Source organism: Brassica napus, unplaced genomic scaffold (assembly GCF_020379485.1).
Source record: "Brassica napus cultivar Da-Ae unplaced genomic scaffold, Da-Ae ScsIHWf_570;HRSCAF=852, whole genome shotgun sequence".
In the NCBI taxonomy this organism is placed as follows: Eukaryota; Viridiplantae; Streptophyta; class Magnoliopsida; order Brassicales; family Brassicaceae; genus Brassica; species Brassica napus.
This window is the reverse complement of record NW_026016631.1, coordinates 30848-100972: the sequence shown is the minus strand read 5'-3', so window position 1 is coordinate 100972 and position 70125 is coordinate 30848. Positions and strand designations below refer to the sequence as shown.

Here is a 70125-nt window from a genome sequence, read left to right as displayed (position 1 = left end):
CTATTTTTGCGACCAAATCATCTTACAAAAAGAGAAACACATTTTAACTAACAGACAACTCTCACCAGACTTTTATACTTTTTAACAGATGACAGAAACACAGTAGCTTAGGTCAAATCTCAAAGTAGAAAAATAAAGAAACTACTGAAAGAATTTAAAAAGGAAAACTATAAAGTCGAGAGAAAAAAACAATTTACAAACAAGTAGCCGGTTGGTGTAAACAAAACAACAAGCCATTTTTAGTTTTTAGTTTTTTTTTTTGTCCAATTTAGCTAAAAATACAAATTGGAGGAGGTAATTGCAGAAGTGTGCATTTTTTTTAAATAATTGGGGAACCATGTCAAATTTGTTTTGAGTTGCCAATTCTCTCCTCTAGCCACAACTTCTTCGTTACGTATATGTTACCTGCTACCGGGGATGATGCCAAAAAAATTATAATGTATTGAAACTGTTTCCAAAGGCAATCAATGTTTTGAAACCGGATACATTCATTTAAAATGATGATATAAGATACTAAAACCGGATGTAACTCTAATAATTGAAGAAAGAAGAGTTGTGAGATAGTTTACAAATTGTTTGTCAGAAATGTGATTGATAGGAAGATATTTTACAACATGTTGTTCCATGCGCTGAAAGTGATATGATGAGTGCTCGACGCCATAGGACCATGGTATCCTGTTCATCTTGATATATCAATCAAAATACTATCCATGTTGGGAGATGGTATCGGTTCCCTGTCAAATAACGGAGCTTGAATGTTAAAAGTATCTTATTAAAGAAGGCAAGAGCTAGAGATATGCGTATATGTGTCAATAGGCTGCAATTATAGCATGATTACATTTATCTAATCCGAGTTTTACTATTAGTAACCGGATATATGACAGTAGGGTGCATATCTACATAAGTGAATTCCCGATTCTTTGCATTATCAGAAGTTTTAAGATTGTTTGCATTATTGATACTTTCGATATGTGCAACAGTCCCGTCATTATTTGATTTTGTTATGTCTATAAGAACACTTTAGGTATTACTATAAAATGTACAGTCTCTTTACCTGTTACCTAATTTACGTCTATAATTTTGCTATCTAGTGCAAAATCCCTTTTTTTTTTACAAATTCCTATTCTTACTTACCCCCATGCGAAGACCATCTCTACTACGCATTACTTAAATCACTCGAACATAACTGATTAAGAAATAAATATTTAAGAAAATGGTAGATAATAGATACATTGGTCTCTTGTTCTAAAATAAAAAATAACACATCAAATATCAAACACAGATTAAACAAGGGAAATTGCATCCTACATCTATCAAACAAATTATAATTATAAATTCACCCATTAAACAATGGAACATGCAAAGAACTCTCTAACTTGTATCATCATACAGGGTATGATGACTGAATGAATATCATCATACAGGGTATCATCATCATGAATTATCTTGTAAACAGAAATAATCTAACTTTTGAGATGTGACAACTCTTATTTTTTCCTTTTAGAACAAGTGACAGTTTCCGGTTTATAAATGTTTGGCTCAATAAAACAAAACAATTGACTAGTCATTTAAATTTTGCCTTTTTCAAAACCACTATCCTGATTTTGTCGTTGTCGTATTTAACGATTTTTTAATGTGGGTTAACAGTTCAACTCATAAATCATCAGTAAATCATCACAAGAACAACGTTCTCATGTGGGATACCTACCTATGGAGCTGCTTTTGCCACAGAGTTTATAATTATTTTATTGAAAACATATAGTTACAGTAAGGGCTGGACACAGATCGGATATCCAGATTTTTGAAGGTATTTGTGATTTGATTCGTATGTTATGGATATTTAATTTTTCGATTTGCTTTACTTTGGAAAAATACGGATATCCAGAAAAACGGATATCCGAAAAATAAATAGTAATTTGCGGATATTTATGAATACTTACTAATATCTCATCATTTTGATTAATATAAATAATTTTAAAAATTCGATACAGTTTTTTTTTTAAATATATTTTTTACATGATATATAAAATAAAAATTAGAAGAAGTATTGAAACTATATATTTTGTAAATTTTAAACTTAGTTAACAATTATAATATCACAAAACTTAAGAAAAAAGTTATAATTTTCATAAACATTTTCTCTTTCTTTTTATGTACTACTTTTATATAAGTAATAATGTGAATAGAATTTGTCAAATCATATGTTAGAATAATAATTATATAAACTTATACATTTAAAACTTTTAATATAATTAAGATATACATGTATTTATATATTGCCGGATCAGAGCGGATATCCGCTTTCCAAAAATTTAATATTTGTGATTTGTTTGATTTTAACGGATATTAATTTTTAATATTTGGTTTGCTTCGAAAGTTTACGGATATCCAAAATTTTTGGATCGAATCGAAACGAATAACAAATCAAATCAAATTTAACGGATAAAATGTTAAGCCTTAGTTACAGTCACATTTGGTCCAAAAAAAAACATTGTTCCCATGTCTTAAAACAAGGGGAAATCAAGGAGTACACAAGAAAGAAAAAAACAAGATCCCTTAGGACTTGGGAGTTAGGATGCTTTCTAAAAATCTTCAGCCCATAATACTTTCTCAATGCTGCAAACTTTTGTTATTCCTTTGTTTTTCTATTCCTATATATGCATATCTTTTCTCCTCAACTGATTCATTCATTCCTCTCTCTCAAAACCCTAATATCTCTGAGAAGTATTTCTGGATACCCTAATTCACAAACCCAAATCGATCCACCGTTGATTGATCTCTTTTTGAAATAGTTTATAAAAGCTTGTGTTTATTAATTGACATGATATCATATATGTATATACAACTCAAAGTATAAACCTAACCGAAATAGATAAATCTTAAAATATTGATCCAATAGAATTAGGATTATATCCTCTAGCTTAATGCCCCCCTCCCTCTTAAATTTGTAATATCTTGAATGTCCAACTTGAAAAGGAAATATTAAAATGTGGGAGTTGGCAACGCTTTAGTAAGTAAGTTTTGGGTTGTTGTTTTGTTGATATGTACTTAATAGTAACTAGTAAGTAGTTTATATTAAACCACATCATAATCATATGACTATCATTTTTAACATGCTTCGTCTTTTTTCATGAAATATTGGATTCTTACCTATGTGGATTGCCGATTGACCATCGCAAAATAAACACATTGATGATTATGAAAAAAAAATAAACATTAGAAGAAATTTGAGCAATTTAAGTTCACAAGTTGAATCTTCCATAGGTCGATATTTGGTTTCGACAAAAGATTGTGAAACAGTTTTTTTTGTCTCCCATGATACTAAAGAGTCGTCAAAAGGACTACATACACACTAAAAGAACTTCTTTTAGCTGGAAAAGCCGACCAATTAGAATCGAAACAAGCTGTCAATCGCATGTCATAGTTCGACTTGAGCATAACTAATCCACACAACCTTTTAAGTATCTTACCGCACATTTTCTGCATGAATTAAGATGAAATATGGACAATGCAGATGAGTGAAAGCAAGATAGATCGAACTACCTATCAACTGTCTATACTTGCTTGGATCGGTAAGCAGTGTTCATTCATCAAGAGCAAGACCATAACCGTTTATTAGAATGTTTATATATGATACTCTTTATAAGACTTTTACGAGTAAGACCATAACCCTTAAGGTCAAAAGCTCTAATACCATTATCAATGTCAAGTCAAAAATTAAAGACAATTGAATCAATGTGTTCCAGATTCCTATGGTCTGGCAACATCGAAAACAGAACAGCATTAAAGGTCGCTTGGAATACTATCTGCTTGCCCAAGAGTGAAAGTGGATTAGGTTTGAGAAAATTTACTCAATGGAACAAGGTTCTCTGCCTCAGATTCATTTGGTTATTATTCTCTAACTCTGACTCTTTATGGAGTAAGTGGCACATGCACCATTACCTGAGCAATACTATTTTTTAGGCCATCACTCCAAAGAATTCAGATTCTGCAATTTGGAAGTCCATACTATCGCCAAGCCCCTTGCTGATAAATTCATCAAATGCAGTATCAACAATGGCTATGTCGCCTCTTTTTGGTATGACAGTTGGACACCGCTAGGCAAGCTAATTGAATTCATCGAACCTACTGGTCCTAGGGACCCAAACCTTCACATTTCAGCCTCTGTGGCGGATGCCTGCAATTCCAAGGGATGGAAGTTGCCTTCACCTCGTTCAGAAAACGCTCTAACCCTGCATATACATCTAATGACATTGAGTTTGCCTAACCAAGCTCTTGGGACTGACACTTATCATTGGATAATTAATGCTACGGACTGCAGGGGTTTCTCCTCGACAAAAACTTGGGAAGCTCTAAGACTGCGAGCTCCTGTCAAGCAGTGGAAAATGTTAGTATGGGTCAGTGGCTTGATCCCTAGACATGGATTCAACATGTGGCTAGCTCACAAGAGGGAGACTAGCAACGTGGGGTAAAATCCTAACTGTTGCCTTTGTAACAGCTTCGAGGAGACTCGGGATCACTTGTTCCTGTACTGTGACTTTGCTATGAATTTGTGGAACCAGGTTTTCTCGCGGCTCGACAACAACAGACGTACCTTCATCTCTTGGGAAGAACTCCTCTCCTGGACTCGACGATCGACTTCATCAGCGCCTTCGTTGCTCAAGAAACTCGTGGTTCAAGCTGCTGTCTACAATATTTGGCGACAAAGGAACTCGGCCCTACACAGCAACGGACACGCCTCTACTCAACAAACTTTCAAGATGATAGACAGAGATGTGAGGAACACAATATCAGCAAGTCAGACATAGGAGAAAGTTTCAAACTCTTAATTATGTCTTATTGGATTAGGTGATTTTTTTCAAAATTCATAATCTGTGTTTTCTTTGTTTTTTATTCTTTTTTGCTAAGGGAACACTTTCTTAGGCTTATAAACCTAAACTTTTCATTTTTTTAATGAATATTCACAATTTAGTAAAAAAAACAAGACAGTGAAGAATACCTCCGAATTAGAAGAGATTGAACTTTGGTTCGGGCATTGACCATTTTAGTCTGATGTGTTTTTCCCCTGTTATGTTGATGGGCTACTAAATGGGCATTTACTATTCAATGCTCTAAAGGATAATAATTCAAGGGCTTTCTATAACTGTATTTTATCTTTCACTTTTGTGGTGATACTAATCACAATATATTTTAATCTGCCGTTTACTTCTTGTTCTATTGAACTTGGTGTTTCAACCAAAGAAAATAATATCATTTTGATAAAAATAAGACATTACACAATTCAACTAGGATCTTTTCACTCTTGTTTTACAAAATGATCTCGTTTGGTATTTTGCTTTATTAATCCAAACACAGAATTATGAGATAGATCTTTATCTGATAGTTTGTTTTGTTAAATGAATTTCCTTTTCTATAAAATTAGATTAATGTTTCTATCATAGAGGCACCATTAGTATGTGTAATCCAGTTGATTCGTATATACCTCAATAAATAAGGAATAAAAGAGAGCATATTCTCTTCGTTGGTCTAAGACAGTCGAAAGAATCTGATCCAAACTCTACAGTTGGAAGCAATGTTAATGTGCTTCTTCTTTTTTTTTTGGCTATACGTGCTTGCTTTTCCAAGCACCTACGTGGTGTGGCTAATACGTATATATACGGCGTATGTCTAAGTTTCTCTAGTATGGCTACTTCTTTGAGTATAAACTATTAAGCTAGATTGACTTCCAACCTAAAACTGATTGGTGATAAGTGGAGTTGTCCTTCTATATCTTATATATTACTCCATTCGTTTCACAATAAGTATCAGTTAGATATATATTACTCACTTCGTTTCATAATAAGTGTCAGTTAGACATATTTCATGCAAATTAAGAAACTAACAAAATATAATAATTTCTTATCTATTAAAAGAGAAACATTGTAATAAATGTATTCACACACTATAATAGATACGTGGCAACCTCTTAATGATTTGATAATAAGTATGCTAATGAGTTCACACTATATTCATAAATATGTTCACACTATGTACATTGCATTTTTTTAATATAAAACTCACATACATGGTTCCAATAAAACTCTGGATTTTTCTTCAGTTAGAATAAAAATAGATAATGAATCAAAAGCCGAGCTATATATATTATTTTTATTGTTTACGGATAAAGTTGAGCAAAATATTCATAAATTTTGATTCGATTCGTTATCCGTTTTGATTTGAATCAAAAACTCTGGATATCTGTAACTCTACGAAACAAATCAGATACTAAAATACAATATCCAAAAAAGAAGCAAATCACAAATACCAATATTTTTAGGAACATATATCTAATTTGATATGTTATATGCATATATATACATATATGTAAAGAATTATATATATATATATGTTATATATATTATACTTTATATCAGTTTTATAATATTTTTATGAATTAAATTTATTATATTAGGTACTATAATTTAAAAGGTAAATAATGTTTAATTTTTGTAATAAAATGTTATTATTAAAAAAATTTAATTATTTTTAAAATTTTATTTTATTTACGGATCAAATTGGATATTCTTTAAAATTCTAAAACATTTCGGATATCCGAGTCACCGAATATCTAGGTGGCTAAAGATCGAATCGACACGAATGCTTCCAAATACCCAGATATTCTATATGTGCCAACCCCTATTTACGGATACAATTTTATTTTCTTTATATGAAAAAATGACTAATGCCAAGGCCTTTTTTAATTTTAAATTAATTTTAATTTTATCTTTCATGTATTATGTTGAACAAAAATGTCATTTAATATTAATTAATAATATCTTTATATATTTGTAAACTATTTTTATATATTTTTTACATACACATAGATGTGCACCTTGATGTGAGCACTTTGTAACTAAGGCTTCGAATGGTAAAAGCAGTTCAAGCAGGACAGATCAAGCAGATCATGCAGATCAAGCAGGACAAGTACAGATCAAGCAGGACAAGTGCAGATCAAGCGGATCATGCAGGAGAAAACCGGATCAAATAATTTATTATAACTTAGGAATGACAAAATGAGTTCAAAACTATAGAACATATATTAAAACAATAAAAATGACACTTAGATATCTAAACAAATATCTTAGATATTATAGGATCGACCGAAATGCCTGTAAATGTTTTAAAAGATACTTATACTTATTTTATTTTCTTATTTATAAAAATTAAAAATTATATGACAAAAAATAATAAGTAGAGAATGATAATTTTATATTGTTAAAATTGTAAATAAAATAAAATAAAAATATTGTATTCATAAAACTAGATAAATATATTTTTAAAGTTATATGTTGTAACAAAGTTATTTATTGACCAGACAAAAAAAAAAGCAGATCAACACCACCAAATATTGGCGGGTGAGATCTGCATGCAGATCTCCTGCTTTTTTCACAAAAAGACAAAAAATATTGAACTGCATGCAGATCTCCCGCTTGAACTGCTTTTGTAAAAAGAAAATGGTGAATGGTGAATACAGTGCAGGAGAACTGCATGTGCAGGAGATCTGCACTTGTCCCGTTCCTCCATTCGGACACTAAGTGTTCACCACAACTGAAGTATCTAATTTTTTTAAAAGTTGAAATATTTTGTCTTAATGCTTCTTTCACTAGTGACCAAATTGTAGTGAAATGATTTGTCTTAATAATTTTCTTTTCTTTTTCTTAAACTACTATCTGTTTAGAAACTATAGTATGAAACTATTGGTTCGACATGACGACTATCTAAAATTCATAACATGAAAATAAATAAATAATATTAATTTTTGGTTTTTACTGAAAAAAACCAAAAAATCAAGCATTTTAACCAAATAAACGAAAATGAATATTAATTTAAAATAAGTTATATTTTAGAAGATTAAATCTAAAAAAAAAACTTAAAACCGAACCAATATCCAAATTAAACAGATTTAGTGTCTTTTTATTAAAAAGTAACGAAACTAATAATCACATTCTGCACAGTCTACCTTTATTTATTATGCAACTATTTAAATAAAAATGATTTAACTAAACATCTATTGGTCATTTAAAAGGGTAAGAAAGTGATTAATGTTAAAACTTACATTGAAAATGTAGAATGACATTTATTTTGAAACAGAATAAAAAAAAAAAACTAAAATGACATTTTTTTATGAAACAGAGTAGTAAGGATCCCACTTTGTGTCTAATATAGACTATCAATTATTCTGCAAAAAAAAAAGTATACCAATTTGTACAGGTGACGGGGATTTTGAGATATATTGTTGGCATTAAAATCACATACACCAAGAACGATGCATAGATTTTAGTGTATGTCGATTTGATCTTCTCTATATGTGTTTGACTAAAAAGTCAAAATGTACATCTTAGCTCGAAGTACGATTGTTTGGCCTGCATACAAGTGAACAACCTATGCTCCCTTGGTTCGTTTGAAAGGTATTAACATTAAACAAACGACATTTGAAAGGAACATTGAACAAACATAATTTTTCTATTGGTTCAAAAATCATATTTTTCTATGTATTGTTTTTCTTTATAAACGATTGTGCATCTTTCAAGATGCGACCCAAAATTTTACCAAAAAAAAAAAAAAGATGAGACCCAAACCATATAATTTTTTTAGAGAATAAGACTTCTTCCAATAAAATTTGATCATGTGATTTCAAAAATTTCTTATTAGTAATCAAGGAGTTTTAATCACTTGACCAATTAGCCGTTGGTATTTTTCTGTAATTTTACTCAACATTTATCTCTAACTAGTTAAGGTTATTGATAGGATTTTAAAGTTTGTTTATTTATTACAAACACACGGTTTAAACTGTATTTTTTAATAATGAAGGTTTTGGAACTTATGCTAATAATCTTGTTCAGGTCTTAACTTTGTTTTTTGATAATCCGATTTAAAGACTAATCCTTCATATTAAATATGGTGAATTTGGAGAATAAGGGACCCCGTTACACTACCATTGAACGGTGTTGCATGAGGATCATTACTTTATATCAGTTAATTACACAGCGCATTTGAGTTTTAATTTCTTGGATAAGATGTGGTTGTCTGGTTTAGATTGTTCACAACGTTGTGTAGCCATAAATTGTAAATTAATGTTTGGACATAATTAGGTATCAAGCTGGTTCAGCAAAGAAAGCACATGCATTGGGGCGGCACTTCCTTAAAGCTTTGTGTTAAGAAAACCAAACAATTCAATAATTTTTCTCAAAATCTATCTAAATGCAGAGATAAATAAATATTCAGTTATATAGTACTCCTTCCGTTTTAATATAAATTGTTTTAGAATTATGCACGTTGATTAATAAATCATTAATTTTTTTATATTTTCTAAACAATAAATTACCTAATCACAAATCAACCAATAATAAAATATAAAGTATATTATCATTGGTCATGTAACATTAAGTGTTAATAAATTTTACATAGAAAATCAAAAATGTCATATAATTTGAAACATAAAAAATTCTTTAAAACAACCTATATTAAAATACGAAAGGAGTATTTCTTAACAAACATGTAACAAAAACAAGAATAACCATTTTTGATAAAGTAATCAAATTTAATAAAATCATGTCAATTTGGATCATTTAATGAAGATAAAATAAAATCCTCTATAATTATTTTAAAAAACTTGATTAATAAATGAAGTTTAATTCATGGTTGGCATGCCTCAGCAATCAGCTACGATGAAGACAAACAAAAAATTCTGAGATTAAAAGTTTGTATTAATTAAAGTTGGTAGTAGTAAATAACTTTACAGAGTACTCTCTGTATTTAAAAGATTAATTTTTATATTTATTGATATTTTAAATATTAATGTTTTTACATTATAATGAATGTGTTTTTGGTAATATAAAAAGTGAGTAAAAAATTATAGTAGAATAAATAAAAGTGGTTTATCAGTTATGCAAAGGCTAAAGTAATATTTAACGGCGACGTTTAGGTCTATAATTAGGGCACTGTCTATTTCTTTTTAATTAATTAGAATTGAAAAAATGCTGCAAAAATGAGAAACCAATGAAAAAATAGGAAACTAAAGAGAAAAAAGGATAAATGAGAAAAATAAATAAAAAGCTTGTTGTTCCGTCAGCGTGCGAGAAGAAAGGGTTAGAATCAAGAAACCGACGTCCCTCTCTCTCTCTCTCTTTCCCCTCACCTCTTCTTTCTCTCTGCTTCTGATCTCTCTCTCTCTCTCTCCCTGATTAAACCTTCATAATCAGGTAATTATCACGTTTAATCGGCTCCCGAAGCCCTTTTTCTCTTGTAATTCTCCCCGGCTTCGAATCATTATTTTGTTTTTGTGGGTTTTTAATTATGATGATGATGATGATGATGATGAAATTGCATTGTTGTGGGTCTGTTGGTTTTGCGATTTTGAGCATCGAAGATTGTTCATAACCTTATCTGCATGTTTGCAGGGAGTTTTCGATATAATTTACAAGTCTTTTTGTCTTGTCTAGCTCGTTGCTGCCCTTCGACATCTCCAAAGCTTTCTCCTTTTTTGCTCTCAAGGTCTGATTTTTCCTCCCTTCTTGCATTAGATGATACTTCTGATTGATTGGGCATTTTTTTTGTGTATTTGTATGAAAGTTTTGATCTTTATTTAGTTCTGAGTTTCTCATTTTTGATTTTTAGCTAAGTTTGTTGTTTTCTTTCATGAAAATGATGATCTTGGCTCTTTACCCTGTCATCATGCGTTTGAGAATGCACAATGCAATCTTCTGTTGTGAACATGTTTGCTTTTATACTAAAATCACAAGTTGACATATGCAGCTTAGCTTAGTTTTAAGTATCAGCCCTTGAGAAGGTGTAATGATTGTTGTTGCATTAACTGATATAAAAATCTCGATTTCTTACTCAGTTTATACTTTATTGTGTCATCATTATGGTTGCTGATGTTTCTTTTATATAACTCTAAACCTATCAAGGAGAAAGTTTTGGTTTTTCTTGGCTAGTTGTAGAATTTCTTCATGAAAATGATATTGGCTTTTTACCCTGTCATCATGAGTTTAAGAATGCACAATGCAATCTTCCGAGAACATGTGCTTTCTGTGATTTGATTTCGTTACTTCACTCCCTAAATCACAAGTTGACATATGCAGCTTAGCTTACAAACATGTAATATAACTTAGTTTTAAGTATCAGCCGTTGAGAAGGTGTAATGATGCTGCATTAATTGATATAAAAAAAGCTCATCCTCTTACTCAGTTTATACTTTCTTGTGTCATCATTATGGTTTGCTGAGACTTTGTTTTTTTTTCTTCCTTCTTGCATTAGATGATAGTTTTGATTTTGGTTAGGCATGGTGGGCTTGTTTCATCTTCTTTTTTTTTTCATGTATGAAAGTTTTGATTTTTTTTTCTTTGTTGTAGAATTGTTCAGAAGCTAAATTTATATTTCATGAGAATGATCTTGGCTTTACCTTGTTATCATGAGTTTGACAAATGCACAGTGCAATCTTCCAAAAAACATGTGCTTTGTGTGTTTTAATTTCGTTAGTTCATTCCCAGTATCACAAGTTGACATATATGCAGCTTAGAAAGAGTGACATTGATTATGTGTAATAATGTTGCATTGATTGATTGGTTCCATTAAATTTAACAAAGTTCAGTTTCTTACTCAGTTTAAACTTTGTTGTGATTACTGATGTTTTTTTCTTTATAACTCAAAACCTTTCAGAAGTTGACATATGCAGATTACATAGAGTGACATTGATTATGTGTAATAATGTGGCATTGATTGGTTCCATTGAATTTTCTTTAAAAAAATGTTCAGTTTATACTTTGTTGCTGATGTTTCTTTATTATGTGACTCAAAACCTGTCAGAGGGCTTATGCAGCAAGCGAAATGGGACAAAGAAATAGAACAGTCGATTTAGAAATGGAGCAGCAGCAGCAGCAGCAGCACCAATCTCAATCCTCTCTCCAACCAGGACCTTGCATCCTTCTAAGCAGCTTTCCCCAACAACAACAACAACAACCTGATAACAATAATAATAACCTACCTGCAATGGCTGCAAGCTTTCCTAATTTAGAAGCTCGTTCTCTTCAAGACCCAACCTCCTATGACATGTTCTACGGTCTTCCTCAGTACCATCATCACCATCAACTCCATCAGCCTGCTCCTCCTCCGAATTACTATGTTCCCTATATGGCATTTCAGGGTCCATCCTCAAGCAGTCAAGGTGTAGTTGGAGTAAGTTCTGATCAATTTATGGATCATACAAGAGGGGCGTATAAGAGAAAGAACGCCGAAGGAATACCAGTGATGAATCATCAGTCTTTAAGTACTTTAGCAGCTCCATTCAACAATACACCTGAGACAATAGCTCCTTTTGGAGGCCCAAGGAGCAGACCGATGAACCATGTTCTTCCTCCTCCTCCTCCTCCTCATGCTCCTAATAGCTTCATTCAAGGGAGCTATCCTGGTCATCATCCTTTCCCACCTCCTGGCTCAATCTGGTACGACCAACACCATGGCAGGCCTGATGGTTCACCCTCGTTTTGGCCCCACCCACCTTACATGCACGGTACCTACCCACCCATTATCTCTTTTTTGAAGCTTTGAACTGTAATAATCTTGATTATCTATCTTTTGAATGAACTTTTGTAGCTGGTTCCATAGAGTTTAGTAGTAGAAACCCTACAGCGTTCATGTATCCTCCGAGGGACCATTATTATCCTCACCCTCCACCTCCTCCTCCTCCTCCTCATGTACAAGGAGTGAGAGGCCCGAGCGCCACATTATACCCTCCCATGGCTTCTTCACCCTCGTATGGATTTCCTCCTGGGAACTTTGCTCCTCCTCAGAACACAATCAATAGAGGTGGTCCCTCGGGTTCAGAGATGGGTCAAGTTCAACCAACAGGGTTTCGGATATACCAGCGAGATGATTCTGTACCCTTAGCAGCTCTTAGACAACACCGTGGAGGAGTTCCTCGCTTTAGAATGATGCCTGATGATGTATGTTACTTTCTTTCCTCATTTAGTCTTCTCCCTATACTTTGCTTAAGATTCTGTTTGGTTCCTCTCAACGTGTGTTCAGGAAGTTGCGATTTTGGAGTTTGGAGACTTCCTTGGTGGTGGCTCTGGAAATAACCACATTGATCATCATCGAGATATGCGTTTGGACATCGAGGAAATGTCTTATGAGGTGAGCCAATCATTACTCTTTACCTATGTTCTTATCAGAGTTAGGCATGTAGCTTGTCTTTTTATTATCAGAGTTAGGATTTTGTTGAAACTGATTTTAACAACCGTGGGGGTTTGAACAGGAGCTACTTGCGTTGAGCGAGCGAATTGGAACCGTGAACACTGGTTTGCCAGAGGAAGATGTTAAGAACCATCTGAAAACAAGAACATGTTCTGTAGTCAACCTTGCAGCAGAGTCTCCACAAACTAAAGATAGAGAAACAGAACCTTGCACCATATGTCAGGTAAGAAAAATGTATCCAAAGATCAAAGATTTTGAAAAGGCTACACATGCTTGGATTTCAAAGCTCTAAAGAATGATCTGATCTCAATTTGTATTACAGGAGAGTTTCAAGAACGAAGAGAAGATTGCAACTTTGGATTGTGGGCATGAGTATCATGCAGGATGCTTGGAGAAATGGCTGGTTGTGAAGAACGTTTGCCCAATCTGTAAAGCAGAGGCATTGGTCATGGAGAAGACAACTGTTTAATAGGAAGAAAGAATGGCTTTTTAAATCTATATATATATTTATATAAAAAAAAAGAAACTTAACAAGAAGAGAAGGGAAGAAAACAATAGTTTGGGCTTGTTTTCAGCTCCAAAAAGGATTCTGTAAATTTGTACTCTTTTTTGTTTGTGCAGATATTAATATGTGTTAATGGTGTCACTCTTTTCTATTTGGTTTCTTGGCTTATGTGAAACTGAACAAATGTACAGGCTAATTTGCTTTATCTAGGGCTTTTCATTCTTTTATGCTTTCTTGTTCGGATTGCTTAGGGTTTCTATTATCCTTTTTTTAAAAAGGAAAAATCTCTTTTAAGACGTGTCAAATTAAAAAATTTGAATGGACAACATGTATAGGTTGAATTCTTGCACTCTTGAAGAAGTTTATGTTTTATTGAATTTGTCATGCGTGGTATCCTGGTATTCTTGAATACCCTATAGAAACTTTTGTATCTTAATCTTCTATTTGGATCCTGAAGGTACATCGGTCCTCTAGGCTGTAGTGTAGATACCATGTTTACCGATTCCGAACTGTTTGTCTTGAAAAGTATTTATAATTGTTGAAATTTAATTATGCATTTCATCACCCAAACTAGAGTTTCAAACTTTGCAAATAATGATGATAAGCTTTGCCGAATGTTGCGTGCTCCCATCAAACCGTCAATAGTTCTGTTCGTTAATCAAACGTTGCCGCAGCGACTACAAATCAAAATTTAGAAGGGAAAAAGAGTATCCAAAAAGAAAGAGAGAAACGAACACGGCTAATATCTTCTTGTTTGGCGAATCATACATGTCCAATAAATTGATCTATGTCTTTTCACGATGCAGCGAATTTACGATTTACACCATTGTTTAGTTTGGGCTTATGCTTGGATCTTTAATACTGTCTTGACCTGATTGAAATTCTTATTCATTTGTGATTTCGTTTGGGCCTCTTTATAAGATAGTCTCCACCTCGTCAAGCTTTAAAATATCCCTCGGATCTTTATCAATACCGTTATAATTTATTGTTCTGATATTTCTAAACATATCGTATCCATGAGAATGCAATGACTGAACTAACATTTTATATCTTTCAAAACAAATAATCCATACTGGAGTATAAATATGATGTTGCAAAGATACTCGGATTTTATCGTATTTGCAAAAGAGCCTAAACAAATCAAGTATATATTTTGTGACTTGACATCCAGGTTCGACTATGTATTTTTTCTGATTATGTAAAATGACATCCCAACAAATCAAGTCTTGATGTACAACTAATTGACATACTCAGTATGATTGTTGTGTCGTCATCGTCTACTAATGAATGAATAAATTTGTTATTTCATACCTTCAAAAGTAAATCAATTAATTGATCTACCATTTGGGAAGGTTCCAAGTTAATATTGCTGACTGATTTATAATTTGCTGATCTCATACGAGTGGTAGGGATTCATAGATCATTCTAAACTAAAATTGACTCACTTGTATCACCTTTTTTCAGTCTTTGCTTACTAAAGATCTAGTTGAAATAATACGTCTCCACCCGTAGGAAAGAGAGTATGGTTTAATAAGATCCATAAGGTTTGTTTTCCGATAATATCTTTCTTTAAAGACTTTGGCAAGAAGTGAGTTTGGTCTGTCCAAAAGCTGTCATAGTTGTTTTGCTAATAAAGTTTATTTAATCTATCTAAATTTCAAAAATCTATTAATCTATTCTTTTTATACCTACATAGTTTATCGCATGCCATCATGTGCATTCCTCTATCAGGGTTCCTCTGGAGCTCCACCTTGTAAGATTACACTTGTTAACTTTTTGGTTGTCAATTTTGGCAGCTCGAAACATGACATTAAATTATTAAATATAGCTATTTTCACTGATTTAATTAGGATTTTTTTCCTCCTTTAGCAAGAAAATTTTCCATCCACCATTGACCTGGTTGACATGGTTGTGAACTCTATCCTTCAGAAACCCAAATATTTGTGTGTTTTGAACTTCCCAAGTTTTATGGAATTCTTAAATAACCCATCCCACCTATTGTTGAGTACCAAGTATCTCTTTCATCTCGCTCTTAACTGAATCTTCAATCTTATGGCCGAATTGTAATGCTGATTTAGCAAAATTTATAAGTTTTCTCAAAATCTCTCCATATTTCTTATAATGCTTAGAATAACCTTGCATTATTTAGTTGTCTCCTTATAGAGGAAAATAATATTATCTGTAAAGAGAGTATGTGAAATTGGAAGACTTTACGTTGCTATCTTAAAACCAATGATTGTTTTTTTTTCCTGTTTTTTAATATTTGAAATCAATAATGGATCCCCTTACCTCAGTTCTCTTGGTGGTTTCACAAGTCCCCTAGGACAGCCATTATTAATACTAGAGTAAAACCCGCCCTACGGGCGGGTATGCAAGTGAATTGTAATATAAAAATATTAACATTCACAAATTATTTTGTTACTTTTTTATAAATCATAGACTTAAAAAGAAATTTTACTTTTAATCATGTAACTATTTTATAATTATAATAATAAATAAACAAAATTATTCGAAATTATGATTGAATTTCAGCACATAAAATATGAATTATTCTTTTCTAATACATTTCCTTTCAAATTTATTGTTAATTTACTCTCTTTTTTTTAAATCTATTGATTTTACTATTACTAGGTCCTTGTCCGCGCTACGCGCGGATAGTATTTTAATTTTTTTTTTTTATTTTTATACTATTATGTCAATTGTTTAGTTTTATAAAATGTTATGTTTTTACTGTAAATTTGGAATTAAAAATCTAATTTTTTTCTTACTGTAAAGTAAGTTAATTTTTTTGAATCTTACCACAACACATTATACATGAAGAGAATATAGTTGGTCTTTATATTCTTATTTGCTGTAATATTGAAAATTTTGATGATTTGTTTAAATGGTTTTTTTTAATTATATATTTTAAGATTGATTTTTCGTGACTACATTCTATAATTGTCTAAAAAAAATTGTTTGTCCCATATAGACATCCACATAAATATGAACTTCTTATAAATTTGTTCATTGGAATATTTAGTTTCACTTTCAACTTTATTCTCTTTTTTGGCACCCTCATGCTAACTTGTGGGGCTAGCCAACTTGGTGCAAAAGGGTTTACAAAAGCTGATCGAGATGCGCGTGATCGGACACCTTTTGCTAGGCTATTCGTACAGAATTTTAAAGATCTAAGAATATAAGCAATAGAAAGTTCAGAAAATTATTTAGATACAGCATGTATTTCGTCTAGCTCCGAGTCCAAAGCAGGCCAGTCTTCCTCCTTTTGAATGAGTATAACCAGTTGTTCACAGTTGATTGAAAGACCATCTCTTTGTGTCCAAACTTCAGTATCACTTGCATTGCCCATAGCAAACCTTCAGCTTCCGCTTGCAGTGGTGATTTGGTGCGTGTATATTGGCCCTTGCTCCAAACGGCATTGGAAAGTCACCATCCATTAACACAAAGCCAAGTTCATATATATCTCTTTCATTTTATCCAGGATGTCTAGCAAAAGCGTTTCTTTGCGGAGGAACAGTTGTGTCCGTTACTTCAACTCCCATATCAATCTCCATAATCTCGTCTATACGTTGAGATATCCTCCAACAATCTGCTTCAATTTTATTCGCTAATGGAAAATACATAATTCCTACGACACTATTAATTATTGTTTTTTTTGTAACACCGATACGACAAACTTATGTTTGATTTAACAAAACTCTTATTTTAATTTTGTATTAAAGAATCAATCATATTTCATATTATCCATAATTTTAGTAAATTTGCTTATTTGTCATGTTTTTATTAGGTTTTAGCTAAGTCATTGATTTATTATTTATTTTTAGCTAAGTCACTAATTTATTAATTAAAAAAATACCCTTAATTAATATTATATATATATTAAAAAATAAATTTTATTTTAGTAATATTAAATTTCTATTTTATATTAAAATTTAGTTAGTTTTTCTTATTTTTCATATTTTATTAGGTTTTAGACTTTTAGATAGGTTATTGATTTATTATTAATTTCTAAGTGATTCGCTAATGTGTTAATTAAAACAATACCCTTAATGAATTTTATATATAATTAAAAAAGAATTTTATTTTAATCATATAAAATTTATATGTTATATTAATATTAAATAATTGATTCTAAAATAATATAATAAAATTATCAAAAATTGAAAAATAAGATAATTTTTATATATATTTTGTTGCTATCTGAAAACAATATTTTTATTATAAAAGTTAAGAAGATACAAAAAATTATAGTTAAATATTATTCAAGAAAAAAACATTTATATAAAGATATTTTCTAAACTATTTCTAAGATATGAGTGTTTTAAAAAATTTAACACAGGATGTTTAGAACACGGGATTATGCTTATGAGAGAGTGGCTCGGGAATAGGCTTCGAAATGGGTCGAATGGGCTCCGAAAATAGCTTATTTTTTTTTAACTCAAACTCAAGTCCGGATGACATGGCATCTTGATTGGTTCACAATATTTTGCCCATGTGGCAAGGCTTAGAAAGTAGGGATTTAGTCCCTTTTATATAGTAGGATGAGAGAGAACCTTAACTATAATATGCTTTATTGTGAGTAGTGCAGAGGATTGATTTTTTTTTGTTTAAAATTTATTATATATTTTTAAATAATAATTGCTTATATATTATGTATGAATCATTATTTTTGTTGATCTTTTATATTTTACAATTAAATTTTTTGAGGTCATGATATCCAACCTAAATTTCATTGTGTTAGTTATAGGAATCGATATTTTGTATGATTTTAACTGGGCTATGTTCTACTCTAAATTGACAGTGTATATCTTTCATATGTTTTTTTTTTAATTTTTGGTTATCTACTTTTATTTCTGTTTATATGTTTTTGTCAAGTTGTTTAGTTGATACTTATACTATAATATGCTTTTCTTACAAAATACCATTCTTTATGTTTTATGAAAGTAGTAAAATAGATACATGTAATAAGTAGTGAGTTTGTAGATTTATAGCCTTCTCTAACATGTTCTCAAAACCTTTTTCTTCGGCCATATTAATTTGGTTGATGTCTATACATTTTCATGAAAATAATCAATGTTCATATTGTTTTTGGTAAATAGTTTTTCTAAATTTACAATTTTTCCAATTCAAATATACCATAAATGAATATTTTCTGAATTTATTAACAAATGAGTGATTACATACAAATTATTTAAATAGTATTTTTATTTTTATATATTATTGATAAATCAGATAATTTTAATAGTATCTAGAATATACTATTCAATTTTAATTTTTTTTCTAACTTTTTAGGTTGGATATAAGATAATAATATATGTTTCTGATACTTGATATGGGAATAATAATAAGAATTTATCTACAAAGTTTGGTGTAACTAAACTTTTTTTTTGTTTGAGTATTGAACTATTTTATTACCTTACAAAGTAATGGTTCCATAGATTGATCTAAAGAATTGTAGTGTAACATATAATGTCAGAAAAAATAAAATATAAACATAAGAAATAGTATCTTCTCCGGAGTATTATGATCTTCAAGTAAATTATTAGATGTTGTTTTTCTTATATCTTCAAAGTATCATTCGATGAGTTTGAGTACATTCTTTCCATTAGAAGAAACCTGTGATCTAGGTCAGTGATCTCACATGACTTGGTTGGTCAAGATGTCCTCCAGACCCTCCATTGGGGGCTTGAATATAGGCAGGTGAGACTCCCCTGAACATGGAGTCAAGTAACCCTACATACCATCACTGCAAGCAGTTCCAAGAACATTTGGGGAGACTTTAAGATTTGCAAGTATAAAATCAAACTTACCAGCTAACTTAATACTCATCCACTATGAAGTAAAAAAATATGAGAAAGTTTTGTTTCTTTTAAATTATGAACCTTAGCTCCTGTCTGACGGTGCTATGAAGAGCATGTCACAAAAACTGCCGGCTATACACTTCTTTTCATCCTGCAGAAATAAAGAAAAACACTTGAAAGACAATCATTTAAGAAAACAGAGTCTGGTCTAAAGGTAATTACAAAAACATTAGAGTGACGTGTTGGCACCTTTATATTTTTATTTATTCTTACCTCTGGTCTCGAGTCAGTATCTGTGAGTCTCTGCTTAATGTCCTTTGCTATCGAGAAGAAAACCTCTTCCACATTTAGATTTGTTTTGGCACTCTGTCATGTGAAATGACTTATTAGCCACGCAAGCAAACAAATAACCAATGGAGTTTTATAAGTTTTCATGAGACGTGTTTGGCTTACTGTTTCAAAGAACTTGCTTCCATATTCATCAGCAAGTGCTTGACCCTTTGATGTTGGAACAGCCACTACTTGCACAGGTCTACTACCATCAGCGGGTCATTATGGGGAGTATTACTTATTTAAGTATTAACCAATCCAGGTCAAATTCTAGTCATTTTAATTTTTCCCACATCTGTCTCAAATCTGCTCATGCAGAGAATATCTTGTGTTTGCCACATCTCCTCCGTATTAACCAATCTCATATAATCTTTCCAAGTAAAAAAGGAAACAAAAAGTGAGATATCACTTCTCTCACCTCATTTGTTACAACTTTCATTTACTATCTTCTTCACCGATTTCCTGTCTTGCAAAACTAATTTCAAAATCTGACGTTAAACAAAAGAGAGATCTCCAAAATCTACATGTGTAAGTGAAAACATAAAAGTAAAAAGAAATCATGAATATTAGAGAAATTCTTACCGTCCTAACGCTGCAAACATGTGCTGACCGCTTTTGTATTTGAGGTGGAGAGAAGACCGGAACCGGAAGATTCCCTGAGAAGACTACAGATGCCCAACAAACAAAATCATCCTTCCAAGAAACCATAAGATTTTCTTGACGCATTTATTGCCCACCAGAGCTTTTTGATTTGATAACTGGAAATATTGGAAAATGATGTTCATACTTATTATCATAACTTAGGCAGGTGTGAGTTTAACATACTATATTTACCAGTGTTCGGTGCACTCGGAGTAGAGAAAAACTTGATCTGCAAATTGGGAAACTTCATCCCGTGAATGGTTTGTGCTTCCCTTCAGAATAAGAGATCTATCTGTTAAGTTTCTGAGGCAGAACCTGCAAACTTTCGGATCTAAGATTGTATATTTGCTGTAATTCACATGAGTCTCAAATTTCTTCTTGTTTCTGAGATTTTCATTCCATAGTCGAGTAGTTTCCATCCTCAAACTAAAGAAAACAAAAGAATATCATCGATTAGACAAATTGAATTACCTAGCTCTTAGAGAACTTTCTTCTCCTAATCTGATCCGTTCCATAGAGGTAGAGCGTCAAATATCTGAAGCTCCTTACTTGATGAGAAGGAGGCGATGAGGCAAGGAAGATGAAGGATAATAACAGAAAGAGGAAGGAACATGGTTAGATTTGCCGTAGCTAGAAGTTGACATCGAGTGTTGCGGTCATAACAGAGGAATTAAAAAAAAGGATTTGAGGAGTTATCAGTTATGGAGGAGGGAGATAGTTAAAGGTGGAGAAGAACAAAGTTTCGTAACAGCGACGTTTGGGTTGTTAGAGGAGGCGCGTGAGAGAAAGAAAGAAGGCAGCTGGCTGACGTGGAGACTCTGATGAAGTGTAAACTCGTGATAGGTTGATTTATTTTGACACGTGGACACCCTAAACACTCAGAATATTCTCCTTTTAGTATATGTTAGATCATATATTTGATTCGATGTAATAAATTACATCATCCACGTGATCCATGTTGCCATATAAAACCCATTTATTATTATTATTATTATTATTCTCAAGATATAAATATCTTATAACAGTCATGATTTAAACATTAGGCATGATCATTTATAACTAAACCTAAAATTTGAATCCGACTAAAAAAATAGTAAAATTTAATTGATTTCAGAAAGATATCAAATAGAGCAAGGTTAAGCATTTCAAATATTGGATTAATTTGAAAGAAAGATTTAAATTAGTATCTCAAAAGTACAAAGTTAACTAATAATATTAATTTTTTGACTCTTCTATAAAATAGATACACTAAAATATTTTTGAAAAATATGGTAGTTTTTATAAAAACTATTTTGCTAATTCAAATACTTCTCCGGGATTTTTGCAAAATTGACATATAACTTAAAGTCAAACACAAAACTAACCTCCTTTTTTTTGAAAATTGGTTTTGCCCTATTCACCCCACAAGTTCATATAATTTACGAAAATGCCATCCATTTTTTTTTTATTTTTTTTTTCGAAAATGACATTTTTACTCTCTCACCCTCATCATCTTCAAGTAATTACAAGATTGCCATTGTCATCAATACCACAACCACCATGAACAACCAATTTGAAGCTCTTAATGCTCCTAAAATCGATTTACCCTTCTTCTTTTTCCATTCTTGTGACCTAAACACAACATATCTCTCACTTTCTCTCCACAATGAGCTAAAAAAACTCAAGATTTTGATTCTAAAATTTTCATGGTTCATAGAGTCATAGAAGCTAACGATTATGGGTGGGTGACTTCCGTTTGTGATTCTGTGTGCTTGGAGAAGCCTTATGTATGCTAAGGAACTTATCTCACTAATTTAAGGTATGACATCGAGTTTTTTTCCAGATCTGTTCGTCAGACGACTTACTTGGGAAGTCGTCTGGCTGTAGACGACTTACCTTTCAGTCGTCTGGCTGTAGACGACTTACCTGGAAGTCGTCTGGTCAACGCAGAGGTTATTTTTGCAATTGACTTTGAAATCTGTAACCTGAGACGACTGAAAGTTAAGTCGTCTACTATTGTTTGGTTTCAAAAAAAATTCCAAAGAACCTAGACGACTTACATTTCAGTCGTCATAGGTTAGTTTTGTATTTGACTGGATAATTTCAGAAGTTTGACTTCCCCAGACGACTTACATTTCAGTCGTCTGGCGAAAATTAAAATAATAATATTTTTTTTAAAGTAAACGACTTACAATTAAGTAGTCATAGGTTAGTTTTGCAATTGAAAAAAAAAACTTCAAGATTTAATTATATACAGACGACTTATAATTCAGTCGTCCACGAGACGACTGAAATGTAAGTCGTCCAGGATTTACGAGGTTTGACCAGAATCTCGGAAAAAAATCCTGGACGACTTACAATTAAGTCGTCTGGTGGACGACTGAATTATAAGTCGTCTGTGTATAATTAAATCTTGAAGTTTTTTTTTTCAATTGCAAAACTAACCTATGACGACTTAACTTTAAGTCGTCTACTTTTAAAAAAATATTATTATTTTAATTTTCACTAGACGACTGAAACGTAAGTCGTCCAAAAAGTCAAACTTCTGAAATAATCCAGTCAAATGCAAAACTAACCTCTGACGACTGAAATGTAAGTCGTCTAGCTTTTTTGGAGTTTTTTTTTAACCAAACAATAGTAGACGACTTAACTTTCAGTCGTCCGAAATAACAGATTTCAAAGTCAATTGCAAAAATAACCTCTGCGTTGACCAGACGACATATAGTTTAGTCGTCTAGACAACTTAGATTGAAGTCGTCCGCGTCTTCTCCACTAGTTTTTAAGTCTTCTACGTTAGTTTTTGAATAACTTGTATTTTTAAGAGTGATAAGTAACTTCAAGATATGTAAAACTCATATTTACAAAATATGTTCTCTCCCTTAGTTTTACTAAATTTGACTAAGTTTTTCAATGCAAACTTATAAAAAATATGATATGCTTTGACTAGTTACTATTGTTTGTTTCCATCTCTTACCAACATTCTTGTTTATTAAGATGAGAAAAAGGCCATTGGAGTTTATTATTGCATATGAGAGATCCAAAGATAAGAAAAAGGCTACTGAAGTCTATTATTTCATTGATTTGTAAATGTGTAAACATATTGTTAGCACATTTAATACATCTTGGAAAACATTATTACTGATTTTACAAAAAATTCACAACTAAAAGAGTATACATGCAATTCATAAAACAGATCACAAACAAAACTATTATAGATCATTCATCTACAAAGACAAGCTTGGATTCCACTTGAGTAGACAAGACCAGACAACTTTTAAGAAGTTCAGACGACTTCTAAGAAGTCCAGACGACTTCCAGGAAGTTCAGACGACTTTGCCAGAAGACTTTTAGGAAGTTCAGACGACTTTCAGACGACTTTACAGGAAGTCCAGACGACTTTACAGGAAGTCCAGACGACTTTTAGGAAGTCCAGACGACTTCCAGATGACTTCCAGACGACTAACAAGTAAGTCGTCCCAGAAGTTTTCCAGATCTGAAAAACCTGCATATTAAATCCAGATCTGAAAAACCTGCATATTCAAAAACGTTCAAATGGCTTAAAAACAGAAAAAATGAGTGGAAGATTATATAAATCTACCTTTACAGAACACACAAAAATACATATCTAAAAATAATAGATCTACCTTTAAATTAGTGGAAGATGAGTACCAAATAATTAAAAACCTGCAAAAAAAAATAGATTAGTAACAAAGACATGAGACAAAATTGAAAAATTCATATAAAGTTTGGTGTTTTCAAGTCAAAGAGATTAGAGTGGGTTTGGAGAGTTTTAGTTTGGGAAAAAAGTAAGAACTTTATACAACAAGAAGTTACCAAATGAAGAAAAATCAGACATAAGAACTTACCAAAACGCTCAGAAAAATCCAGACGACTTCCTGGAAGTCCAGACGACTTCCTGGAAGTCCAGACGACTTCCTGGAAGTCCAGACGACTTCCTGGAAGTCCAGACGACTTCCTGGAAGTCCAGACGACTTCCAGGAAGTCCAGACGACTTCCTGGAAGTCCAGACGACTTTGTCAGAAGACTTCCAGATGACTTCCAGACGACTTCCAGACGACTAACAGGTAAGTCGTCCCAGAAGTCTTCCAGATCTGAAAAACCTGCACATCAAATCCAGATCTGAAAAACCTGCATATTCAAAAACGTTCAAATGACTTAAAAATAGAGAAAATGAGTGGAAGATTAGATAAATCTACATTTATAGAACACACAAAAATACATATCTAAAATTAATAGATCTACCTCTAAATTAGTGGAAGATGAGTACCATTTGATTAAAAACCTGCAAAAGAGATAGATTAGTAAGAAATACATGAGACAAAACTGAAAAATTCATATAAAGTTTGGTGTTTTCAAGTCAAAGAGATTAGAGAGAGGTTGGAGAGTTTTAGAATGATGAACATTACATTTTTGTTGCAGCCATTTGAGAGGAGGAGAGAGAATGTGTAAATTTTTCTTTATATAGGGAGACAAAAAATCCAATTAGATTAAATATTTTTGACTCAGACGACTTCCTGGACGACTTACATTTCAGTCGTCTGGTGAAGAAATTAAAACAGACGACTTACATGTAAGTCGTCCAGAAGAGTTTAATATTTTTAGCGGGAAATTAAATATTTTTAGCGGGAAACTAAAATAGAAGACTTTCCAGACGACTTACAAGTAAGTCGTCTGGACGACTGAAATATACGTCGTCCGGGTAAATTACTTAACAGACGACTGAAATATAAGTCGTCCACACCCTAAACATAACCCCTAAACTTAATTATCTAATTAAACACTTCATAAAACCAAATCAAACTTGAAAAGTGTTTACTATACACAGAAATAAACACATATAGGTGAAAACTAATTTTTGAAAAAAACATTTTAGTTTTCCAAAATCTAACCCTAACAATACATACAATACTACAACATATGTTTGCCAAACTCCTAAACCAAAGTATTTCATGATTCACTACTTCCACTCATATATCTTCAAAACAAATCAATTTTATCATATCTTAATTTATATCAGTTAAAACTGTTTATAATTACTTGATTTTTATTTTTTACGCATCAAAATATTTTTTTACAAGATTTATAAATTATTTTTAAAATAAACTGGTACCAGACGACTTACACTTCAGTCGTCCAGACGACTTACACTTCAGTCGTCCAGACGACTTCCAACATCTCAGACGACTCAGACGATTTACTGGGGCTATATTCGTAAAAATGGCTTCTGTTTTTTTGTTTGGTCACAAGGGGCTGAGCTGTAATTTCACTAGGCTTTTAGGTTAGTTTTGCATTTGATTCAAGTTTGGGTATAGGTTTGGAATTAAAATCAAGTTGTGGGTTAGTTTTGGCAAAAACCCCTACTTCTGCGCAGTTTAAATTTTTTTATTAGCTTTTCATGTACTTCATATATTGAATACTTTAATTTTTTAAAATAAAATTAAATAAAAACTGATCCAAATTTAATCCAAAAAGAACCAAAACAAGCAACTTAATAATTAAAGTTATCTGAATAGGAAAAAAACTCTATTGTTAAAGAAAAAGGTGGTCTTGGTTTTTGGATGATACATGATTTTAATCTTATGTTGTTAGGAAAGCACTTGTGGAAGTTAGTTCAGTTCTCATATTCTCTTCTTGCTAGAGTGCATGGTAAGTATTTCAGATTTATTTCGCATGTGCGAGTAAATCATTCAGAGAATCCATCCTATATATGGACAAGTAAAACCATTGGTGGCATTGAGAAGCAGCCAAAAAGTGCATTTAGGTTTTGAAGTTAGAGTTTGGGAGAATCCATGGATCCCATATGTTTGTAGTTCACCCGAAGATGACAGTGAGTGACTTTATTCATGGTGATAATAGACGTTGGAATGAGGAGTTGTTGGAGACCCTGGAGGTATCAAAGGATATTTTTTTGATTCAGAGTTTTTTCGTAAGTCAATCAAGACAGCGAGATTCTTATTGTTGGAGCTATATGAATAATGGACAATACACTGTTACGTATGAATATTAGGTAGCAAAGAATGTTCTGAACAATTAAGCATACATTATGTATTCAGAACACAGTAACTTTCAGCTACAAGCCTTTTCGTCGAAGATAAATGCTCTTCTTAAAATGCATCATCATATATGGCAAATGGTGACAAGTCATTTAATGGCTACACATAATCTAGCATGTCATCATATGTGATGTGATAATAATGGCCCTAATTGTGGAGCATTTGATGAATTTGTGAATCATGTTTCTTTTGGATGTCTCCCAGTTTTACAAAATGGGCATCATCAACAACTCCTTCTAGCCATTCTATTTTCATGATATCAAGTGTTTACACCAATCTCAATTACCTTTTAGCGGAAGAGTGACATTGGAGACGTGGAGCTGGACAGAGATCCTTATTCTTTGAAAATTTGGTATTATTTAGAAAGTTTAAAATTATAAGTTATTTAGAGGAATTGATAAGAACCCTTTAAAAACTATTAAACATGCGGAGAGTGAATGTCAAACTTGCAAATGAAACGCCTGTGGAGGAAGAAGAGCCACCACCGACTCCATCGTGTACACAAAATATATGCTTGGAAAACATTTGTTTGGTTTACCGAGCATGGATACATGACTTACATTTTAATGTGGTTGGAACAAGAAAGATTCACAGGAAATACACAACTTTAGCCATTAAGAACCAACCAAAAGAGTGTTATCTCTACATATGAAATTGCAAGGACTTATTTGGAAGATAAAAAGCATGTTAAATATTCGTCAGACTTAAAAAACTTGATTTCGCTGATTGAAAAACCAACAGCATGGATAGATATCTCTACAAAGCTAAAAGAGTTAACAATTCTAAAGATAAAATTCCAAAACTTCAGGATTGACTATTTTCTACAGCTTAAAATATTTCAACAAATTCATCAGCTAAGAGTGCAATAACTTTTCTTAAGATTATGTAGTTTACCGGTTTTTTAATTCCTATCTGACATATCAAAGCACATCTAGTTTGAATAACATCTGACATGAATAATAAAACAGTCATCTGATATTAAAAAATTTAAAAAAATATAAACATAGTATCGAAATCTTTTGAAACTATATATAATCCGAATAGCCAGAGACCTATCAAACATTGTGAAGAAAAGAAAATTCAAATTTAAAATCTGTGTAAACATTTTAGTAGGTCCGTATTCTTACATCAAAGTGAATCTTACAACAAAAAAAATACAGTAAATATTTAGTAAACCAAGAATGTACCGTGTGTAAACTATTCTAAGTTGTATATCCTGTTCCAATTCTGTCTGTGTCTTCGCACAAAGTTGAATAATTCTGAACTGTTTCTACCATTCTCCAACATACCTATGTTGTTACTATCATTCTCAAGCATACACATGTTTTGTATGTTGTTTCTACAACTCTCCAGCAGACCATAAACTGTTGTAACATAACCAAACTCTGGTCCGTAGAGACGACTTGCACATGCCGCTTTGAAACTCATCAATCTCAACATCTCCAAATCTCCTATCAACATCAGAATTTACTTACAATTAGATAATTGAAAAGAAAAACACGAAGACTGAATCTGGAAGCAGGGTTGCATATAAAGATGTACCATTTATCTGTTCTGCCTCGAGCTTTTTCATTTCTGTCTCGAGTATCTCCGGGGAGAAATGGCGATTTAGCCACCACTTAGCTCTACGTGTCCATGAAGTACCGGTGAACATTCTAGGTGTCCGGTTGTATCGAACAGAGTATGTTTGTTGACACCCTTCTTCTCCATCTCTGTTGAGGCATACAGACATTCGATCTTCATCAACATTCTCAAAGAAGAGAATCAACATCTCTGCAAACTCTTTCCAAATTTGGGGCTCAGGGAAAGAAGCTTCTACATGCAATGCTATCATTTCTATTAGCGACTCTCTACTATACCCGTCTGCAAGTTTGAAAAACAAACGATATTAGAGACGGAATAAAAAAAAAATGTTCGATGGCTTGATGCTAAGTTTAAGTACCTTCTTTTGACATTTCAATAAGCTTCTTTAAGGTGGTTACACAACTAGGATCAATCTTTAAGACATCTTCGTAGCATTTTGCGAGCTCGTCGCTGTTATTATGAAACTTCTCCTTCATAGCAGCTCTAATCCTACAATTAAGCAAAACAAAGCTTGAATGTCTCAAGCAAAGATACTAAACTAATAGGGACTGAGAGAGAAAGAGATCATTTTTTTACCTGAAAGGTTTGATGTCATGTACTTTGTTACACATCTCCTCAACCAATTTCATAGCTTCATCTACACGGCCTCCAATTAAGAGAAGCTACAAGGAAAATCAAAAAGAAAACATATTAAAGGAAGGAACATTATGAGATTATGAGTCATCAATTTTTACCTGTACAAGAGGATGTAATGCAGCCAAAGATACATAACGAGGGGACTGCATAGTAAGCCGCAGATATGACACAGCGTCCTTATAAAAAGAATCATTGACTATCTTTCCATGGCAATCAGGATCTTCTGGTGGTTTAAAAGGAAGCAACCATGGATCCATCTTCCCTAACAAAACAACAAGAAGCCATGAAATCAACAGAACTGGTTGTGGGTTTTATAAAGCTAAAGAAAATTCTACTAACCAAGAATTTGAACAAGAGCGGGATCAAATGAAACTCCATCTCTCAAAGGCTCTTCGTTTTCTTCAGACGAGGCATAGATTCGTGGTGGTTCAGTAAAATGCTGACAACTCTCCTCCACTTTAACATTCTCCAGTTTTACCTTCACCTCCACCACTGACCCTGAGTCACGCGTCGAGGCATCAGAATTTACTTCGCAATTCCCGACAGAAGCCTCTGACACGTTTCTAACAGAACCCGAAGACTCCACAGAGTAAACAGACTCGTTCCTGGGTGAACACTCGGCCATAACACCAGATCCTGACTGAGACATGTTAGATATGCTGTCACTGCAGTCTGCGTCTTTAGGCTCCAGCTCCTCCGAGTATTTACGACACCACAGTCTGTAGCATGTGATTCCTATATATAGATTGGTCCGTGGAAGGTTTCCCAAATCACGGCTGCGCATCATGCTGCCAAAACAAGAAGAAGATCAGCCATCAAAACTAATTCAATCAAAAGCTAGTTCAATAAGATATCATTAAACTATACCCTATTGCGGCATACTCGGCCTCCTTCTCCATGCCATGCTCGAGTAAATGACAAATTTGTTCGAACCAAACCAAGAGCCTCTCCTGTTCGAACAACCAGTTAAACTCAAAGTCAGCCTTGGAACAATACTCAGTCAAAAGATAACAAACAAGTGCTTCTCATGCACAATCAAGCTAAATAAATCTAAAAAGAGGGACCTCTTTATGCTGTTTACCAATCTTCCCGATCCAAGTATCATATATTCTTTCAATCTCCTCAACATTGTTCTTGTCAGGTTGCAAGTGACTCACAATCTGTATTTGAGCCTGCAAGAAACAAAAAAAAAACAACACAAACCAGACCAAAAGGAACATGTAAGAAACAGACAGAGAAACAACAAACCAAATCATAAGTTCCATCAAAAAACAAATCAGTAAACAGGAACATGTAATGAACAGACAGCAACAACAACAAACAAAGCAAAGCACTAGCTTCATCATTTTTGGAGAGACAACAAAAGAAACAGGACATGTAAGAAACAAAGAACAACAACACCAAACAAGCAAAGCACTAGTTGTATCATTTTTAGAGAAAAAACAGAAAACAAAAACACAGAGAAAGGAACATGTAAGAAACAGACAGCAACAAGGAACAAAGCAAAGAACTAGTTTCATCATTTTTGGAGATTAAAAAAAAAAGAAAAAGAGAGAACCTCGTATTTGAGGCGGTTCATGGAAGGAGAACCATCTCTCATAGTCCCTTGCATCAAGACGCTAAGTACACCGCTAGCTTCTCTCCAGTTTCTCTGGCGAAGCAGCTCACTAAGGATCTTCGGCAACCGTTTGAGGTAGTTGCATCGGGTACTACTTCGCTCAAGCAGACTCAGAAGGTAAGATGGTTTCGCCACGCAGAGGACGGTTCTCTTGAACTTTCTATCTATGGCCTCGGCGGAGCTAACCACGCGGCGACGGTGCTTATTGTCTTTGATTGTGATGTCGTCATCAAGCTTCTCGGTCTTCACTTCGCTTTTCACCATTGCCTTATCTTCGATTCAGTTCAACAGTAAAAGGGAAATTAGGGTTTCTCTCCGCCGAATCGAGAATCAAGCGACGGGATGGTTCTGGCGATACGAAACTCTCCGGCGAGAAGCGATTCCCGCGGCAAGTGTGTATATATATATATAGAATCTGCAGATGATAAACCCTAGGCTTAAATAAGATACTCAATTGGGCCATTTAAATGGGTTTCTTAGCGAGGCCCAAGTATCTTTAGCCCAACTAAATCATAAGCATTTTAACCGAAATAATGTGAGCCTAACCTTTTAACCGACAAACCCTGAAACCGAAATTGTGAAGAACTAACCCAAATTTTATTTGGTTTCGATTCGGTTTATCTCCTTTTAAAATCCTGAACCGAACCAAATCGGTCTCTTCATTTTGTCTCATTTCTAAGAACCTAAACCGAACCAAATGAATTTCAGTCTGAAACCTGAACTGAACATACACATTTTTTTTACATCACCTCATAAACACATTTACCTTTTTAAGTACGATTTTGGTCAGCGTTTTTTTTTTAAAGTACAATTTTGGATTGATTTAGTATGGTATCGGCAAGTGTTGACTTATGTATTAGGCGCTTGTGATGGCCTGATTGGGCTTAATATACACGTGTCGCCGGTAACTAAATCCGGTAATAACGACTAACGACCGGTTCTGAGCTAAAAAGCACAGTTCCCGAATTGCCCTTCTTACCTACTTTTTTCTTATACCAGCCCATAACCTACATTAAATTTTTAAATCGGCCCCCAAAAGTTGTTGGATTAACGTTTAAACCAATTTTATTCTTTAACTTTCTTATTAATATATTCTAAAATTAGAACAGGCATATTCTATGATTCATGATTTTTTAAATTCATGTAGATACTTTAATATTCATGAAAAATACGACCAAATTGATGGCAACCATATATATGTTTATCATATTTCGAGGTCATATAGTATATTATTAGCTTAACCTTTTATAGAATATTACAATATCGAAATAGTGGGAAAAAGAACAAATGCTGAATAATTCAATGTTGAATTTGAGGAAGGCCATTAAGGTAGGGGAAGTAGTAGTAGTAGTAGTACACCGAGACTTTTATTTTGTCAATAAATTCTTTCTTATCTCTTTCTTGTTGAGGTGGATAAGTATTATAACAATTTTTATTAAATAAATTACAGCAACTAGAATGTTTGTTCTTTTTTTAATTAAAATATATGTACACAGAAGAAGTAAACCAATACGGTAAATAAAGCGAAAATGAAAGGTTGAAATGGTAAAATGACTCTGCTCTCTTCATCTTCCTTCCTTACTGCCCCCACACGATTTATACACACATAAGACACAACCATATCTTCTGTAATAAAAGCTCCGATTATATATATATATACACACATTACATACTCATCCTCACATGAACGTCATCGTTTGATCTTCTTTTCAAACACATCATCATGAGACTCAGATCTCTCTTCTCTCTCCTCTTCCTCGTCCTCTTCACCTCATCGGCTTACGCTCGGTACGTCGCTGTTCATCCATCTTCGGCCGATCTCATCTCCGATGGAATCAACGGTGGAAGTCTCGACTCCGGATCGATCATCAAAACCGTGGTCTCTGCTCCCCGGGCCGAGGAGAAAGAGGAGGCTTGTGAGCAGACGTATGGATTCATGCCGTGCACTAAGACGGCGCTTGGGAACGTGTTCTTGATTTTGGTTTATGGGTTTCTCATGTTCACGGCGGCGACGTATCTCTCCGCCGGAAGTGAGCTTTTGCTCGAGATCTTGGGACCTGGAATCGTCGGTGGTTTGTTTCTTCCCATGCTCGGAGCTCTTCCTGACGCTATGCTTATTATGGGTAAGGTTGAAAGGTTTATTCTTTATTGGTACTGTTTGAGGTTTGAGAGATAAAAAAAAGTGAATCTTTGTTAGGTTCTGTGAATCATATAGTTAGTTATATGATGATACGTTGATGGTAACTGATGATCTCATGTCTTCTGTTTTTTAGCCAATTTTTTTTTTTTTTTTGTGTCAATAGAATCTTTGTTTTTTTTTTGTGAAGTTTTATTTTTTTTTTCTTGATGGGGTCTCTCTTGAATTGTATTTTTTTTTTTTGCGTTGGGGTTTTATTTTGCAGTGTCTGGACTATCTGGAGATGCAGCAACTGCACAAAGCCAAGTATCTGTGGGAATGGGTTTGCTAGCTGGCTCCACCGTTATGCTTCTCACTGTAATCTGGGGAACTTGCACTGTTGTTGGCAAGTGTGACCTTCGTGATAACATTGCTCTTAACAACCAAGACACCAAAGGCTTCCATCTTAAAGGTAATAACAAGAAAGCAACCTCTATGTCTCTTGTGACATACAAAAAGGTGAAATGCTAATAACTGTTGTATTTTTGTTTTTTGTGTGTATAGATTCTGGTGTAACTGTTGATGTCTGGACCAGCTATGCCGCAAGAATAATGGCTATATCTGTTATTCCGTTCGTTATTGTCCAGCTTCCACAAGTGTTGAACTCCACATCTGGAAGACACTTGGCCGTGTTGGTTGCTCTAATCCTCTCGGTCCTAATGTTGATCTCCTACTGTGTATATCAGGTACATAGCCAGCCACTAGACTGGTGTCTCTTTGCTTTTTGCTTTCTCCATCTTGCTTATGAGATTGTTCTCTTTGTAATAGGTGTTCCAACCATGGATCCAAAGGAGAAGGCTTGCTTTTGCGAAGCACAAGCATGTTATATCAGGAATCCTAAGGCATTTGAAACAACATGCTTTGGGAAGACTTCTTGATGATGAAGGCCAGCCTGATGAACATGTCATTCGAAAGTAAGTCAAATTTTATTTCACCACTTGGCTCGGTTTTACCATGTGCTTTAAAGTTTTTAATCTGTTTATTAGGTTGTTTGATACAATTGATGCAAACAAGGACGGACGCTTATCAGCCACTGAACTCAAGGCGCTTATCATTGGTATCAGCTTTGAGGACATAGATTTTGACAAGGATGATGCTGTGGGAAGAGTTCTCCAAGATTTCGACAAGACTCTTGATGAGGAAGTTGATCAAGAAGAGTTTGTCCGTGGGATCAAGCATTGGCTTATTCAAGCAATGGGAGCTTCTGGTCATTCTGGTCCTGACGCTGGTCCTAGAACAATGAAGTTCCTTGACCATTTCCATGTGCAAACAAAGAGAGAGCATGCTTTGTTGGGAGACAATGAAAATGGTGAGAATGATGAGGAGTCTGGTGAAGTTGCAGACCCGAAATGGATCACCATCAAAGCAGCTTTACTGCTACTGTTGGGAGCAGCCATTGCAGCTGCATTTGCTGATCCTTTGGTGGACACAGTTAACAACTTCTCAGCAGCCACAGGGATCCCATCTTTCTTCATTTCCTTCATCGCCCTGCCTCTAGCCACCAACTCGAGTGAAGCCGTCTCTGCCATCATCTTCGCCTCTCGCAAAAAGATCAGAACCGCCTCCTTAACTTTCTCCGAGGTCTGTTTATTTTCCATGAAGGAATCATCTTTCTTGTCTCATTATACTTATTAATAAAACCATTTTTCTCTGTGTGTAGCTATGTGGTGGAGTGACAATGAACAACATTCTGTGTCTCTCGGTGTTCCTAGCAATCGTCTACGTTCGAGGACTGACATGGAACTTTTCATCAGAGGTGTTGGTGATTCTCATTGTTTGTCTGGTGATGGGATGTTTCGCTAGCTTCCGCACAACGTATCCTCTTTGGACATGTTTCATAGCATACTTGCTTTACCCATTCTCTTTGGGTCTGGTCTACATTCTTGACTACTGGTTTGGCTGGTCATAGAGAGATTCCCTCTCCTTCAAAGATTTGTTCTATTGAGTGTTTCTTTTTTTTTTTTTCTCTTCTTGTTTATGTTATGGATCAGAGAGTGTAAAAAACTCAAGTTACATTTCTGAGATTTATGTGTTTGCAACACTGTTATTAAAGCTAATCTTATGATCTTTTCTTGTTTCTTGAGTATGTATTCTTCTCCTTTCCCTTTTTACTGTTCTTTTAAGTTATATTACTCATGGATGTTAATATTCTACTATTGCTTCAACACTACTACCCAAAAAAAGAGTTTAAACCACATGTAATCTCATTCAGGGGCAGACGTTTATTGAAACAACTGATGATTGGTTCTTGCTGTTAATATCATTTGGATTCTGTTTCATTTTATATTAAAGCATAATATTATAATCAACAAGCTCCCGTAGCTCAGTTGGTTAGAGCGTTGGTCTTATGAGCCGAAGGTCGCGGGTTCGAGCCCCGCCGGGAGCAAATTTTGATTTTATTTTAATTTTAGAAATTTCCTCATAAACTTGTCAACTTTTTTCCCATTTTGGATTCATGTCTTATTCAACATTAGCATATTAGGTTCAGGCTTCCTATCGTTTTTATTTATTTACTACTGCTGCAATTTGAGTTTCTTATGTCCACTACTTTCATCTCATATTTATCATATCACATGTTAGTGAAGTGTTGAGCTTCTCCATGACATTTACATATTAACAACAATATTTTCAAAGTATCAATAGCGAAAAATTTAACACGTTTTCACCAAAATAACATTAATCATGCTAGTTTAACTATGTGTTAACAATGCACTGTTGATCTGGAAAGAAAGAGAGTTGCTATTCCTTTCCAATTTTTTTCATTTCGACCAACATTGGTGTCTTCATGTACTAGTAATCTCATGTCCCTTTCTATTTTTACTTATTAAAGACTATTATGGGGTTGATTGGTAAGTGCTGTGATTTCATTTTTTGACTGTAGAAATATTGCTGTGGTTTTTATTGCTTTGGCTTTAGATTTTTAATTTTTAAAAGTCTTTAAATTTGGGCTGTAGGTTTTTGTCTCTGCAGAGAAATTGTAAAGACAAAAATTCAAAGAAGTGCTGTGGATTTTATAAAATGGCTGTGAACTTTAAAAAAAATAGAAATCAAGATTGGTGTAGATTTAGTGCTCTAGAAAGAAATGAGGCTGTAGAGAGAACTCACAGCCACTACCAATCACACCCTATATCACACACTCAAGTTTGGTGGATCTCTTACACTTCTTTTTTTTTTTTTTTTTTTTTTCTCAATTGAAATTTTCATTAAAGGGCAAAAAGCCCATAACACATATTACAAAAAACCCAAGGAAACGGGCCCAAAGAAAACAAATCACAAGCATGGCCCAAGGCCCATCTGCGATACCCAATGATCCCGAAGGAGCTCCGCCGCCGCGCGGACAAACGCTGCGGCTCCGACGACGCCTCCCTTCGAAACGCCACCAGTTACACCAACCATCGATTCACCCTTAGGAATCGGAAACCACCCACTCAGAACCATCACCGCCGCAAACGCTTTCCACTCAGGTGAATCTAAACTCGGAGAGCGTCAATCGAAAATTCGAGATCTCATCCGACACCGTTCAACCCCATCACCGAGATAGAAGCTTCGCGCGACCCAACACCTTTAACCGCGGTCGAGCTTCGATCACCCACCTACGAGATCTCCACCCACCCAACCAATCCAGAACCGTGAAACTAAAAATAGAGAAAACAAACCCTAAAACGAAACCTAGGGACCAAAAACGGCAAGGCAAAGCAACGAAACACTTTCACCCCCCGAGATCTAGACCGACGACGTCAGAGCTGCGGAAGCCTCCACCTCGCAGGGACAGGAACCGGCGTCGACGGAGCTGAAGAAGCCTCCACCTCCCGGAGACAAACCAAAGAAACCGAACGAAAAACCTCACCGCGCCTACCTCACCACATCCGCGCCCTTACGCCAGAGACAGGTCCGCCATGGATGGCCTTGTTCCAGAGCTCGGGCAAGGCGGTTGGGAGAGGAGACAAGACCGAAGCAGAAATCAACAGCTTTGCTGGTGGCTAGAGGGCTCCGGTGACGGCACGCGCGCTCACGCGCCGCCAGTCACCGGACCCGATTACAGATCCCCTTTCTCTTTCTTACTTTCTCTCTTTCTTTAACTTTAGGAATGCATTTCTGTTATCTCTTACACTTCTTAAAGTAAGTGTTTAAAAAAAAACATATTATTCTACACTAGACATCAATATCCTTGTTCACTTTTTCATTACATGTTTACTTTAAATAGCCACTAGTAAAAGAACTTTTAAGAAATTGTTTTTTTTTTTTCAAATTTGTAACTGCTTAATGAAATAAGAAATGAGCAAAGGGAATGTTTTACCTTAAGCTCATGTTGAGTAGGAGGAGACTTGTCTGGAGAAGGCATGAAGTCTACACCCATAAAGCCTAAACCACTGCGCTTAAAATCTATTGGTTTTGGTTGAATTGGTACGTGTATACCTTGCGCTGAAGCTCTCAGTCCTCTTCTTTTGTATTTCATGGAAATCATCATGTCATAAGCTTTTCTTGAGTAATGAGTACTGGGTGGAGGAGGATACGAGAGAGATGGTAATAAGGATTGAGATTGTGGTGAGTGAGTCTTGTCTTTTATCTCCATGGTGAATCGTGAATGTTCAGATTGGAGAAGGTGAAGATGAGTAATATGAGATTTTTTTTTCTGAGATTAAATGGGTATTCAATTTAGAAGTTCAACTGAATTTGAAATAATTGAAGTGTACATGAAATTCTTATGTTATTCAGTTATATATGTATATCATCGATTCTTTTAAATTTTTGTGTTATTGGATTATGAATTTGAAATTATTCTACTAAAATACTTTAAATATAGTGTTATCCAATTCACTAATCTATCCTATACTAAAAGGAAGATATAGAATGATTTAAGCCTATCCACGTAAGCAAATATATTCTCCCAATCAAATCATTTGATTAATACACGTAGGATACCGGAGGCGTTTGTTTTTGGTTTACTGGATTCGTCTTTATCGGTTTAATAATAAAAACCCACACCCGAGACGGATATAGCGACTGTGAACTGGGCTTCGATTACGATTGTGAACTGGGCTTTATTGGTTAATACAAGGTGGATCTCATATGCATTTTTAATAATTATAGATCTCATATGCATTTTTAATAATTATACGAATACCTATAGGTAAGTATTGATTTTGCATGTACCTAGAACATAGTCTGACGCATATATAATGGACGAATTTCACTTAAATTCTATATAACAAAATAATTATAAGGCACCAAATATTTAGAACATGGTTTACTGGGCTTGGTCTCTTATAGGATAGATATTAAAAAAAAACAACACGAGACGGAAACCCCGATGCTTTGCGCCTCCATCTCTTCGTCTTCTCCCTTTGCTCTTCATCGTAACAGATCTCTCGATCCACATCTCTACAATCAGTACCCCACGACATCTCGATCCATCAATTCTTCTTGATGAGTTCCTTTCCGTTTGCTCTTCTCCTCCTCCTTTATATACTGTTATTCTCTTTCGAGTGGAAACCAAACCTCGAACTTTGGGAGCAAGCCGCTTTGGTTTTCAAATCCACCAATTCGGGTAAGACTACCTTATACTCATTGAGGAAAAAGCATTGGTTCATATTTTTTTCCCGTTCTTTGTTGTTTGTAAATTTATCTTTTGTTGTTTGTACAACATCTAGAACATGTGATCAAGCCAACCTTTCTAGGCGTCCATATGATTATTAACAGAAAATGTGAGAGCTGGAATATAAACTTAGTAGTCATGGAAAGCCGCTACCATCTGAAACTGGGGTAAAATTGTGTATTTTTTATCTTTAATTTTTATTTTTAGATATTAAGATTTGATTACTGTTAAAAAAAGGGTTTGATTACTGTTATGGTGCAGGGAAAGTTATTACTTTTCGATCAAATATTCAAGAAGTGTGTTGATGGAGTGTATGTCTTTGCCACTTTTGCTGCTAATATTTATAAATTTAAACCATGAGTTGTTATAGTAATTGAGTTCCTATAACTCTTAACCAATATAAAGTGAATCAGCAACAAAACAAAACATACAATAACCATCTTTCATCTTTCTTTGTGTGCTTCTTTTACTACCAGGTTCATGCGACCTTGATGGATCTGGTTCACAAGTCTGTGAATGAGACGGTACGTTCTGTTCTTCTGTTTGTACTATATATACGATCTTAAGACTTATTTACTTTGGCTCAGTGTTATAGACGGCTTGAACATGTGTAAGGATTGAACCAATACCAAACTCTGAGTGCGGCGATGAAAAATACAGCCATAGAGTCAGTGAACAAGAAGTGGGAGGGAAGTAAGAACGCAACACTGCAGCTGGTGGACATGGAGTGCAGTTACATCACTGTTGATTTCTTCAGGAAGCTCTCCACAGCTCTGAGAATACCGAGTGTTTTGCTCCATTGTGGTCGGTGTGATTCAGTCCAGAGAATATTGCTGATGCTTAGGTATGAAATTGTGACTGCCTCTACTCTTGCAAATGGTGGTTTGGCAATGAAAAGTGTATGTATTAAAGGAAATTGTGTTATTTCTGGTCAAACCATGATTACCAATTCCAAAATTCAAAATGAGAATTCGGGGGACAGCTCCACTTTGCATGCAAATCTTTCATGTTGATTTTTTCCATATTCTTCCCCTCACGGGTAATTTTCCATTAAAATATTCAATTCAATCCTTGCTTCTTTTGTTTGACAGCTAAGCTTCCACAAACCATGGACAGGAAGAGGAGAAGCGTTTTTTGAGGGAGCTATTGAGGCAGAGAGGAAGCGCAAGAGAAGAAGAAGAAGAAAAGGTACAAGAGAGAGAAAAGTGAGAAGCTGGAGAGAGAAAACCTGCTAGAGTAAGAGTGAGATAAGAAAAGGAATTTGCTGTTGGAAACGGAACTTGGGAATGGACCGGCTGCTACACAAGTAAGTTATAATTTCTTTCCGACTCACTACTTATAATTCACTCAATAAAGGTCACACAATTACTCAGTCTATGCAAAGAAAATCAGTACTCTTTAGTTCACTGCAACAATCTTCATACTAAGACATAATATTTGCAGAGATTTCTGAATCAATGGACGTGAATTGCCGTATTAATACATAGAAGAAACGATTTCAAGAGGTATGGCCGAAAATGTCTGCTTTCTCTGGTTAGAGTAAGACAACATGGGATATACTTGGCGTGAAGCTTTCATGGAGACAATTGAGACGGACGATGGTTGTTCTTTCTTATACTTGGATCTCTGAAGAAAGAAGAACCATCCTTTTTATTTAATCACAACTACTTATCAAATATGTGAAAGCGGTGGGAAAATGGGTTCGGTGGTTATGGCTGAGGGATACTTTGTTTTGTTATGGTTATGGAACTATGCGGGTTTCTATTTAACCACCGGACTGACGCTGTGTTTGTTGAGTTAAGGGCAAGAGAGTCTGTTTTTGTAGTATCTTCTGTTCGAGGTTTACACTCTTGCAGGAATGGTGATCTCACCAAACTCGAGAGGTATCACAATCGGAGACCTTGGTTCTATCGTGATATTAATAATTTTGGGCTTGGTAGTTCTTCCATGATGTTAGTCCTCGGTCTGTGTGAGGCCAAACTGGTTCCATCATCACTACCTTTTTGAATCATAAGACAACTTTCTACTTGAACTCTAAAAGGAAACACAAAAACTCTGATGAGTGATGACTAATTGACCTTAAGGTACTTTTGAGTAGAAGTTTCCCAAATTAATTTTTTTTCCTTAATCATGCTATTTGGTTAACATGTTTCCCATATTTTCATAAAAACTCAAGTAAAAGAGAAAAGAATAACAAAACTTTAACTAAGATTCAGTTTACTTTTTATAAATTTGTTTACCAGCTGATATGTATTTTTTATATTTTGAAAAGAAAGATGTGAATTTGAATAATATCCAATTTGTAGTCACCAAAAACAACAGAAAAGAATAGTTATGTCTAATAATTTATTGTCTAAGTATATAAAATATTATATAAACTCTAAAATAATCTAAATTTAATTAAAATACATAGGAGTTTGATAAAAATATATATGAACAAATCCGGGCGTAGCCCGGAAAAATCTCTAGTTCTATTAAATATTTTTGTCATTCAATTTTTGGTGGATTTCATGGTTATTCTATTTGAAAAAATTTAATGGAAAACTTATTATATTATGTAATGAACCAATTCTAAGATTTAAGTTAGGATTTGAAGATAATTCTTTATATCATTTATTTATTATATATGTACGTCAAAGTTATTGAGACAATGGACTTAGAAATGTAATGTTCATTATCAATTGAAAAAATATATTATCTTTTTGACAAAATGACAAACGTATATTGTTTGTTGTAATCCATATTACAATAGGGGAACAAACTTTTTTATATTCTGTTATAGTCTTATCTTTACATCTTTAAATAATGATATACATGTCGACAAAAAAAAATGATATACAAATAATTGGCTTTTTATTACTTTTTTGTTAGTAGATTTTTTATTCTACTTTTTAAAATGACTTTCTCTACCTATCTAGTACCAAAATGATTTTTGGTTTTATTATTTGTGTTATGGCTTTATTCTACATCTTTATTATGATTTTTTATTCTACTTTTCAAATTTTGGGTTTTTCATACAAAGATTCAAAAACTCATGAAATTTAACAGAATTGATTTCTATCAAATTTAATTGTATTCCTTTAAAATCTAAAACAAAAGAATTAGAGAAATGCATTAAAATCTCAAATCCTTTAAAATAATTCAAATCTATTATTTTCCCTATGCTCTGATATGGCGCAATAGGAATAGACAAAAGTCTATTTTATTGTAATAAAAATTTATCATAATTAAAGAAAGGAGCGAATGGTACAATTTCGTCAATTCAAATTAAAAGGTTAATAATATAGAGTTAGTCGGTGACTTAGGAGGTGGTGTTGAATTCAACAATTTAATTGACATCAAAGCATAGGGAAAATTTTACCATGTGTCATTCTATTTTAACGATCTAAAAATTCTCTTTCGGAAATTTGTTTATAGGACTTTCCTACTCATTTCAATGGAGGCCCAATTGTTTTTAGAATACAAGCCATTATCGAAGACATAGTATCTGCTGAATAAAATAGCATTGTCTCTTCGGATCACAGTTCCTCCGATCAACGCATGTGTAACAGCTTCAGTTTTCGTCGATGTTCTACATTAATCCAAGCATTTATGTTGTTTCCACCACTTCTCCTACTCTCTCCAAAGGTAACCGATTAAAGCTCTGACTATAAATGTTTGCTTCGAAGCTCTTACCAGGGAGGATCGAACAGTCCTTCTGAGTGTTCTTAGGTCAGTTTTACTAGGACGAAGCAAAGATTTTGGGTTTACTTTAGGCATTTCTTTTAGCTACTAAGATGATTCATTGGATTGGACTTTGCTTTGAGGATTATCTCTTCATCTTTACTTTGAATGTTATTTTCATTTTTGAAAGTTTTTGTAACCTTTAGTAGTGGTTCCTGCTTTTGCTGATTCAATGTCATTAAAATGATTTAGAGCAACGGACTTTGGTCTGAGGATTGTCTCTGTAACTCGAGATTGTTATTATGTATGTTTGTGCTTATTTTGTATCTTTTTGCTGAACAAGTTGTAGTATTTAGCCTGGCTACGCTCTGCTGTCCTTGAGAACTTGAGTCCCATTGTCATGAAGCGAGGTTCTCAGAGTACATATATTAGAAGACATGTTTTCTTACATCAGAGACTCCATTCTATTATTATTACACATAATAACACTTGTGTTGTTGTTTCAGATACATAGAGGGAAAGTGACAGTTATAATCGTGACAGTTAGATAATTAATCACCATTTAGCGGGACATGCCCCAGAGCGATTTTGATACAGTTCAGTTTTGAAGGGTTCTTATTAAGCTTTCTCATCCTCTTCTAGCTGGATCTACTATGGATTCTTGTGTTATCCTTTAGTGGATTTGTTATTCCTTCCTCTCTGCTGTGATATCTTGTATTGTTTGAATGAGTTTTCTCTCTTGAATTATGACGTCAAGTGTTAGTTGAGTATGTTTAATGCTTTAGTTAAGATGTCATCAAAGTATGTGTAGTGCTAAAGTTTAAGAGCTAGATCTCAGAATATCATTTCCATATGGGGAAAATCGCATTTTAAACCATGAAGGTGTAAGAAGATAGCACTTTAAATCTTGGTGCTCAAAAACTCACACTTCAAACCCTCAAACCAATTATATTAGCACATTAAACTTTGAAACTAACTTACTTCTTTGCCAACAAAGAAGTAAGTTAGTTTCAAAGTTTAATGTGCTTATATAATTGGTTTGAGGGTTTGAAGTGTGAGTTTTTGAGCACCAAGATTTAAAGTGCTATCTTTTTACACCTTCATGGTTTAAAATACGATTTTCCCTTTCCATATGGACTGTTTTGTCTTAATTCCAGACCAGTGTGTGATTTCCACAGATGAATGTGAAAACTGATCTTGCTTCTTGATTTTGAATGAATCAATTGATCCATAAAAAGAAAGACATGATTGAACTAAGGAAACGTTGAACAAGTGATTTTTTTTTAACCAATTACTTTTGTATGAAACCATAATTCAAACAAATATAGTACTGCAAAACCAGAAAGAAAGTAACACATATGCAGCATTAAGAAGAATCAACCACACTTGTGATCTGTTTATGAAAAAAAAAGTATCATTGTTCCAAAAGGAAGAAATAATCGTAACATAAACTGACATGTTCATTGGTAATGAACCAAAGAGCCTAACACATATATTTATTGATGCAACCCAATAAAGGGAGGGAAGGCAATTATAACCGGAAAATTGGAGAATAAACCGAGTCGAATCGGTTTAATCATTGGTTGGCAAACTTAACTCCCTTCTCGATAGAAGACTTGAGTTCTGGCTTCAGTGCTTCCAACCCTTCCTTCTCAAAGTCTGAGAGTGGCCCCAAATCAAGAACCTCCTCCACACCGTTCTTCCCCAACCTCACCTGAATCACACAACCAAACCATCACATTCATCAACTCAGTCACGAGCACATTGTGTGTTTGATTGATGCTCTAAGTTTAGAGGATTACCTTTGAGGCAAAGAAAGGAAGCTCAGTGATTGTGGATTGCACGTATGAGCATTCTACAACATCGGGAACTCCGTTGAGTCCCTTCAAGCATGCATCAGCAAAGAGTGCTCCAGCATAGCTGTAACAACGATCACATTACACAAGTTGAGGATAAAAAAAGTGAGAACAATTATGAAAAGGCCAGTGTGGCATAACACTTACGCCATAGACAATGTAGCTGAACCTTTTCCTGCTTTAGCCTCCACAACTTCTGTACCTCCATCTTGAGTACGCTTGGTGAGGGCTGTGAGTACATCACCTGACAAGTTGGCTTGAGGAGTGGCCTACATTGTTTACAAACAGAGTGACTTGAAGAACAAGTAACAAATAAGACATTCAACCATATAGAGAGGAATTGAGAGGTAACCTGGGAGAAGAGTGGGAGAATAGTAACCCCAGCATGACCACCAATCACAGGAACGTTCACTTCTGCAGAGACAAGAAGCATTCAAAGACTCAGGCAGGCTTTGTAAAGAAAACATCCTTGAACCCATATGATTACAAAAGAGGGGAAAAAAAAGAAGACAAACCTGCAACAGGGACATTAGCTTTTCCAGCATAGAAAGTCTTGGCCCTAACAACGTCAAGAGTGGTAACACCAAACAGCTTCTTCTCATCGTACATACCAGCCTTCCTGAAGATCTCTGCTGCAATTGGAACAGTAGAGTTCACTGGGTTGCTGATCATATTAACAAGTGCCTGTTTCAAAACAAAATAATAAATCCCACTGGTCAAGAAACCACAAAAGGAGACATCTTTTACACCTAAAAATCAACAAACATTTATTGCAAAGAGGCTTACATGAGGGCAGTACTTGGCGATGGCAGAGCAAAGGTTCTTGACAATGCCAGCATTGATGTTGAAAAGATCATCACGGGTCATACCAGGCTTCCTGGGAACACCAGCAGGGATGATAACAAGGTCAGCTCCTTCAAGAGCTTTCGCCAAGTTATCATCTCCCATGTACCCAACAACCTATATAAACCATACAAAATTAATCAAGAATTCATTTCAAAGACATCCAAAGTAAACGACTTTATTGAATCTAATAAGCTACGATGAATATCAGAGAATGGTAGAATATATATATACCTCAGATCTGGTGTTGATGTGACCAACATCAGCGGCAACTCCAGGTGTGTTTGCGATATCGTAGAGTGAGAGGCTAGAGACGAGGGGGTTGAGTTTCATGAGGAGAGCCAGAGGCTGACCGATTCCACCGGCGGCTCCCAAGATGGCGACTTTACGCTCCGGGACCGATCCGGAAGACAAGTTACGGCGGATAAGCGACTGCTTCGCCGACGAGGAGGATCGGACAAGCATGGATCTGAACATTTTGAGATGAGAGAAAGAAGATCTAGAGGATATGTCTTTTAGAGTTTATGTGGTGAAACTCTGGCGAGACACTCGATGATGATCACATATGTAATGTAATGACACTCTGCTTTTAATGCTTCCAGGTCTTTTGGGGTTTTTAGATGTTTTGAATTATTTTGGGTTAATTTTGCGTAAAATTTAAAACTGGGATACTTGTTTGTAATATTGAAGCTTTTTTAAGTTTAATTTAGTTTTAGAGGAATAAAAGCTGGATATTTTATTTTGAACTTTGTGGAAACATGATTCTATCGGATTAATCAGAAGTAAAGATGCTATACACTATTCAAGTAATAATCTCTATTCAAGTTTCAGAGTATACAATCTGTTTTATTTATTGAAAATAAAATCTTGTGTTAGCTGAGAGTTTTAGAAATTTGTATTAAAATGGCTGATTTGTATTATTCAAACATGAATTTTAAAAACTCATTTAAAATCCACTATTATTAAACTTAACATTCGGTAGAGTACTTTAAAATCCACTGTTAATTGAAAATACTTTTAAGTTGTGAAATTTCAAAGTTTTCAAATGATTTTAAAATGTTTAGGTGGAGATTAAAACATAAATCACCTAAATCTCTACAACTAATTGAAATCATGTAAAAGTTTATTAAAAATCAAATCACCTTTGAAACACACCCTCTAAATACCCCTAAATGATTTGGATTGTTTTGGAAAATCCTTTCAGTTGAAAGATTGATGAAATTTTATTGTTTTAATGATATTGGTAGAGCCTTTTACAAAAAAAAAAACTATATTTCCAAAATTCCTAAAAACAATCAAGCATAATCAAAAAATTAAATCAACCCCAAACCAGGTGATTAAACACTAGCAAAGTACAAAGTGTAACAACACAATATTCAATTACATGTTACAACGAAATGATATCTCTTTGCCACAACTCGGTCGCACCAGAAAATCGCCAAATAAAAAGGAAAAAAACAACAAAAGCCGAGTAAATCAAGAAGACGTGGTCACAAGTTAGTGTGGACACATGATTCCTAACAATGACACAGACTAGTCTGTTTGGGGACATGAAGGATCCAAGTATTTGTCTTCAGAGAATATTCCACCCAAACAAAGCCGTTAAAGGACAAGTTTCTGACATAAAACCTCAGACGACCATTGAAAGTAAATCTCTTCATTTGGTATACATATCACACAGAATCATATTATAGATTTGTTATAATCTGAAACAGATTTCTTGTCAAACAATAACAACATATAATAATAACAAGAAACATTCTTCAACAAGTTCTATCATGTCTGGTTTTGACATCAATAGACAAAAGAGCTTTTTCACAACTATTCATGGGAAAGAGGAAAGGCAAAATACAAACATATCAAGCTTCTAAAGCAAAAGACATGTTCAGCACTTTTTAACCTATGAATCAACCAGTGAGAAATGATTCACAGAGAAAACCATCTAGTGCCACTTTATTTATGTCAAGTAAACGATTCTGTAGGTAGATGTAAACCCCCAAAGAGATATCCTCAAAAAATCAGACAAGTAAAGGATTCTGTGGGTGGATGTGAACCCCCAAAGAGATATCCTCAAAGATCACAAACAAGTAGAGCGTTGTGTCTACATTCAGAAGATTGAAAAGGAACAATAACCAGGAAATAGAGTAGAGAAGAATACAGTAAATGTTATTGAAAACTCACTAATCTGACAAACAAAACAATTCATCTGCCAACTATGTCTATGAAAAGAGAGAAAAATACAGGCTAGTCTAATCATTCATAGAGTAACTAGGCATTCAGAGGCCAAGGCACATTCAGTTCAAGTGCAGAGAGAGACAGACAGATGTCAAAGCAGCAATACATTCATCAATCCAGAGATTTTTAAAGAAGCTGCAATCACGTAATCACCACTAAGCACAAAATGCATCTTCTCCCTGTCACAAACCTGAATCATTCATTCACAACTCAATATGGTCATTAGCATTAACAAACAAGTCACTTCAAACGGAAGATTAATACTTCAAGCAGAAAAGAAGACTTTACAATCAGCGTATAGAGCAAATATGAGAAACAACACTTTGTTGCAGAAAGAAGCAAATGATGATAATGATGGTTGCAGACAGAGTAACAGATTTATGATTGAAAATAATACTAACGCCTAAAATAATTATAGTTTTAGGTTTACCCAACAATTAACCAAAAGATTACTAAGGCATTACATCAAGTAGAAAATATCACTGAAGCAAATAGCCCCAAGTGGACACATAGCAAACAAACCTAAGTACAGCAGCAGTAAAAAAAATACAGTGAAGAATACGTAAAAATGCAAGACCATGATCATGCACAAAAAGCTCTACAACCAGCAAGATCAAGCCTCATGCACAAAAAGCTCAACAACTAGCAAGAAAGAGGTCAAGCATAAAGAATAACTCAATTTCAAGAAAAACCATCTCACCATTCAGTAATTTGGTGGACCGTTGGGGTACATTCCTCCAAGAGGAATTCTCGGCACTGTGGAGGAACCAACAGGCGGATGCTGTCCAGGATATGCTGAAGCTGACGAATGCCCATAATGCCCACTCTCTTGATAACCACCACCGGACATCGAACTCGGCGGCATTCTATACGGACCACTTCCACCACCAGGCCCACCATAACCCCCACCGGCACCACTCATTGATCCATAACCCCCAGATCCTGCACCACCGTATCCACCATAATGACCAGCATACGCACCTCCATAACCACCTCCTCCAGCAGGAGCAGCAGCACCACCCATAGAAGATGGTGTGGAATTCATATGATGCGGCGGTGGTCCTCCCGAGTACCCACCGTAAGGACCCATCCCACCAGGTCCACCGTGAGCACCAGCATAAGGCCCAGGAGGAGGCACCATCCCCATTCCATCACCTTGACCATGTCCTCCAGGCCCAGCACCACCGTCTTGCCCAGGCGGCTTTCCTTTCTTCCCATCTATAGCCAACTTACACTGCAGATGCTTCCCATCAACAACCTTTGTAGGATCAGCAAGCGCAGCCTGAGCACCTTCAGAAGTCTTATACACAAACAAAGCAAAACCCCGTGACTTCCCAGTAACTTTATCAAAACCCAAAGGCCCTTCTTCGATATCTCCATAAGCAAGAAACTGATTCAACAACCTATCCGCAGGCATTTCAAACGGCACATTCGCCACATATATCTTCCTCGTCGATATATCCGAAACATGCGCCGTCGTCCCTTGATTCCCCGCCGCCGCGAGCTGCGTGACCGTCACGCGCCCGTCGATCTTCTTAGACGGATCCTTCAAAGCGAGGAGAGCTCCGTCCACGTGCTTGAACGTCACGAACCCGTACCCTTTCGATTTCGCCGTAACCTTGTCGAGAATCACGATCGCTTCCTCGAGATCTCCGTACGTGGAGAAAAGCGATCGGAGGCCTTCCGTCGTGGTCTCCGCCGCGAGGCCGCGGATGAAGAGCTTCCTCTGAGAGATGTCGGAGTCGGCGGTTGATCTAACGAGCTCGAGAACGTCGGGGTGACGAGCGACGGCCTCTTGTAAGATGTCGAGAAGCTGATCGTTGGAGAATCGGTCGATGATCTTCCTCGCGTCGTGTGGGGTTAATCGAGTCGAGATTGTGGTGACGTGTCCGTCGTTGAGGAGCCCGATGCCGTTCTCGTCGAGACGTCGCTTCTTCAACATATCCATGATCGAGGGGTTTGTGTGTAGAAGATGAGGAGAAGATACCTTTCGCCTAATATCCGTAACCCTAATCCAGACGACAAAGGGTTACAAGTTACAACAAGAGGGAAGGTCTGTTGTTTATTTTTATAATCCTGTGTTGGTGTTGGGGATGGATTTAACCCATCCACAAAGCCCATCGAACAAAGGGCCCAGTCCAGCAAACCGAGTCGACATCGGCGCAGAAGCCGATTCTCGAGAGATCGACTCGACAGGGAGCGCTGATAGTCGAAGCAGAGAGCAAGCGGAGCGAGGTTGATCGACTCAACGGCTCAGCGAGCATCTCATAATCAGGCCCGAAAGGCCGACAAAGCCCAATTAGTAAAAAGAGTTTAGGTTAAGGTAATCGAACAGAGTATAAAAGGAGAGGAAAGCAAAGGAGAAACGCATCGACACTTAGCTACACAAACTTAGCGGCGAGATTAGGGTTTATCATCCGTACAATCATCTCTCTGCTATTTGTACTTTTCCGGTTTAAGCTCTCACGAGCTCCGGCTTGCTTTTACTTTCTCCACCTTTGTAACATCATCTCGAAATCTAATAAACGCCTCTGTTCGACCCATTTCTAGTATTGTTTACTTCTTCTGAGACCAAACTCACCTTAAACAATTGGCGCCCACCGTGGGGCAGAACAGACCTAGCGTTTCTAGACCGATATGACCACCGGAGGTACGAACCCTGATACCTCCGGAGAGGAGCCGGCACTCACGCCTCCTCCCCTCCTCTCGTCGGAGTTCATGAGTTCAGTCATAGCCCGACTTGCTCATCAAGAAGAAGTTCAGAAGACGACGAACGATCAACTCGCCGCTATCGTAGCTGCTCTTAGCGCCTCCACCGGTAACTCTCAACCGCTTCGTCGTCACCTTTTCAATACAAACCCCCCTACTCCGGCGGAAGGACGATCGACGAACCCAGTCGATCCTACTCTCCAACTCGCGGAAACCCTAGCCGCCGATGTTTTTCCTACAACGTCAGATCCATCGACCGTCCGAGAACTCGCCGAGCTTAAACTAAATTTCCAACAAATGAGTTCAAGGATCCACCAAGCAACGAGCGCAGTACCCGAGATTGACAGTGTCATCGCATCAACATCGCGTACTCCTTTCACCGAGGAACTGACGGAGGTTAAACTCCGAAAGATGGACAAGTTGCGCCTTCCAGAGTACAAACCAGGAGGAGATCCCGTCGAGCATTTGACAGCCTTCAATATTGCGGTAGCAAGGGCCAGACTTGCCCCCGACGAAAGAGACGCGGGATACTGCCAACTCTTCATTGAAACACTCAACGAGCAAGCCTTAACCTGGTTCTCGGGACTCGAAGAGAATTCAATTAGAAGCTTCAAAGAGCTCTCCTCGGCCTTCCTCAAGACTTACATCATGTTCACCAAGCGCGAAGCAACGGCTTCGACCCTCTGGAACCTCAAGCAAACGAAGGACCAGAATCTTCGTGATTACATGGAGCGCTTTAAATCCGTCGTGTCAAGGATCAACATCCCGGACCACATTGCCGTTGATGCCTTGAGGAATAATCTCCTTGTGGAATGTAAGTTCCGAGAAGATCTTTATCGATGCACCGCCACGACGCTGCAAGATGCCGTTGCTCGTTCCCATAACTTCATACGCATGGAAGAAGACACTAAAGCCATCTTGAGCAAGCACAACCCGGCGAAGCAATCAGCTCCTAAGAACGCCGTCACGGCTCACGTCGAACCCCGTCAGCACGCCCCAAGCGATAAAAATAACCGAAAGAACGGCCTCCTCTACGTTGTTGACGAAAATGGGAAGAAGTGGAACACCTTTCATCGGGAAACGGATCCTCCAAACGAATCCCCCCGAGCAACCGCCCCAGCCACGGTCGCCCAGGTCGATTCGGCAGCGGGATCTTCTCGGACCCCACCAGGGCTTACTAAATCGTGCAAACTCCACGGTGTAAAAGGCCACGACACTTCAGAATGCAAAACACTTTTCGCGCAATTCCTCTCCTCACTTGAAAGCGGTGAAATCAAGATTCCTCCTCCGAAACCTAGAAGCGAGAACAGTTGGAGCAGAAACAAGGACAGGAAAAATCAGCGAAAAAATCCGGCTAAACCGCGCCAAGATGACCAAAGGCCAAGGAATGCCGAGCAAATCCCACACCCAAGCGACGATGGTGACGCCTCGGCCGACGAAGATCCGCCGGCAGCCAGACAAAGGATTGAAGTTATTCGCGCCCAACCGGAGTCCTCATCAGACGAAGAGAGTGATCTCGAGGAAACCCTCGACCCGTTAGACTTGCGCGTACTTCTCAAACGAAAGACCACGGCGACGAACGATAAGACTCCCGGATCTTCCGATCTCCGAGTCGAGCTCACCGCCAAAAGAAGTAAGCGTTCGCTGAGCCCAGGATCTTCGCTGGCAACTACCGACGATAACCATATCGTCGACCTACGAGATCAACTTAATGCGCGAGTCGGTGATCTGCGTACAAAGTTAGACCATAAAAAAGCCGGGCCGCCGAAGGAAAGCGAAGACCTCCGAGCTCTTCTCACCAGGAAGCAATCGAATACCAGGCCGCGGATCAACGTGATTATGGGAGGATCTCCACCATGCGGGGATTCTGTACGAGCGGTCAAAGATCACCGACGAATGGTGGACACCTCGCAGCGCTGGCCACAGAAGTCCCCAGCTGATCTTCCAATCTCTTTCTCGACCGAAGACCTTCTCGGAGTAAACTTTCCTCACAACGACCCTCTTCTTGTCGTTTTGGCTATTGACAAATATGACGTCACCAAAGTACTGATCGATACCGGAAGCTCGGTCGATATCATCTTTCGCGAAACTCTCGAAAAAATGGGAATCGACTTAAAAGACGTGAAACCATCTTCCAGAACTCTCACCGGCTTCAACGGCTCCTCTGAAGTGATCATGGGAACTATCCGTCTCTCGGTACAAGCTGAGGGAGTAGCTCGGATGGTCAAGTTTTCGGTAGTCAGCACCAAGGCTCCTTACCACGTGATACTAGGCACCCCATGGTTATACTCCATGCGAGCAATCGCATCAACGTATCATCAGTGCGTTAAATTCCCGGGAACGGACGGTACGGTTAAGACAGTAAGAGGAGACCAACGGGCTGCGCGAGATCTCCTAATCGCCACGGTCAAATTGCAGCGATCTCAATCACTAGTCAACTCGATCTCCCCTCCTGTAAGCAAGATCTGCCCACAAAAGGAAGAGGTGCTCGAAGTCCCAGTCGACGAATCGGACCCAAGTAAAGTGCTACGAGTAGGCGCTTACTTGTCGGACGAGATGCAGCGCACTATCACAGATTTCTTAAAGCAAAACTTGTCTACCTTTGCTTGGTCGATGACCGACATGAAGGGAATCGACCCGTCCATCACGACTCACGAGCTAAACGTAGACCCAAATATCAAGCCCATTCGACAGAAGAGACGAAAGCTGGGTCCCGAAAGATCCAAAGCAGTTGTCGAGGAAGTCGAGCGATTGTTAAGCGCGGGCTCGATAGCAGAAGTTCGTTACCCGGAGTGGCTTGCTAACCCAGTCGTTGTCAAGAAGAAGAACGGCAAGTGGCGCATGTGCGTCGATTTTACTGACCTCAACAAAGCTTGCCCGAAAGACAGCTATCCGCTTCCGAACATCGACAGGCTTGTCGAATCAACCGCCGGCAATGAAATGCTCACGTTCATGGACGCTTTCTCGGGATACAACCAGATCATGATGCATCCTGATGACCGAGAGAAGACGTCGTTCATAACCGACCGAGGAACGTACTGCTACAAAGTAATGCCCTTCGGGTTGAAGAATGCCGGTGCGACCTACCAACGGCTTGTCAATCGCATGTTCGCCAAACAGCTCGGTACAACGATGGAAGTCTACATTGATGACATGCTTGTCAAATCGATCCGAGCAGACGACCACCTGGTACATTTACGGGAGTGTTTCGACATCCTAAACGCGTACAAGATGAAGCTAAACCCGGCCAAATGCACCTTCGGCGTATCATCCGGAGAATTCCTAGGCTACATAGTGACGCAGCGAGGGATCGAAGCGAACCCTAAGCAAATATCGGCCGTGCTCGATCTACCCAGTCCAAGAAACTGCCGAGAAGTCCAGCGACTGACAGGCCGAATTGCAGCACTAAATCGTTTCATTTCCCGGTCAACCGATAAATGTCTCCCTTTTTATGATCTCCTCCGAGGAAACAAAAAATTCGTCTGGGATGATAAATGTGAGGAGGCTTTTGGTCAGCTCAAATGTTACCTGACGACCCCCCCTATCCTGGCGAAACCAGATGTAGGCGACGTTTTATCCCTCTACATTGCGGTCTCGTCCGCCGCAGTCAGCAGCGTGCTAATCAAGGAGGACCGAGGAGAACAACGACCTGTTTTCTACATGAGCAGGAGAATGACTGGACCAGAAACCCGGTACCCAACACTCGAAAAGATGGCCCTGGCCGTCGTCGAATCAGCGAGGAAACTCCGCCCATATTTCCAATCACATTCGGTAGAAGTTCTCACCGACCAGCCGCTCAGAACCGTCCTGCAAAACACGAACAGAGCCGGCCGTCTTACCAAATGGGCGATCGAACTCGGAGAGCTCGACATCACCTATAAGTGCAGAACCGCTGCTAAGGCTCAAGTCCTCGCCGATTTTCTCGTGGAGTTATCTCCGGAACTCGCTCAAGATTTGGAAACCTCGGATTCAACATGGATCCTGCATGTCGACGGTTCCTCGACGAACAAAGGCTCTGGAGCAGGAGTTCAGCTTCAATCCCCATCGGGAGAGCTCATTCGACAGTCGTTCAGCTTCGGTTTCCCAGCATCAAACAACGAAGCAGAATACGAGTCACTCATCGCGGGCCTTCGCCTCGCCAAAGCAGTCAAGGCAAAGCGACTCAGTGCATACTGCGACTCACAGCTTGTCGCCAGTCAGTTCAGCGGTGATTACGATGCGCGCAACGACAGAATGGATGCTTATCTCCGAGTCGTACAAGCATTGGCTAAAGAATTCGAATTCTTCGAGCTCACCAAGGTTCCTCGTGGAGAAAACGTCTGTGCGGATGCGCTCGCAGCACTCGGAAGCAAGCTACGCGATCAAGTCAAAAGAACTATTCCAATCCACCGAATCGAGAAGCCAAGCATCGACATCTCGACGGAGTCGGCTAACTTCGTCACCACAGAACCCGAAACAACGCCCTTATCAGAGACCAACGACGACTCCGAGATGATAGACCAAGATCAGCTACTACCCGACTGGAGGACTGAATTCATCCAATATCTCACCGCGGGCACACTTCCAACGGATAAATGGGCCGCAAGACGATTAAAGAGGCGCAGCGCGCACTATGTCGTCATGGAAGGAGAACTCCACCGAGTAACGGCTAACAAGGTCCTCCTGAAATGCATTTTTGCCGAGCAAACGCAGCTAGTAATGGCGGAGACTCACGAAGGAGCAGGTGGAAACCATTCCGGAGGTCGGTCACTAGCCCTGAAGATTCGGAACTTGGGATTTTTCTGGCCAACTATGAATACCGACTGCGAAGCATATGCCCGACGATGCGACAAATGCCAACGACACGCTCCGAGTATCCACAGTCCAACCGAGCTACTGCGAACTTCCGCAGCACCTTACCCATTCATGCGATGGGGGATGGATATCATCGGACCAATGCCGAATTCTCGCCAACGTCGTTTCGTGCTGGTATTGACCGACTATTTCACCAAATGGATTGAAGCAGAAGCCTTCGCGCAGGTTACAGAGAAGGAGGTTCGCGGCTTTGTTTGGAAGAACATTATCTGTCGCCACGGCCTGCCATACGAGATCGTGACGGACAACGGATCACAGTTTATGTCCGGAAACTTTAAAGATTTCTGCAATAAGTGGAACATCCGACTAAGCCCTTCAACGCCGAGGTATCCTCAAGGAAACGGACAAGCAGAATCCTCGAATAAGATCATCATCGACGGAATCAAGAAGCGCCTCGATCTCAAAAAGGGACATTGGGCTGATGAACTCGACGGCGTGCTCTGGTCGCACCGGACAACCCCCCGAGGAGCGACAAAATCTACCCCTTTCTCGCTCGCTTACGGGATGGAAGCAATGGCTCCAGCCGAGGTCAATGTAACAAGTCTCCGCCGGTCCAAGATGCCTCAGCATGTCGACAATCGAGGCGTCGACCGCTTCTTGACCGTCGTCGTCACCCCGGAACTGTTCTCTCGCTTCCGAGACCAAGAGACGCTGCGATAAATCCATATTCCCCGTATCCATCATCGCTTCGTGATGGATATCGCCGGAGTCCCGAGAAGAGACCGCCCCCTTTCCCTTTTGTTCTCGCGTCAAACGATGAGATGACGACATCTCGGATACTCGCAGATCTAAAAACAGAGATAAAGAGAGAGAAAGGAGCGTAGAGAGAGAAAGTACCTTTAGCGCTGCGGAGGAAAATGAAAAGAAGTGGAGAGGGGGTCGCTATTTATAGAGAGAGATAAGCGCGGGGATCAAAGCGTCATCATTACGCCTAATAAGGCCTAAGTGGGCCTAAACCCAATTAGGCGCGTGATCAACAGATGCGCCGGTCCGTATTCTCGACCCGTAAGCGTTTATCTCACGATCGCAACGCGTGAGAAACGGACGCATCAATCCATTCCCTCGATCGAGGAGTATCAATTGAACGGATTGACTCCCCAACGACCTGTCATTTGCTCGGATTGAACCTTTTGTTCTCCGAACCACAGGCACCAAATTCATCAAAGATCGATTGCTCGACCATCAATGAACTGGGGGGGGACTTACTGTTGGGGATGGATTTAACCCATCCACAAAGCCCATCGAACAAAGGGCCCAGTCCAGCAAACCGAGTCGACATCGGCGCAGAAGCCGATTCTCGAGAGATCGACTCGACAGGGAGCGCTGATAGTCGAAGCAGAGAGCAAGCGGAGCGAGGTTGATCGACTCAACGGCTCAGCGAGCATCTCATAATCAGGCCCGAAAGGCCGACAAAGCCCAATTAGTAAAAAGAGTTTAGGTTAAGGTAATCGAACAGAGTATAAAAGGAGAGGAAAGCAAAGGAGAAACGCATCGACACTTAGCTACACAAACTTAGCGGCGAGATTAGGGTTTATCATCCGTACAATCATCTCTCTGCTATTTGTACTTTTCCGGTTTAAGCTCTCACGAGCTCCGGCTTGCTTTTACTTTCTCCACCTTTGTAACATCATCTCGAAATCTAATAAACGCCTCTGTTCGACCCATTTCTAGTATTGTTTACTTCTTCTGAGACCAAACTCACCTTAAACAGTTGGGCTTTTCGAGCTGGTTTATGAGGCCCAGCCCAATAAAACTGTAATTAAGGTGTAAGAGAAGGCCTAGTCTCCTTTACCATTGTCTGTTTCTCCCGCACTCTTGCCGTCAGATGAAGCCAAGCAACTGCTGAGTTTTAAGGCAGGACCAGAAATTTGAAAAGCATAAACATTTTGTTTATACGCTGTTCGTCTGACAATCGATAGTGATAGTAGTCAAATATTGTTCATTTAGCTATCGTAATGATCGATGACTGCCGATTAAATTTTAATCATTGATACATTCAGTGGCAGCTATGAAAAATAGCGGTATAGTAATCGCTATCGACTATCGCTGCTGTTGGTCGTTTACTCTGGCGACTTAAACAAATAAATTTTAGTGTAAGTTTTAATTAGATTCAGACCCGACCGATTTTTAATTAATAACTTTACCAGAATAATGTATTTGTGTTATTTGTATCTTTCTTTCATAAAGAACGTAAATGTTCAATTGTGTTTAAGTTATTGAAATGACGTTTAGAAGACGTTTTTCATATATTTACAACTAAAAATTAAAAATTAATTAATAACCTCTGTCCAAAAACGGATAGAAAAAAAAGAATTAATAACCTCTGTCCCTACACTAAAGAGCTATTGGCAAGTATCATCAATACGTGACCGGATCCTAATACATCTGGATCCACCGGATCGGAGAGACCCGTGGCGCCTTTAACGAAGGTGTAGCTGCGTTGCACACAACAATGCAATCTCCTCGTAAGCTATTCCACGCGCGTCCCTCACTCGCCACGCGCCGATCGACGGCTCTTATCGTTTTAACCTCCCTAGCTATCGGAATCGCCGGATTCACATTCGGACTCGCCGCGATTCTGTTCCCGGCTCTCCGATTAACCGGCCGTAATTGCTTGACGAACGCTCCTCCGAAGACGGTGCGAGTCGTTTGGGACGTCGCCGGGAATAGAAACGGCGCGGGTGGTGGCGATGGGAGGAGGCACAAGGTTATGGGATTCGTTGGTATTCAAACCGGATTTGGATCCACTGGCCGGAGACAAGCACTGAGGAAGACGTGGATGCCGTCAGATCCGGAAGGACTTCGACGGTACTGATTGGTCTGATCTGGATTTGAATTAGCACATGTGACATCTTTACTTGAATCTTGAGTTTGTTTTGGTTCTTGTTTAACTGTAGTACATTGGTTCTTGTTTTGATGTAGTACATACATAACATTGGTTCTTGGATGCTTTCACTATATAGATGGCATTAGTTGTCTTGTCCCTTGCACTGAAGAACACTGTTCTTTGCAGCTTGGAGGAATCTACGGGATTGGCCATTAGATTTGTGATAGGAAAGACCAAGAATGAGCAAAAAATGGCTGAGCTCAGAAAGGAGATCGCAGAGTATGATGACTTCGTACAGCTAGATATAGAAGAGGAGTACAGTAAGCTCCCTTACAAAACGTTAGTGAGAGTGATTTTGCTTCTCTCTCTCTCTCTCTCTCTCTTTTCCTTCTCCAGATCTCATCTGACATAGTATGATGATCCAAAAGGCTAGTCTTCAATCTTCTTTTGTTGTTTTATAGTTTGGCTTTCTTCAAAGCTGCATATGCGCTTTACGATGCTGAGTTCTATGTCAAAGCTGATGATGACATATACTTGAGGCCAGGTGGGTTATCTCTTGTGGTCGATCTCTGACTTCAGGACAAACTAAAAAAAGGTTTTGGCCTTTTTATGAACTTCTATTGTTTGTTTTCTCCACAGATCGACTCTCTCTGCTATTGGCGAAAGAGCGGAGTCACTCTCAAACATACCTAGGATGCTTGAAGAAGGGTCCAGTTTTCACTGATCCTAAGCTCAAATGGTAAGAAGGAGAGAACACAACTGAGAACTAATATTTTTAAAAAAAATTCTGATTGGAATTTCACAGGTATGAACCATTGTCTCATCTGCTGGGAAAAGAATATTTTCTTCATGCTTATGGCCCAATCTATGCTCTCTCTTCTGACGTCGTAGCAAGTTTGGTTGCCCTCAAGAATAACAGGCAAGATCTGTTTCATAACTTGACAAAAATAATATCATAGTGTCCCTCTTCTCTTAGTGTCGTAAATAAAAATTTGTCGGGCAACTGCAGTTTCAGGATGTTTAACAACGAGGACGTAACAATAGGTGCGTGGATGCTAGCAATGAACGTCAACCACGAGAACCATCACATCCTTTGCGAACCAGAATGTTCGCCTTCCTCTGTTGCTGTTTGGGACATCCCCAAGTGCTCAGGTTCTGTCTATTTCTTTGATGAAGCTTTGAATAATTAACACAAATAAGTACTGTCTGGACGCTGTTCTGTCGTTGGATCAAGATTCAGTTCAATAACATAGACTAGCATTTGATTGGTCATATAAAACTGGTGCAGGTCTTTGTAATCCAGAGAAGAGAATGCTGGAACTTCACAACCAAGAAAGCTGCTCGAAAAGCCCGACTTTGCCATCAGATGATGAGTGATCTTTTCCCACTTCTTCGACCAATACCCGCATCAAGATTGCTTCACAGAGATTGCTCTGTGATTTGCTTTTGTCTCCGATCTTACAAGAGTGAAAGTTTTGATTATTGTTGTGTCATCGAGGGAGAACGTTGGAGGATTCTGTCAGAGCCAGTATAGTCTTAGTATATAAACTCCTATACCATGTTTTGTTGTGGTTTACGATGGTTTTCAAAATTATAATGAACCAATGTGTAGTCCATTTTGTTTGTTTTTTTTTTCTTTCGTTAACATTAGAGACTATTTTTTTTTGGCTCAATATCAAATTCTCATTAATTAATCCATGATTACAAGATCTTTGAGCTCAACAGAAGTTTTAGCCACAGCCACAGTGGCTATTAGTGTCTAGTGGCTATGTATGATGCATGATTTAATATCGTCCAGAAACACTAACAAGGTTGTCTACGCTTCCTAATCCTCTTATACATTAAAAGAAAAGTAACTTTAGTGATTTCTGCTGAGGTGGCACTCATATAGAGCTTCTCAGGAAAAACGTTATAATTCTACTGGCTGGTTTTTTTTTGAATTTTTCTTTTTCATTTATTTTAATCAATCACTTATGTAGACAAGCCCAAAACTATTGTCGATTTCGTTAAGCCCATATATAGCTAGAGGATAATAATTATCGATTTAGTTTAGCCTTGGGTACCCGTTCGGGTTCGGGTCTGGTATTTCAGATTTTTGGGTATTTTGGTATAGAGGTATAAAACCCGTTCGGGTATTTCTATACTTCGGATCGGGTTCGGGTATTTTTAGTTCGGATTCGGTTATTTCGGATCTGGTTCGGATATTTAGATTTTGAAAAAAAAATTAAAATTTTCTTTTCTCAAGTTTCTTATATTTAAAAATATAACTTTCAGTTAACTAATTTTTTTTATTTTTAATAGATTGAATAGTTAATAGATTTGGACATAACATTTTAAAACTAAAAAGGCATTAATTTAGTTATTTTTTTAAATTTCGGATGTAACTTTTTGTTAATTTTTTAAATAAAAAAAACTTGACATGCATTTTAAGTGAGTAGCAAATCATTTTTTCGTAATTGTATGTATATCATATGAACTTAAAGTATGTGTAGTATCAATATAAATATTTTATATAAAATGAGAGATGTAAACTAAAAATATAAGGTTAATTATACATATGTTCGGTTATCTTCGGATATCTATTCGGGTTCGGGTATTATCCGTTCGGGTTCGGGTATCCAATCTCTCCTTATTTAATACCCGTTCGGGTATTTTGCTACTTCGGTTCGGATTTCAGTTCGGGTTTTTCGGATCGGGTTCGGGTGCCACTTCGGATATCGGGTAAAGTGCCCACCCCTACTAATTAGGTTGTTTGTTTTTAATAACTTACCTTTCTAATATGGATTACTTGCGCAAGTTGAAATCATTAAATATGCAAATAACTTATTGACAAAATTTGTTTTTAATAACTTACCTTTCTAATATAGATTACTTGCGCAAGTTGAAATCATTAAATATGCAAATCACTTATTCACAATATGGATTACTTGCGCAAGTTGAAATCATTAAATTTTATCGATTTAGTTTACCCTTGGGCAAGATTTAGAATTAAGACAAATATTAAAAACTTTCCTTATTATTCAAACGGTAAACTTGCGCATGTTGATATCATATTTATTATATTGCTTACAAAATATTTTAATGTTTCTAATTAGGTTGTTTGTTTTTAATAACTTACCTTTCTAATATGGATTACTTGCGCAAGTTAAAATCATATCATATGCAAATCATTTTTTGACAATACACATTTAATATCTTTCTTTAAACGATTTTATTATTTATTGTGCAAAATATTAAAATCATTAATATGAGAATAAATCGACTGTATATATATAGGAGACACCCAAGGTCTTAAAATACAAACATTCTCTTTTCATTCTTTAAAGTATTATTCACAAATCTCTCCTCTCATACTATTAAGGTATTACGACAATGCTGCTTGTGTGCTAAGAAAAATGTGTTTAGACGCAAAGGCTCCTCATCTTTAGAACCCTGAACTCAACTCTTTGTGTCTTGTCTCCAAAAAGCATGTCTGGTCTATCTTTTCCATGTGTTGAATACTGGTAACGACAATATGGTCTTCCTTTTTTTATATGTAGACCAGGTCGTGAGAGTGATAGTGATCCAGAAAACCTTGATTGAACATGCTGAGAAGCTTCGCCAAGTTAAAGCAGTTCTTGAAGAGGTTCTTTAGTATTTTTCCTCTCTTTGTTGAATATTGTCTGGGAAAGTATTACATAATATCATTTAGTAATACTATCTTATATCATTTTTTTTTGTTGAATATACTATCTTATAAGTAAGCTAGCATTATGCATTTTTTATTTAATTCATGAGGTCATTTTCTCACAGCAGAGAACCTTTTGGAATAACGCAGGAAGGAAATTTCTCAAAGATATACAGGAAGGTTCAACTGAAGCCGCTGAAGTGGGGATGTGAAGGCGAAGAATAAAGACCTGTAGAGGCTCTTATGATTCTTAAATACGGCGGTTTTCTAACTCACGCTGGTAGAAAACAGGTGTTTACATACTCTACCATTTAATTTGTCATTGTTATATATATATATATGTTTTCCAAATATGGAAGAATTGTTTAACTTATTGACGTTTAACATCACTTGCCATATAATCTAACGAATATTACAAATAACAATTTATGGAAACTATTCTCGAAATTATTGAAAGACTAATAATGTTTTATTTATTACTTTTAATATTTATAACCTATAAAATAAAATGAACGAAATTTTATATAAGATAATTATAATAGTTTTATCCTCTACTTGATGAACTGTGTTCGAATATAATTATATAATAACTATTTTAAATATTACAAAATCCAAAAATGTTTATTAATATTATTTTTAAATTATTTATCGTTGTTTAAAGAATAAATTTATCATAATTTTAAAATAATTTATAAAATGCTTACAAAATGCAAGGCAAAGTTGCACTTTCAAGAGTTAAGTCGAGATCTGGATTAAAAATCCTAATAACTGGTAAAGAAGGGAAGCCGAAGACAAAAACATTGAATGTTGTCTACAAACAAATTTTTCAGAATATTCCGTAGTCACGGTACGTAATTTTAATCTACTTTTTTTCAAATACAAATTTTAAAATATATAAACTGTTACAATTATTTATTTTTTGTATTTGCCAGATAGGTTGTGATGAGTTAGGAGACCGATGACGGTATGTCAATTTAATATTATTTCATGTTCAATAAAATTTAGAAATTTATAAATCTATCAAATAATGTTAACCCGTCAAATTGCTTACAAAATTTATTTAATTTTTTGCACGTTTCTAATTGAATTTGCTTTCTTTATCGAGAAATGTACTTCATAATTTATATTATTTATGGATAATATTTTGATTTTTTTATATTTTCTTTTAATATGTCTACATAAATGTTTGTTTATTATTTATGGAAAAATAATATTATTCACCTAAATAAAGAATTACGACACATATACAATCCTCCTATACATTAAAAGAGAAGTCACTTTAGTGATTTCTCCCGACATGACATTAATATAGAGCTTCTCAGAAAAATTGTTATAATTCTATTGATCGATTTTTTTGAATTTTATTTTTCATTTATTTTAATCAATCGCTTATGTAGACAAGCCCAAAACTATTTTCGATTTCGTTAAGCCCATATATAGCTAGGAGATAGTAATTATCGATTTAGTTTAGCATTTGGCAAGATTTAGAACTAAGACAAATATTAAAAACTTTCCTTATTATTCAAATAGTAAACTTGCGCAAGTTGATATCATATTAATTACATTTGCTTAGAAAATATTATAATGTTTCTAATTAGTAGGGGTGGGCGTTCAGGTACCCGTTCGGGTTCGGGTCGGGTATTTTGGATTTTCGAGTATTTCGGTATAGAGGTGTAGAACCCGTTCGGGTATTTCTGTACTTCGGGTCGGGTTCGGGTATTTTTAGTTCGGATTCGGTTATTTCAGATCGGGTTCGGATATTTAGATTTTGAAAAAAAAATTAAAATTTTCATTTCTCAAGTTTCTTATATTTAAAAATATAACTTTCAGTTAACTAATTTTTTATTTTTAATAGATTGAATGGTTAATAGATTTAGACATAAAAATTTAAAACTAAAAAGGCATTAATTTAGTTATTTTTTTAAAAAAAATTGGATGTAATTTTTTGTAAATTTTTTAAATAAAAAACTTGACATGCATTTTCGGATCGGGTTCGGGTGCCACTTCGGATATCGGGTAAAGTGCCCACCCCTACTAATTAGGTTGTTTGTTTTTAATAACTTACCTTTCTAATATGGATTACTTGCGCAAGTTGAAATCATTAAATATGCAAATAACTTATTGACAAAATTTGTTTTTAATAACTTACCTTTCTAATATGGATTACTTGCGCAAGTTGAAATCATTAAATATGCAAATCACTTATTCACAATATGGATTACTTGCGCAAGTTGAAATCATTAAATATTATCGATTTAGTTTACCCTTGGGCAAGATTTAGAATTAAGACAAATATTAAAAACTTTCCTTATTATTCAAACGGTAAACTTGCGCATGTTGATATCATATTTATTACATTGCTTACAAAATATTTTAATGTTTCTAATTAGGTTGTTTGTTTTTAATAACTTACCTTTCTAATATGGATTACTTGCGCAAGTTAAAATCATATCATATGCAAATCATTTTTTGACAATACACATTTAATATCTTTCTTTAAACGATTTCATTATTTATTGTGCAAAATATTGTGCGTCATTAATATGAGAAATAAATCGACCGTATATATATATGAGACACCCAAGGTCTTAAAATACAAATATTCTCTTTTCATTCTTTAAAGTATTATTCACAAATCTCTTCTCTCATACTATTAAGGTATTACGACGATGCTGCTTGTGTGCTAAGAAAAATGTGTTTAGACGCAAAGGCTCCTCATCTTTCATCGACTCTGCCACCCACTTTGCCTTGGAAGTATTATATGCTACTTGATGAATCGACTCTGCCACCCACTTTACCTTCGAAGTATTATAGAAAGATTAATAATATTTTATTTATTACTTTTAATTTTTATAAACTATAAAATACAATGAACGAAATTTTATATAAGATAATTATAATAGTCTTATACTCTACTTGATAAATTATGTTCGAATATAATTATATAATAACTATTTAAAATGTTACAAAATCCAAAAATGTTTATTAATATTATTTTTAAATTATTTATCGTTGTTTAAAGAATAAATTTATCATAAATTTTAAAAATAATTTATAAAATGCTTACAAAATGCAAGGCAAAGTTTCACTTTCAAGAGTTAAGTCGAGATCTGGATTAAAAATCCTAATAACTGGTAAAGAAGGGAAGCCGCAGATAAAAATATTGAATGTTGTCTACAAACAATTTTTTCAGAATATTTAATAGTCACGGTACGTAATTTTAATCTACTTTTTTTTCAAATACAAATTTTAAAATGAATAAACTGTTGCAGTTATTTATTTTTTGTATTTGTTAGATGGGTTGTGATGAGTTAGGTGACCGATGACAGTATGTCAATTTAATATTATTTTATGTTCAATAAAATTTAGAAATTTATAAATCTATCAAATAATGTTAACCCATCAAATTGCTTACAAAATTTATTTAATTTTTTGCAAGTTTCTAATTAGAATTGTATTGTATATGTTTATTATTTATGGAAAAATAATATTATTCACCTAAAATAAAGAATTACGAAACATATACAATACAATTCTAATTAATGATAATATAAAATCTGTTACTTCTAAAACTATACACTATTTATTCCATTTTTGAATGAAAGTATCTTCGTAAACACACAAAATATTTTGTGACGTTGCAATTATCCATACACACAATATCTGCATCTTCATACTGACGTTACTGTGTTCCCTCTCGTGAGGTACGGGCCGAGAGAGAACACAAGGTGCGGACCGATCATATTCTTATGCCCGCACAGGGTGCGGACCGGTCACCTAGTTAATTTTAAACTTGATGATTTCTACGTTAGGCACGAAAATAATAATTTTTAATAATATTTTATTTTTTTTGTTTTATTTAATATATATATATATATGTATATATATTACATTTAGTTTTACATTCACTAATTTAAGAAAGTATAAAATAATCATTTCTAATTTTTTAATTATATCTTAATTATTTTGATTTAATAAAATATTTTATTTCTTGAAATAATAGTGGGCAATTCTCCTAAATATTACATTTTCAAGTTTTGATCACAAAAATAGACCACAAAGAGGAAAATGACCAAAATATTTCATTTAATAGGTAAAAGGATCATAATACCCTAGATATATAAAAATAATAAAATAATAAAAAATAATAAATAAAAAGAAAATTATAGTTTTAGATTATATGTTTTCAAATTCAAACTTTTTTATAATTTTTTTTTTATAAATTTCTTTTTTTTTGAATTTTCATTTTATTTTGTTTTCAAATTTTCTTTTTGTAATTCGAAAATACTTTTTGAAACTATTTTTAAAATTTTTTATTTTTAAAATTTTAATATTTATTTTTTATTTTATAAAATTTTAAATCTCAATCTCAAATCTCCACCCCTTAACTCTAAACCCTAAGGTTTGGATTAGTTAACTCTATGGGTATAAGTGTATATTTACCTCTTTAATGAAACATTTTTGTCATTTTGATCCATAGAGTCTATATTTGTGACAGAAACTTTTTAGTGCTATTCTATGATATTTTCCAATAATAATTTAGACTATTTATTTCTTTTCAAAAATAAATTTTAATAAATTTAGCTTTTTGTTTTATTTAAAAATATTTAACTTATAGAAAAATTATTAAGCCTAATAAATCGAATACTAATCATTCAATTAAATTATTTTATCGCAATTAAATGTTTAATACATTCTGCAATTTAGAAACTTGATTAGGATTATCCTTATGTTGAGTAATAAACTTGAATATAACTTTACTTATTTAATTATCCAACAAAAAGTAAAAATATTAAAATATCTAATTTTAAAAAATGTAAATATATGTATAATAAATTGATTGTGTTACCATAATCTTAACATCATGTAATAACTTCTCAAAAGTAATTTTATATTATTTATAAATAATATGGTAATGAGACAATTTTCTAAAGGTGATATTATATTTTGAAGTATATTTTTGAATAAATATCTTTTGCAAATATGAAACACATATTATTTTGTAAAAAAGTTTATTTGCCATTTTAAAATATTATAAATGCTATAATATAAGGAAAATTTATTTGCATATGATAATTTATATTCTACTATTTTATGTCTTAATTATGGTATCATGTACTATATTTTTAAAAATAATAAAAACATAAACAAATATAGAGAACAATTTGATCAGGAAAATATAAGAAAGAAATATCTTCTTACAGTTTTACTCTCATTAGAAACATTGAAATATATAAAATACTATAAATAAATGAATATTTTAATTTATTTTTATTAAATTGTTTAGTTTGTAAGTTTATGATAAATTTTATCTAAGATTAAAATATTTTGCATATAATTTTTAAATTATTGTAATTTCCATAAACATATTATTTTAAATTTGAATTTTCTATCATTTAACTTTGAGTTATAATTATGTTAAATCATGTCATAATTGAATATGATCCATGTCATCATTTATAAAAGGCTAATGCACCTTTTTTCTTATAATGATTGTAGTGATGATACATAAACAATTAGTTCTCAAATAGTGTCAAGGAGAAGTCGACCATATTCGTTTTTGCATTTTGATACAACATCTAAATGTAGCAATTGAACATAATATATGGATGTTACATTCCAATATGATTCTTTATAGTTAATATTTATACCTAGATATATCATCCAAATGCTAAGTTTTTGTTAATAATAACATTTGAATGTTACTAGTTGATAAAGCTAAAAAGATATGATTTATATTATTAAAAACGTATCAATTATTTTGTTTGACTAAATATATTTAAAATTATTTTTTGTGAAAAAAATCAGATTTGGATATTTTTTAGATTGAACTTTAAATAAATATTTGTAACATTTAATTATAATTATATAAATTAAGGTTTTGACAGGTGAATTTGTGAATTTGGCGAGCAAATATGATTTGTAGTTTTAAAAAATAAAATTTTGATCACATTTTTTTATTTTGACCGGAAAATGTTATTTTGAAATTTTAATAGAACAATCCGATTATAGAGTTTTGACAGAAAATTCCAATTTACAGTTTTAGTAGGAAATTTCAACTATACGACTTTGGTGAGAAAGATGTTTTTTGCGTTTTGGGAAATTCTGGTTTTGCAGTTTGAACGTTAAATCAGATTTTATAGTTTTGGTGAAAAACATGATTTTGAGGGTTTGACGAGAAAATTTAATTTTGTGGTTTTGGAGAAAGTATGATTTTGTTGATTTGGCAGGAAACTTGATTTCCCGATTTTAGGGAGAACATGTTTTATGTTTTTTGGTTGGAAACATATTTTGTGGTTCTGGCAGGAAGACATGATTTTAGACTTTAGTCCACAAACATGGTTTTGCGATTTTGACGAAAAACATGATTTTATGATTTTGGCATAAAAACACGATACTGATTTATTAGTGTCTAAATGAACATCTAAACATTTATATTCGTATACAATATCTGGATACAAAAATGGACAAAATCGTAATCTTAAATTACTACGTAAAAATCATTCTACTAAAACCGATAAGAATTAATTCTCATACACCACAAAGTTATGAAAGGTTTAACTTACATAACTAAACATAAATATAGTAGTAAATAATAGAAAAAAAATCAAAGCTTTTTCTAGATTTGGTTCTAGTTTTTTCGCAGATCTTGAGGTGAAAATGTTCGGTTGGTGGTTCCCACTGCAACTTCCATAAGTATGTATTCCTTATCATAGATCTATTACAGGTCTTTTTATCGAAAATATCATGTTTGAATGATAAGAATTAGAACTTGATCTTCTGGTAGGTAATGGTGGGTCTGATACAGTCGCCGGATTATTGCTTTTAGTCGCCGGATTTTTTTTTTTTAAATTTGAAGTAAAATTTTCTTAAGTTTTGGTATTTATAGTTCTATCTCTGCTAATCCCTGTTTAGGGTTTTGCTTTCAAATAGTTCATTGTGCTTTTCCAAATTTAATAATGACCAAAATTCATGAAAAAGAATAACAAAAGTCTCTCTAAATCAGTAGAAGTGTCGTGTTATCTTAAAAATATTAGAATTTTGTATGTGAGCGTAGAAAACGTCTAATTACTTACGTTAGTATGCTAGTAATGATCAAGTATATTATTTTCATTGTGAAAAAGAATTTTATTTTCTTTCTTTTTAAACTAATACTAGATTTTGATCAACGTTTTGAAAAAGAGTAATTTTCTTTATTGACTATTTTGTTAAAATTTATTGAATTTATAATGTTTTATTATAACATAGGTTTACATATCTGCAGCTTATAGACTTTTTAAATCTACATTCATGTGCATAGAGTTATCAAAGGATAACTTGCAAGATATGAAAAAAGTTTGCTGAAAGCATTTACGCATCGTGGCCAAAAAAAAGAAGTATCTACTGTATGCATATTCAAAACCTTACAGTTTTCATAGAAGTTATATAGATTTTAAAAGTTGTTGATAGTTATTATTTAAATATATTTCTAAAAGTTGTTGGCAGATTTTCTAAATTATACGTGACATTTTTGGAATGTTTAAAATGTTTGACTATTTTAAATATATTTTTAGTAAAAGAAAATTTATTAGATTTTTTGGGTTTTATCTGATTTACCGATATCAAATTGTGGGTTAATAATGTTTTTTTTGTGTTTTACCAAGTATTATGGAATTTTGAATTAAGGAAATTTTTATTATATTAGAACAGAATTATGTATGGGTCGATGGGTCTACTGGTTTGACCATGGATCTGTTTCAGATATGAAAGCATTGTTTTAAACTCAAATATTATAATAGAACAGCTTTTAAAGAATACTATAGTAAATAAGAAAATAAGTTTGTGAACAGCGATAGAAAAATTCCCAATTTTTGAAGATATAATCTATGTTGTGAAAATATTTCTCCAAACTGAAAACTTAACAATGTTAGTATCTTTCTAACTTAATTCAAGTTCATATGGAAAAAAAAACTGCTCAAATTTTGTTATAATTTCGATAGATAAAATCTCCACATAATCGGACTAATATTCAATTTATTAGATAACATATTGAATGTCACTGATTTTATTCTTATATGATTCAGATCATTTACATATTTGTTCAGGTGCAAATCTCCTCATAATGAGAAGGATAATCGATAAAAGGGAAATTGTTTTGATTATATTATTAGAATGAATATTTTTAATGTGTTACATAGTTAGAAGTGTATTCAAATTTTCTTCCAAGACTAAAGACTAAACATATGAGATGAAGAAAATACATGCACTTGTCAGAAAATCATAGCCGTCGTCAAGAGAGAAAAAGAGAGATTTTTTTATAGTTTCAAGCCGACGGCCAGAAGCTTCTACAGCTCTTACATCAACTTTTTTTATTTGTTTTGTTTCTCTTTCTTTGATTTGTTTAATTTTTTTCTGCAGGTCATTTGATTTTTTTTATTGTTAATTTATTTTAAATTGGGCGAAAAAAAAGATATTGTTATCTTGTGTATTTTTTTCCAATGGATTTGGAAAGATAAACCATTTAGAAAAGATAGTTGACATATTTAGAAGCTGATGGTGGCGAAGGATCTTACTGGCTTTAGTTGTTAATGATTTTTTATTTGTTGGTGATGGAGTTCTTACTGCAAACTATGATTACTCCGAAAGGCAACATGAAATTCTAATTAATCGACTGTTTATAACGGTAATCTCTTTGACTATATTAGTATCAACAGAACAATATAAAGAGTTGTCTTATCTCGATGTCTCCTACTGGAGCAATAATAATAAAGTGGCAATCGTTATCAATTCAATAAAGCGTGGTGTTTTTGGATTAATATGAAGATTATATCCTTTGAGATTTAACTATTCCAGAAGTAAACATGAAACTTTTATATGAAATATCTTTAATCATCTATACACATTATACATGTGTTAGTTTACTTTGTATCTCTACTTGTGTATCTTTTTCTATATTTGTTTATCTAGTTCTCATTGTTTAGAAATCTTTGACTAGAAGACTTAGTAATACAGTCCATCTTTAAAGCAAAAGTTGAAGAGTTTATCTCAAATATTTATTCATGTGTTATTTTCTGATAATTTTTCAAAATATGTATATTCTTAAATTCCTTATCTCTTTATAATTGTTAACCAAAACATTTAAAGTTTATAACAGTTTAAGTTATAAGTATTTTATTTCACATATTATTTTATCAATAAATGAAAGTTCTGTAACTTTTTATTTTGTATTTGGTGAACATGCTATAAGAACTATATTTCATATTCTAAATTTTATGATGCACACTATTAATACTTGTTTTATAATATAAATTGAAAGTC

At 35.2% G+C, this 70125-nt stretch overlaps 6 protein-coding genes, 2 long non-coding RNA genes and 1 other non-coding gene across 17 annotated transcripts; 5 read left to right on the top strand and 4 right to left on the bottom strand.

The window, feature by feature from the left end:
• Positions 1 to 10062: 10062 nt before the first annotated feature.
• On the top strand, positions 10063 to 13889 carry LOC106451590 (probable E3 ubiquitin-protein ligase HIP1). 2 transcript variants are annotated; one of them, XM_013893538.3, is made up of 7 exons: positions 10063 to 10241; positions 10440 to 10533; positions 11848 to 12550; positions 12634 to 12983; positions 13066 to 13173; positions 13295 to 13456; positions 13556 to 13889. In XM_013893538.3, exons 3-7 carry the CDS (start codon positions 11869 to 11871, stop codon positions 13700 to 13702), a joined length of 1449 nt encoding a protein of 482 aa, XP_013748992.2. In that variant the 5' UTR covers positions 10063 to 10241; positions 10440 to 10533; positions 11848 to 11868; the 3' UTR covers positions 13703 to 13889. The 2 variants fall into 2 exon arrangements, with proteins under 2 accessions (XP_013748992.2, XP_022575135.2); XM_022719414.2 differs by having other exon boundaries at positions 10115 to 10241; positions 10482 to 10533.
• A 5265-nt stretch (positions 13890 to 19154) lies between these two features.
• LOC106454970 lies at positions 19155 to 21731 on the bottom strand. Of its 4 annotated transcripts, XR_007336317.1 has the most exons (7): positions 20983 to 21725; positions 20704 to 20826; positions 20452 to 20627; positions 19993 to 20344; positions 19813 to 19905; positions 19621 to 19690; positions 19155 to 19484 (listed from the first exon to the last, which is right to left on the bottom strand). It is a non-coding gene; the product is annotated as an uncharacterized LOC106454970 (long non-coding RNA). The 4 variants fall into 4 exon arrangements; XR_001290092.3 differs by having other exon boundaries at positions 19549 to 19690; positions 19993 to 20627; positions 20983 to 21731; XR_007336318.1 differs by having other exon boundaries at positions 19993 to 20627; positions 20704 to 20783; positions 20983 to 21726.
• Positions 21732 to 27626: 5895 nt separating this feature from the next.
• On the bottom strand, positions 27627 to 30764 carry LOC106451591. 2 transcript variants are annotated; one of them, XM_013893539.3, is made up of 9 exons: positions 30343 to 30764; positions 29849 to 29956; positions 29652 to 29734; positions 29124 to 29572; positions 28883 to 29046; positions 28725 to 28810; positions 28507 to 28637; positions 28107 to 28427; positions 27627 to 28015 (listed from the first exon to the last, which is right to left on the bottom strand). In XM_013893539.3, exons 1-9 carry the CDS (start codon positions 30664 to 30666, stop codon positions 27762 to 27764), a joined length of 1920 nt encoding a protein of 639 aa, XP_013748993.2. In that variant the 5' UTR covers positions 30667 to 30764; the 3' UTR covers positions 27627 to 27761. The 2 variants fall into 2 exon arrangements, with proteins under 2 accessions (XP_013748993.2, XP_013748994.2); XM_013893540.3 differs by having other exon boundaries at positions 29866 to 29956; positions 30343 to 30575.
• Positions 30765 to 32065: 1301 nt separating this feature from the next.
• Positions 32066 to 34656, top strand: BNAA05G14600D (sodium/calcium exchanger NCL). Its single transcript, XM_013893541.3, has 6 exons — positions 32066 to 32525; positions 32805 to 32990; positions 33083 to 33264; positions 33347 to 33492; positions 33565 to 34159; positions 34239 to 34656. Exons 1-6 carry the CDS (start codon positions 32126 to 32128, stop codon positions 34485 to 34487), a joined length of 1758 nt encoding a protein of 585 aa, XP_013748995.2. The 5' UTR covers positions 32066 to 32125; the 3' UTR covers positions 34488 to 34656.
• Positions 34657 to 34890: 234 nt separating this feature from the next.
• TRNAI-UAU lies at positions 34891 to 34964 on the top strand. Its single transcript has one exon. It is a non-coding gene; the product is annotated as a tRNA-Ile (tRNA).
• A 2869-nt stretch (positions 34965 to 37833) lies between these two features.
• Positions 37834 to 40001, top strand: LOC106454971. 2 transcript variants are annotated; one of them, XR_007336315.1, is made up of 7 exons: positions 37837 to 38126; positions 38230 to 38341; positions 38436 to 38485; positions 38651 to 38698; positions 38762 to 39018; positions 39266 to 39480; positions 39618 to 40001. It is a non-coding gene; the product is annotated as an uncharacterized LOC106454971 (long non-coding RNA). The 2 variants fall into 2 exon arrangements; XR_007336314.1 differs by having other exon boundaries at positions 37834 to 38126; positions 38230 to 38485.
• Positions 40002 to 43182: 3181 nt separating this feature from the next.
• Positions 43183 to 45400, bottom strand: LOC106451596 (malate dehydrogenase 1, mitochondrial-like). The gene is made up of 7 exons (XM_013893544.3): positions 44771 to 45400; positions 44480 to 44653; positions 44209 to 44377; positions 44046 to 44107; positions 43841 to 43962; positions 43640 to 43757; positions 43183 to 43551 (listed from the first exon to the last, which is right to left on the bottom strand). Exons 1-7 carry the CDS (start codon positions 45011 to 45013, stop codon positions 43414 to 43416), a joined length of 1026 nt encoding a protein of 341 aa, XP_013748998.2. The 5' UTR covers positions 45014 to 45400; the 3' UTR covers positions 43183 to 43413.
• A 438-nt stretch (positions 45401 to 45838) lies between these two features.
• On the bottom strand, positions 45839 to 48812 carry LOC106451594 (UBP1-associated protein 2C-like). 2 transcript variants are annotated; one of them, XM_022719413.2, is made up of 2 exons: positions 47472 to 48812; positions 45839 to 46191 (listed from the first exon to the last, which is right to left on the bottom strand). In XM_022719413.2, the coding sequence occupies exon 1, from the start codon at positions 48717 to 48719 to the stop codon at positions 47475 to 47477; it is 1245 nt and encodes a 414-aa protein (XP_022575134.1). In that variant the 5' UTR covers positions 48720 to 48812; the 3' UTR covers positions 45839 to 46191; positions 47472 to 47474. The 2 variants fall into 2 exon arrangements, with proteins under 2 accessions (XP_022575134.1, XP_013748996.1); XM_013893542.3 differs by lacking the exon at positions 45839 to 46191 and adding an exon at positions 46650 to 46961.
• Positions 48813 to 56644: 7832 nt separating this feature from the next.
• LOC106451597 (probable beta-1,3-galactosyltransferase 14) lies at positions 56645 to 58855 on the top strand. 2 transcript variants are annotated; one of them, XM_022719412.2, is made up of 7 exons: positions 56645 to 57142; positions 57348 to 57500; positions 57623 to 57705; positions 57801 to 57900; positions 57967 to 58080; positions 58171 to 58313; positions 58465 to 58855. In XM_022719412.2, exons 1-7 carry the CDS (start codon positions 56787 to 56789, stop codon positions 58536 to 58538), a joined length of 1023 nt encoding a protein of 340 aa, XP_022575133.2. In that variant the 5' UTR covers positions 56645 to 56786; the 3' UTR covers positions 58539 to 58855. The 2 variants fall into 2 exon arrangements, with proteins under 2 accessions (XP_022575133.2, XP_013749000.2); XM_013893546.3 differs by having other exon boundaries at positions 56654 to 57142; positions 58450 to 58855.
• The last annotated feature ends 11270 nt before the right edge of the window (positions 58856 to 70125 follow it).

Coding starts and splice junctions, on each gene's coding strand:
- LOC106451590 (XM_013893538.3), top strand. CDS start 11,869: ATGGGACAAAGAAATAGAACAGTCGATTTAGAAATGGAGCAGCAGCAG. Junction 12,551..12,633: donor CCACCCACCTTACATGCACG/GTACCTACCCAC, acceptor GAACTTTTGTAG/CTGGTTCCATAGAGTTTAGT. Junction 13,174..13,294: donor TCGAGGAAATGTCTTATGAG/GTGAGCCAATCA, acceptor GGGTTTGAACAG/GAGCTACTTGCGTTGAGCGA.
- LOC106451591 (XM_013893539.3), bottom strand. CDS start 30,666: ATGGTGAAAAGCGAAGTGAAGACCGAGAAGCTTGATGACGACATCACA. Junction 29,047..29,123: donor CGCTCTTGTTCAAATTCTTG/GTTAGTAGAATT, acceptor TTGTTTTGTTAG/GGAAGATGGATCCATGGTTG. Junction 28,638..28,724: donor CATGACATCAAACCTTTCAG/GTAAAAAAATGA, acceptor GCTTAATTGTAG/GATTAGAGCTGCTATGAAGG.
- BNAA05G14600D (XM_013893541.3), top strand. CDS start 32,126: ATGAGACTCAGATCTCTCTTCTCTCTCCTCTTCCTCGTCCTCTTCACC. Junction 33,265..33,346: donor TCTCCTACTGTGTATATCAG/GTACATAGCCAG, acceptor TCTTTGTAATAG/GTGTTCCAACCATGGATCCA. Junction 34,160..34,238: donor CCTCCTTAACTTTCTCCGAG/GTCTGTTTATTT, acceptor CTCTGTGTGTAG/CTATGTGGTGGAGTGACAAT.
- LOC106451596 (XM_013893544.3), bottom strand. CDS start 45,013: ATGTTCAGATCCATGCTTGTCCGATCCTCCTCGTCGGCGAAGCAGTCG. Junction 44,378..44,479: donor TCGCCAAGTACTGCCCTCAT/GTAAGCCTCTTT, acceptor GTTTTGAAACAG/GCACTTGTTAATATGATCAG. Junction 43,552..43,639: donor TTCCTTTCTTTGCCTCAAAG/GTAATCCTCTAA, acceptor TGTGTGATTCAG/GTGAGGTTGGGGAAGAACGG.
- LOC106451594 (XM_022719413.2), bottom strand. CDS start 48,719: ATGGATATGTTGAAGAAGCGACGTCTCGACGAGAACGGCATCGGGCTC.
- LOC106451597 (XM_013893546.3), top strand. CDS start 56,787: ATGCAATCTCCTCGTAAGCTATTCCACGCGCGTCCCTCACTCGCCACG. Junction 57,143..57,347: donor GATCCGGAAGGACTTCGACG/GTACTGATTGGT, acceptor TGTTCTTTGCAG/CTTGGAGGAATCTACGGGAT. Junction 57,706..57,800: donor TGACATATACTTGAGGCCAG/GTGGGTTATCTC, acceptor TTTTCTCCACAG/ATCGACTCTCTCTGCTATTG.